The 72,089-nt window shown below is 35.3% G+C and overlaps 5 protein-coding genes across 5 annotated transcripts in view; 1 reads left to right on the top strand and 4 right to left on the bottom strand.

The window, feature by feature from the left end:
- The window catches only part of LOC130817661 (probable linoleate 9S-lipoxygenase 5), a 12,797-nt gene extending 2,559 nt beyond the window's left edge, over positions 1–10,238 (bottom strand). Inside the window, exons 1-8 of the mRNA XM_057683495.1 lie at positions 9,910–10,238; positions 5,670–5,947; positions 4,470–4,716; positions 3,180–3,521; positions 2,277–2,362; positions 1,599–1,706; positions 575–882; positions 1–29 (exon numbers count right to left, since the gene is read on the bottom strand). The exon at positions 1–29 is cut by the window's left edge and continues 235 nt beyond it. Coding sequence (XP_057539478.1) covers positions 1–29; positions 575–882; positions 1,599–1,706; positions 2,277–2,362; positions 3,180–3,521; positions 4,470–4,716; positions 5,670–5,947; positions 9,910–10,036 — 1,525 coding nt within the window. The 5' untranslated portion in view covers positions 10,037–10,238. The remainder of the gene's footprint in view (positions 30–574; positions 883–1,598; positions 1,707–2,276; positions 2,363–3,179; positions 3,522–4,469; positions 4,717–5,669; positions 5,948–9,909) is intronic.
- A 5,255-nt stretch (positions 10,239–15,493) lies between these two features.
- On the bottom strand, positions 15,494–16,252 carry LOC130818612 (uncharacterized). Its single transcript, XM_057684776.1, has one exon. It carries the CDS (start codon positions 16,250–16,252, stop codon positions 15,494–15,496), a length of 759 nt encoding a protein of 252 aa, XP_057540759.1.
- Positions 16,253–18,767: 2,515 nt separating this feature from the next.
- On the bottom strand, positions 18,768–21,493 carry LOC130818081 (F-box protein At1g55000). Its single transcript, XM_057684115.1, has 2 exons — positions 21,016–21,493; positions 18,768–19,795 (listed from the first exon to the last, which is right to left on the bottom strand). The coding sequence occupies exons 1-2, from the start codon at positions 21,412–21,414 to the stop codon at positions 19,418–19,420; spliced, it is 777 nt and encodes a 258-aa protein (XP_057540098.1). The 5' UTR covers positions 21,415–21,493; the 3' UTR covers positions 18,768–19,417.
- Positions 21,494–39,220: 17,727 nt separating this feature from the next.
- Positions 39,221–52,261, top strand: LOC130818991 (aminopeptidase P2). Its single transcript, XM_057685289.1, has 13 exons — positions 39,221–39,631; positions 43,841–43,966; positions 44,559–44,678; positions 45,201–45,476; positions 45,630–45,802; positions 47,171–47,410; positions 48,334–48,485; positions 49,116–49,306; positions 50,261–50,369; positions 50,492–50,646; positions 51,465–51,557; positions 51,694–51,774; positions 51,961–52,261. The coding sequence occupies exons 1-13, from the start codon at positions 39,302–39,304 to the stop codon at positions 52,030–52,032; spliced, it is 2,118 nt and encodes a 705-aa protein (XP_057541272.1). The 5' UTR covers positions 39,221–39,301; the 3' UTR covers positions 52,033–52,261.
- A 1,723-nt stretch (positions 52,262–53,984) lies between these two features.
- LOC130818990 (long chain acyl-CoA synthetase 7, peroxisomal) lies at positions 53,985–71,877 on the bottom strand. The gene is made up of 23 exons (XM_057685288.1): positions 71,535–71,877; positions 69,507–69,567; positions 69,303–69,380; positions 69,140–69,211; positions 68,958–69,039; positions 65,754–65,859; positions 65,584–65,660; positions 64,976–65,020; positions 64,779–64,865; positions 62,377–62,466; positions 62,223–62,302; positions 62,044–62,137; positions 61,767–61,855; positions 61,594–61,682; positions 60,761–60,890; positions 60,516–60,634; positions 59,866–59,989; positions 59,695–59,781; positions 57,735–57,838; positions 57,570–57,655; positions 55,583–55,669; positions 55,420–55,506; positions 53,985–54,390 (listed from the first exon to the last, which is right to left on the bottom strand). Exons 1-23 carry the CDS (start codon positions 71,692–71,694, stop codon positions 54,295–54,297), a joined length of 2,130 nt encoding a protein of 709 aa, XP_057541271.1. The 5' UTR covers positions 71,695–71,877; the 3' UTR covers positions 53,985–54,294.
- Between the last annotated feature and the right edge of the window lie 212 nt (positions 71,878–72,089).

Raw genomic sequence — 72,089 nt, 5'->3', positions numbered from 1 at the left:
ATGGTTCCATCACTGCATGTGTATGTAACCTGTAGTGAATCCCAAAAACAACTCAATCAAAAGCTTAAATTGATGGTTAAGGCTACAGAATATGTTATATACTCTAACACGTCCCCTCACATCACATGAGAGTCATTTGGGTTAGAAGTTAGGGCGCAACACAGACCCTCTATATATCTGGTGCGAAATATCTCACTTGAATTTGAGGGGTGATTGACTTGAACCTGTGACCTTTTTGTCACTTTGGTTCAAGGCCGTCCCTGAGATTTGAGAGGCACGGGAAGAAACATTAATTACAGGATTAAATATTTAACATCAGTAATCGAGTCCAAGTAACATAGTCCCTAACTATTAAATATTAAAGCGTCGTTTTTCTACTTTTTTGGTTGGGCCCGAGGCACAGGCCCTTCTTACCCCCTATAGGGGCGGCTCTGCGTTGGCTTCTGTTACCATGTCTAGGAAACTCAACCAAAAATTTAAGTTGATGGTTGAAACCCCAGCATATGTTATATACTCTAACACGAACAAATCTTTGTGTTTATATGACAATAAGACTAAGAGTTACGTATAGTACCAGTGGCTAATAAGTTGATGGTAACCCGAGTCAGAAACAGCTACATATGCTTTAGCTAACTGCCACAGCGAGCCATCTACTCCATCTGTGCTTGGTTTGTATACTTGGCTAACAACACCAAATTCATTCCCATCTGGGTGTGGTAGACTTAGTTCAATTGCCAATGGCTTCAATGTTCCATCATCTTTTAGAAATAGTAGTGTCCTTGTGGCATAAACTTTTGAATCAGTGTGGTTGTTGATTTTCCTTATATAAGGTACCATTGTATCATGATGATCTAATATGAATAGCCTATTACTCTTCATTGCCTATTTCATTAGTAAATACGTAGTTAGATACACACAACACACCCTTTCCTTTTTCTAATCTCATTATTGGATGCAGCTTCACGTGAATAAAGAGTGCACATAATTGTAATAGTCTTTTTGATATAATCATCATACATACTAATAAAAATGTTAAAAAATGACAAATATTATCCGTAGGAAATGTTGACAGATAGTTATTTTAGTGGATAATAGTTGATTACATGATAATATTTATTATCTAATTTAGAATTTGATTTTTTAAAAAATTGGAACTAAATTAGGTAAAGTATTTATATAATTTATTGTAGTAATTCTATATGTCTAACCTAGGATTTGATACGTTTAATTGAATGAAAAATTGATGTAATAGATAAATAATTTTTTTTAAAAAATCAGATGTAATTTTTATTATAAAAAAATCATGTATTCTACAAATTTAATTATGATAATATATTCTTGCATTATTCTTTGAAATTATATATTTATATATTCCATATTAATAAATTCGGTGTATTGCACGAGTTTATATACTAGTTTACTATAATTTTAAACATAAGAACATAGTATAAATTCCGTTCCCTTAAGGCGGACTAGTGTCAATTATTGGCTTCCACCCCTAAAAGACCTAATGAAGCTTCACATGAAGAACGAGTGCACATGAGTTATTTAGAATATAATAATTATAGGATGGAAAGTTTATGTTGAACATGTTTTACCTCATCAACAGTTAAACCCTCCAGGTCTTCTGCTATTGTTTCCTCAGTGATTGAGCTTCTCTGGTTGCCATATGTTTTGGGATCAAGCTTGCTTGTAGGAGGAAACTCCTGTATTTTGACATAGAAAACTTAGCTTGTTATAGCTCATGCATAGTTCTAATATCACATAAGCACTAGAATTTGTGATTAAACAAAAGCTCTTGTGAGAGACCTGTCTCTCGGTGAGACAATCTCAAAATAAGATTATTGTATTAGTTAGGCTATTTAACTTATGTATAAAAAACATCTCGTGGTGAGACCGTAATTCTTCCATAATTTTCCTTCTCTTTTCATTTGGGTGTAAAGGAGAACAAAATTCAGTATGGCCTTCTCCTTTATAATTTAATTATTTCTATTTCTGAACTTGAAATTTAGAATCCATCTAAATCTAATTAGGTATAGATTTAGGTGTTTTAGTGTATTTAATTATTTTATTTAAAGTTTATAGGAATCTTATATAAATCTTTTTGCCTTTTTATTTTGTATCATTTTTTTTACACGTATTAAAGAAATTTGTTATCCTAACTCTGGTGGACTTTCTTAACTCTGGTGGACATAACTAACACATTGTTACCGAATCACGTTATATTTTGTCTATTTCTTTCTTGCGTTTGTTTCATCATAACAAGCCTAAATTACCTCCAAACGACGAATAGCAAGAGGATGAATTCCAGCAATCATCTCCCTTGCGAATTCTTCATCAGTCCTCCAAGCTGACTTATCCTCTGCATCAGAAAGTTAAGAACATCATATATAGCAAAATCAAACAAACACTCCAATAATACAAACAATAATTTCAAAGCGAGATTGAGGTCTGCCACATGAGTCAATAAATCAACAACTTGTTTTATATGAGACCGTCTCATTATGAAACGAGTCCATATAATTAACTCATTCCTCAAATTAATCATTCTAAGGTTATAAATGATCATTTTAAGAATATAAAAAACAATCCTTTAAATTTGCAATTAATCACTTTGAGGTTAGAAGTGATTACGCTAAGAAACTAAATGTACATTGGTCAGGCTAGCCCAACAAAGACCTTCTCATTTGAAACTTTGTGTAACAACAAGATTTGTATGAAACCGTCTCACTGTGAGATAGACCCGTACAAACAGCCCAAATCATTTATGTTTCAAATAAAATTAATTGAGTTAAACTTAAACAATAAATAACTAAATAAAAACTATTTTTTCACAAATTCTTGTATGAGACAGTCTCACCTTAAGACATGCCTCATACTTGGATTAATAGCCTAATAGTAGGCGGTCTTTTTGAGAGACCATCTCTAATTGGACCGACCCATTATATATTTTTTGAAATATTGTAAGGAGTTATTTAATATGTTGTGAGTAGGTATTAAGAATATGATAAGTAGGCATTAAATTTTAATGAACTGGGCATAAGAGCTCAAAAGACTAGCTGAATAAAAATCGAGTCAGCTCACATTAGCTATTTCACGGTGAGACGGTATTAATAACAAATTTGTGTTTATGTAAATCAAAAGCAAGATTATAATTATAATTATAATATAATTAGTACCCTTGATTATATCAGGCAATGGGAATTTCAGAAACGGTGCTCCATCAGATCGAAGAAGTGATTTTAGGAATTCCGATGGGAGATTTTCCCTAATTTGATCCAGAAATGAAGATTCTGGCAATCTAATTCCTCCTTCATACATGTTCATGACATCTTGAAAAGTATCAAATTCGATAGGTGTCTTGTCAAATACAGATCCAACCAAACCAGCAAAGGTCTGTGATAATGACTTCACTGAATCACCTAAGAAATCTGACATTTTTATGTGCCCAAATTGTTCATCTCTTGGAACGTAGATCCCTAGTCCCTTAATCAATGGCAACCTGCTTTCCACATTTGGATCTGCAATTTAGTAAAAGAAATCAATAAAAAAATTTCAATTTTGATCTAAAAGTGGTCAATTTTGATATAAAGTGATGAATTTGTATTTACAAGTTTATCACTTTGATTGCATTAATTTTTTTAATGTTTTCAATTTCGACGTTAAAGTGATCAATTATATATAATATGATCAATTAAATGATTAGTTATAACTTATAAAAGAAATTAATTTTGACGTTAAAGATATTAATTATGACCTTAAATAGATCAAATACTGATCGCGTATTGGAAAAAACTATAATTGGGTTGATTGAGCTATTAGTCTCATATTGAAATGGTCGCTCACAAGATTAGCTCTAAATAATATTGTTCATAATTTATCTATTTTATGAAAAGCCCTAATAACTCATATTCCCTCCTATTCGCGCTAAAAATGTCTCATTTTCTTATTTAATCAATTTATCGTAAATGTGTCATTCTCATTTTTTTGGTATGTTAACTTTATCAATTTACCCTTACTAAATTTAACTTTTTCGCTCCTTTACATCCACTAACTCTGCTTTACCCAACACTGTACTTTTTTCTTTCACATATGGTCCCATTTAATCACCTAAAAACTAGGAAAAGTCAAACGGGATACATCGGGGTGAATGGGAAAGAATATTAATTATATTAAAATTTAATTCAAAGTTAATGTCAACCTTACTTTTGAAAATGTATTTTTAGAGCTTAAAACTTTGGAACTCTAAGCAATAGCCTCTTTTACCCTTACTAATCAAAGGTCATGGAAAGAGTTATGAAAACGACAACTACACGACTAAGACTAATTTTGTGCATTTCTATTTTGGTCACACTTGTCAAAACGGTCAATCGATTAGATTTCTCATCGATTAATTTTGAATCAGGTTGATTTCAAATCTTATACGTTTGAAAACTAATGAAGAAAAAAGTGAAAGATGCACGTGTAACCTGTGTTTGTAGGTGGACGTCCTGTTCTTCCTCTGCGAGGGTAAGGATATTCTATAGACCCTCCATATATAGGCCTAGCAGATTCAGGACCTTTATCTGGATCTCCTAGATCATTGTACAAAGCATAGTCATAAACACGATCCCATTCCTTTAACATTGCATTTTCTTTCCCTTTTCCTCTTAGAACTTGTAATTCTTCTTCCCTATAATTGCGTAGTGGTTCGGGTGTTTCGTGAGGGAGATACACCTAGTATTACAACCATGTAACATTCAACAATCATATAAACTATTAAAATAAATTCATGTTTAATACCATTGCTAATTGGACTAGTCCGAAAAAGAAAAATAGAGTAAGTTTTTCGATAGGCATTAAAGAGTATTGTATGTAGACATTTAGAATATTGTAAGTACTTACTCGGTAGGCATTAAGTATAATGTAAGTAGGCACTAAAGATATTACAAGTAGACATTAAGATAATGGTAAGTAGGCTAGTAGGGTAAGTTTTTTGGTGGACATTAAAAATATTGTAAGTAGACAGTTAAATAATTTTTCGGTGGGCATTAAGTGTATTGTAAGTATGCATTAAGATAATGTAAGTAGGCATTAAAAATGAATATTAAGATTTTAGGGGCTTTTTGTTTTGAGGTCGTCTCTTTAAAAGACGGTCTCTCACAAGAATAGCTGAATATAAGGGGGCAAAAATTTAGAGTATAAACTTAGGTTAAATTTATGAAGGCAACTGCACAATCAATCTGTTATTGGCTTGTACATTACAAGACCCATACAAATTCGATTAAGTTTCATCTTAAAACCAATTGGTAATAGGGTAGCACATCAAACTTAAATGTTAGTCGATTTCTCTTTATTTTTTCAATATGAGATCACATGTGAGTTATTAATTCAACATTACTATGAGAAAATTATAATTATATAATTTTTAGAAGTGTAGGATTATTTTAAATATCATATTAGTGGAAAACATTCGGCTTTTTCTCAAATGAAAAAGTTTTGTAATTATGTCTGAGTATAACTATAAACTTAAACTTATGATAAAAATCTCAAAGTACGCTATATAGTCTAATAAATTATATTACTGTCTCATGAATTGAATCATAAACTTATTAACAATGTTATAGTGTATATTTATACTATTTGTTGTATACTCTATGAGTAAAAAGTGTAGATAAGTAAGAAAATACCTTATTGGTGAAAAATATACGATCATTGTCATTGTATTTAGTAGGATATACCCAAGAATTGCAAATAAAGTGAAGTTTATCATGACGAGGAACATCATGTAAAGTGACAGTTTTGAGATAAAATTCATGGTGGTGTTCATTTTTAACGATTATTGCACCAGGCACACCAATTTCTTCATCCCAATCGAATGTCACGTTAAATACAACGTCTGAGTCATTTGGTTTTGCCAGCCATTTTTCCAAATAACAAGGTTTTCCAACTTTTCCTTTTAAGTTGTCTGCAAAACACAAAATATTTCATGTTAATGCATTGATCATAGTTGTTACTAAAATAATTTACTTCAAATAAAAAAATAAATATATTTCTAAATTGAATATTTTTTTGAATTATAGGGTAGGTTGAGAGAAGTAGAGGATTAGGTGGGCCAGATTTTATCTCATGATCTTGTTTAGAAAAGACGATATTTGTTTCAACTAAGACAAGACTCGATGCTCTACTTCTAAATTGAATTTTAGGCCTTAAGGGTATGCAAAAGTAATAATATGGATTTAGTCTTATAGATTACTCCTTCTGACTTATTGAAATAACTTCATTTGAGTATAAAAATTCTCATATAATTGAGTAAAATAATGCAATTTCAATGAGACGGAGAAAGTATTTATTTTACATCAAAAACAAAAATCAATATTCCTAAAAAAACATCAAAACACAAATAGGGCTATAAAATTTAGAATAGAGTGAGTATCACCCTCAAAAATGTACCTTTCATCTTTTTAAATTTGACCAAACAACATTAAATTTATAAGTTGTAATTAACTCAGCTAAAAATAATTTCAGGCAATGACTAAAAATATGAATATTGACTCAAAAACATAAATATTACTATTATTATTTAAAAACTAAAAATATAAATATTATTAGGATCATTTACCAACTACAATTTTGAAGTTTAAATATTTTAGATAAACAGCTTCGAATTTTTTTTTTACAAATAACCTTTAAATTACCAAACACGAATTAATACAGCTATTTCATCGGATGACCCATTAAATGACCGTTGACCAAGATAAATAACCTTAAACTTTCAATTTAATTCATTAATCTAACCTAAGTTACTCAATTGCCCCAATTAAACCCTTCTTTCTCAACATCTCTCTACCCCACCCCAACAGAGGGGTCTTTAAGGGTGTGCGAGGTGATCGACCGCACAAGACTCTTTCTTTCTCCCGTATATAAAAAAGTTAATAAAAAAAATATGTTAAATTTATTAATAAAATAAATTTATTTATTATAAATAAGACGCAAAATAATATTTTGCATAGGGCCTTAAAATTTTTCAAGGCGGCTCTACAACCCAACACCAGTTACACCACCATTCCCCACCCCAATACCACCATTACCGAATTGTGGTTGACGAATCTGACTTCTGACCGTTCTTTGCTCATATTACAAAATTATTTTGCGTACAAACTTAATATATATTTATCATTATTTATTTTAATTTTATTTATAGTTTTTTATAACATATGCTTGGATCATATATTCTTCACATTGAATTGTCTATAATTCAATTATTCTCTTTAATTTTGTTACACCGTAAAAATCAAATTGAAAATTTTGTGTGAATTGTGTAGGAATATTAAAAGAACATAGACAATAAATTAATATAACGATTATTGCATTTAAATTGTTCAAATTAAAAATTAATAATCATAATATATATTTCATTCATTATTCTAATAATGTTATTCTTATAAAGTAATTAATACTAAAAATTGTGTTTATTGCATGAGTGTTTATATATTAGTAATTAAATAAGGATCTTCTAAATCGTGTTTTGACTAATTTCCACTAACCTAAACCTAAAAAGAGGATTTGGTCATATAATTCATGCCTGTAATACTAACTGCTACGTCGCATCCTAATCGTCTATACTTGTCAATTGAATCAAGATTCAAGAATTTATAGAAGTTTTAAAATATTAACCTTAAAATCTTGGAAAATTTTACGTTTGCTCATTGTTTTTTAAAAATTTCACTTTTTAATTATTTTTTAAAAATTTGACTTTTATACTTTTAGTGCAGCAAAAATATTTAAGATAAATATAAAAAAATTTATATATTTATAATAAATAGGCTATAGAGATAAATTTTGTGTGAACATTAAGACATTAAATAAATTATCATTTTAATTAATCATCATCATTATCATCATCATCCTACCCAATATATTCCACTCATAGAAAACTAAAATCAGGGTCTGAAAAGGAAAAGACGACGATAACTTATACCTATAAATAAAATTTAATATATTTTAAAGCTAACACTAAAACTTTTACATAGGGGTGTTTGGTATGGGAATATAACATGTAATAGAAAGGGAAATGATAAAGAGGAGTAAGGGTAAGAGTATGGGTTGTAGTTATATGTTGTTTGGTATGAAAATATAAGGAAAATACTCACTTGATCTGAGAAAGGAAATTTGTTACATGTCATAAATGAGTAGTAACAATATAAGGGTATTCATTACCCACAAGAAAGGGATTGGGTTAACCTAATATCATACCAAACAAAAAATGTGAAGTAATTATAATTAAATCCCTTACTTGGTATTAAAAAGTTCGTACCAAACAACTCCTTAAAAGGTTTTATAATTGTTCAATTCTTTTTTTTTTGTCTAGCTTCATGCATAGGTGGATTCCATTATCGATATTAGGATAGATAATCAATATTTTTATTAATGTAAGCATTATAATGATGTAAGCACTATTTGATTTTATGTCACAAGTACTATGTGTCACATTGTGATGGTATAATTATTATTATTATTATTATTATTATTAAATATCATATGCTCGTTGATTTTAATGAGTTTACTATTATTTATGTCAAATGATTCTATAAATTAAAATGAATGACAAGTAAAAACCGATTTAATTAATTAGTTGTATTAACAATATTGTTTAATTACTTAATTTTCTTTAAAATTGTAAATAAAAACTAAAATCAGTGTATGTTATACGCCAATACTAATCTAGTAATTTTTTTACTAAAACACTACTACTAGCTAATAATGTATAATACTACTAAAATATACACGAAGGATATTGGAATACATATGATATCAAATTCACATATTCTTCTGAGAAACTCATTGAGTTCATCTCTGATTAGGTCGGCCCATAAAAAAACGTGTAGAGTAAAATTAGAAATTAAACTTTAATTATCGTCAAATTGATTAACAATATATATAACAATTGGTATATGTTTTTCATTGTATTCGTTCGTTCAAATTATATAAAATATATTCAGATAAAATTGTTATTTGATCATTTAATAGTATTGGAGTAATAAAATATTATTGTATACTCAAATAACTAATCCAAGTATAAAAAAGGTACGTTCATATCAAAAAAAATATAAGAGGTGTTTGGTTTGATATAAATTTTTTTTATGGAAAACAAGTTTTCGTAAATTATTACCTAATACAAATTAAAAATAATAATCATATTTTTTGTCTGGAGTTATGAAAAATTATTATGTTAGTAAATAACAAGGGAGAAATAGAGACGCTGAAACGAGAGAGTACATAAATCTATATCAACTTTCACATATATCGAACACTCGACGCTCGACAGAGGTGTTAGGGGTGTTTGGCAAATTAATTTATTCAACAGTTTTAGCTTATTTTGATATAAACAGTCAAACCAGCTAATGCTAGTGTTTGATGAATTAGCTAGTTGAAACAACTTATTGATACGAATAACCTATTTTTGAACAAGCTGTTTATAGCAACGGGATCAAAATCAATTGGTTAAAGCAGTTAATAAAATTAGTTGGTCAAATCAACCACTATAATCGGCTATCATCCATTTGCCACACTAATCTATATCAACTTTCACATATATAATTGTATTTGTACCATTGTTTTAACCTATAGATCTCGTGTGTTTAGTTTACAAAATATGTCAAAATTTGTTTCAAAATAATTGGAATATTCTCTAATAATTTATTGCATTTGCCGATTAGTTATGGAAAATATTACAAATTATTTTTAGTAATCTATATCTATGCACCTTATGCGTAGGTTAGAAAAACAATATTTTATTTATATACGAGAATTCAATTTATCAATCAAATAATTTGTTTATATATTCTTTTGTTTTATTTATTTTGTATCATTTAAATTACAATATCAGAGTTTTTTCAACAAAATGATACAAAATGAATACGACAGTACCTGGATCAGCATGGACAGAACTAACAAGCTGAAATGACACCTTATTTCCCAGCAACTCATCAACTTCATGAAGGATCTGCAAATCCAATACATTCTTCTTTCTCAACACCACTCTTCCCTTCATCATGATAAAATTATTTCTAATTTATATATATTATTAAATATACTAGTATAGAAATCCTAGTAAATATTTATCTTATTATGAGTATTATTCTAGAATATATTTTATTATGTATATATAAAAATAAAATAATATTAATTAATTAATAATAATATAATAGAGGTATAATTTCGAATGAAAATTAAAGAGGATATGAATAATAATGAATAGAAGTTAATTATGATGTAGGGTTTTTATAATTATAAGCCTATATTTATAAGGGAGAAGGACACGGTTTTATATAGTGTATAAACATTGAATGTTAGGTATAAAAGGTGTTGAACATAAAGAATGACAATTTTTGGCTTTTGTTTGATTTTATTATTTTATTCAAATATGACTTTGAATAATAAATAATTATAAAAGCTAAGGTGGCTTTTTTAGCCTATTTTGGAGGCCTAAATATAGGCATTATTTTTTGGGTTCTTGGGATCTACTTGAAGTTAGTAAATTTTTTTGTTTTGAACTTTTAAGAAACCATCTTTATTTTGAAAGGGATTTTATAAAGTGGTATAAAATGGTTAAATATTACTATTACTATATGATAAGAGTGTAAGAGTATAATTCCTTTGTGGGTTTCATTTTAGATCTAGCGTAAAATTGGTGAAATTTAATGTATAGAAAAATTGACTTGGAGAATAAGATAAAAAAATAAGTAAAAAATAAAAATGAGTGATTCAAATGTAGAGTGTATAAATTTGTGGATGGAATTAAAATAATGAGAATAAAACTATTGCCAAAAAGAAAAGATTGCAAAATTTGTGGGATAAATGAAAATGAAAAGTGAAGCAAAATGATAGGGACATATATTTCATCGGTTAGAAAATAATCACATGACATACATGTAATCTTATTTTATATAAGCTTGATGAGCAACTTTTTCTATGATTAATAATTGATTTTAGGTTGTAACATCATTAGACTTTTGAACAATTTTAATAGTAATTTTTGAACCTTAATATTTTTAAATAAGTATTATAAACTTATAAACAAAGTATCATAAAACGCTATACATTAACAAATCTAACAAGGTCTTATACAAATATATTTTATCTTCAATAAATATCTAAATAATATTATTGAAAATTTTCTCAAAGTGGAAAATTCCAATGTGGACAAAAAAAAGAAAAAGAAGACAATAGTATTGTCTTAGTTCTAATAGAAGCTAATCAAATTGATAGAATATAAATTATGTAATAGAATATAGGATAATTGTTAATCATAAATCAATATTTGTTTGATCCGAATTAAATAAATTTAGCTATTATTTATTTTTGAATAAACCAACCTATTAAATATATTTGTTAATTATTACAATTACAATTATAAATTTAAAAATAATTTCTTAATCTCTCTTTGAAATTGAGCTTGAGTAGACTAATTATCCTTATTTAACAAATACTATGGGCAAAAGTGCAAGCATAATTTAAAGCACCAATTTATGGACCCGTAGAAAAATCCAAGCATCATCATCATCCAATTTAGTATATCCCGTTCTTAAAAAGTTAAGGCCAGGGTCTGGGGAGGAAAAGACGGCGGCAACTCATACCCATAAAGGAGAGCACGGCCAAAGGAGTCCCCCGACTCGAGAAAGATAAAGAGACGCGAAAAGCACGAGTAAGACAACTTGAAGGCCTAAAGACAGAAAGACCACTACGAAAGAGAACAAAGAACTAAAAAGAAAGGCAACAGTAAGGGTAAGGGGTTGAGGGTACTAAGAGGTCAAAGGACGGACATCAGTAGTCTAAGACGTGAATATGACGTCTCCAACTGCTCCTATCCAAGCATATAGTGTAATATTCAACTAGTCAAGTAATAATTCTCGCCGACTCTCAAACAAAAATCTTTATCACCCTTCTCATTTTAAAATCCTTCTTATTTGATCCTATATATATATATATATATATATGTATATATATATATATATATATATATATATATATATATATATACACACACACATATATATATATATATATACATATATATATATATATATATATATATATATATATATACACACATATATATATATATATATACATATATATATATATATGTATATATATATACACATATATATATATATATATATATATATATATATATATATATATATATATATATATATATATATATATATATATATATATATATATATATATATATATATATATATATATATAATCCTTAAACTAGGATCAAGTGTTATGCATCAAATACTAATCAATACTCCCTCCGTTTTCATATTTTCTTCTCAAATATAATTTACGAAAAATTAGTTTCAAACTTTGACTTTCAGTTCTCATTGATTTATATGAAAAAGCGTATTCATTTGGAATTTTAATGGATTCGTCTTTATATATATTTTCTAAATATCAATTTTTTAGAATTTTTAAAACTTACTATTAAAATTATTTAACTTTTAAATTTGTATTGAAATTTATGTAAAAAAATAAATGGAAACATATATGAAAACATAGGGAATATTATTGAGCTTGTTTATGGCCAACTGTTTTGCTAAAGAAATTTTATGTGATTGGCTTTTATGTTTGGCGTATTTAAGTAAGTATTATAAGATAATATAAGATTTCATTTCAATTTCCACGCTAATCTATTTGTCAAACGTTTATCCAATAAGAATAAGATAAGCTTAATCTTTCTTGATACAAACGTTTATCACTCAATAACTTGCAATCTCAATCGTTAATTATTATTTTAACTTAAAATGCAATTCAAATATCAAATGACCTCTGATATTTACTTATTTTTTAATACAAAATAATAATTTTTTTTTAAGTTATGTCAATAATCTTACTTATAAAATTAATGTTTTATAATTATATATTTTGTTAAGTTTATTATAGTAGTTGGCTTTAAAGCTAGCCAACCACTATACCAAAAAAGCTTTTTAGCATTATAATGTGCCTAATTTTGTTTTTTAAAAAGTCAATAAAATATATATTTCCTTCTAATTCCTAAAAGTTCAGATTATGATTTATTTATAGCAAATTTTTGAATATCATTTAGAACAAAAAAAATAGTTTTAATATTATACAATTGTATTAGTATTTCATATAAAATCAAATTTCTTGTGTCCATTAATTTTTTTGTCTTTATTAATTTTGAATAAAAAACTATCACATCATATGTAAAAATTTTTATTTTATTTACTATTTTTTTATTTTTAATTTTATGATTTAGGGTCACTCATTATGTGGTTAGATGCTTGCTTGCGGATTCTACTTCAGTCGGATTTTAAGAAATGGAAATTAAAAAATATTTAAGGAGGCAACAAGTAGCCAAAGTGCAGGTTAAAGGGGAAGTAGTAGGCTTATTCAAAATGAGAAATGATCAAATACCAGACGCTAATTGAGTTGGCATTAGTAAGAAATCATAATTCTAGTCTAAGTGATTGACTTGGAGTTCTCCACCATTCTCTATTATACTTACTTCCGTTCTGAAATACTCAACTACATAAGATTTTTAATACTATTTATCATTCATGCTTTATCAGAAAAACTCGCTACATAAGATTTTTAATACTCACTACATAATATTTTTAATACTATTATACTTGAAATATTTTATTAGAAAAACCTATCATTCATACTTATTTTATATATATTACGGCTAATATATAAGAATAAATATAGTCAAGTGGGATCTTGTTTGAATCGTCTAATCGCATACTTTCATAATATTAACTTTTTATAATTTTTAGATATGTATAATTCAATATATAATAATACATTAAATTAGGTAAAAAGTCAAATATAACAACTATAGTGGAAGAGACGAAATACTAATTACATTGCCAAATGGAGTCTACTCATATGTCACATCTGTTCTCTAAATAAACTTTATTTAGGATCTTTTCAGTACAAATTAGTTGTGGGTGTAATGATTAGTTATCTAAGTAGTTATGGGTGTAGTTATTAGTTATCTAAGTAGTTGTAGTTGTAGTTATAGCTGAATATAATTGTTAGATACTCCTATTTAGTCGTCTAATTAGTTGTGTAAATTAATACTAAAGAAGTACTCCCTTCTATTCTTCTTATGTGTCCCATTTACTTTTATGGTCAAGTCATGTTAACTATCTCATTTCCATTTTTAGTATGTTTTTTGACCTTTATGCCTTTAGTGGGTTTATGTTATTTTCAATTACACCCTCCATTACCCATACTAATTGATCACCCTTTTCATTAATCAAAATATCTTAAACCTAATTAATCTACCCACCCATTAACCATTCCCTCCCTTTTTAACCCTAAACCCTACCCATCCTTATCTCCCTCTATGTTTTCGTGTTCTGTCTTTAACCCTAAATCTGGGTTCTTTCTTCATCATTTTTCTCTGCCTCCCTCTCTGTAATTCTCTAATAACCCTAGATCTGGGTCGTGTCTTCTTCCTCTTCTTTTGTGCTTTCGTGTTCTTCTATCTCTTCTCATGGAAAATTCCAGTTCGCCTTTGAAATCTCCGGCGAAGAACCCTCAGTCGCCTTTGACCTCACCCCTGAAGAACCCTAACTTGCCATTCAACTCACCCATGAAAAACCCTAAATCGCGTAGTTTTGTTTATTTGAGAATCCCCAAATCCCCTTACAAATCGCCTAACCCTAACCTAACTAAGATTGAGTTGAAGGGGTTCGATGATGAGAACCATAGTTCTGGTTTGAAGTCGTTTGAGGAAGAGACTTTTGATTACTGTGATGACTCAACTTCTGTTGAAACTGATCCTAAGTGGGGAAGAGAACTTGACTCTGAAGGTGAACTCATTTACACACCTGAGCCTGATATGTATCGTGATCGTGAATATTTTTCCGTTGATGCTGTTTTTTCGAATGCTGATTGTGAAGAAGAAGATTGGCTTGATATGCTTGGTCCTTTCTCAAGTGAGTTCCCGTTCGTGTTGGTGCATGTTGATATTGACTGTTGATGATTTTTAATTTAAATGTTTTTTGATGCATTTTTTTCCATTGCTCTGTGACTTTAAGTGAGAGCAATTTTTAGCCACCATAAATCGAACAAACAGGGTTTGGATTGTTTTCCAATGTTTTAAGCGCAAAGATGTTCGATTTCCACTCAATGATTACAAAAAAAATAAACAAGTGTACCTGAGAGTACTGAAACAACCAATTTTTTCATTTATGAATATATGAATACAAATGTTTCATTGAAAACAACATAAATTTTTTCATTTGTTGTTTACATCTGAAACATCCAATGTTTAAGATCCCAAAAATATGTCCAAAATCAGAAGGATTTACACTTGAAACATGTTGATGTGTTAGTTACTGTTGTGTTGGTTGCTGTTTTGTTTTTCATATGTTGGTTTCTGTGTTGTTGGTTTTGCTTTGATGCTCCCAAAAATAATGATGTTGTGGTTCAAATTGGTTGTTGCTATGTTCTGGTAACACATTAGTTATAAGCATTGCTCTAATATGCTCTTTCGTAATTGACTGTATTGACTTTGTTTCCAACCCCCCCTCTTCCTGTTCTTGGAGCTTCTTTTTACTGGCTCCTGTGTAACAAATGGCCATATTTCTATCTTACCATCAAAAAAGACATCACCATTAGTTGTAAATATTGGCTTTGCAACAGCACATATGAACATGATTTTGGGAATGAACCTCTTAGATTGACACTCTCTATGTGGTTCTACTTCACCCGGAGCTAGATAATAAGTTTGTGTCTCCTGGGTTAGATAGAAATGTTTTTCATCTATGTGAACAACGTTATTATATGGCTTAAACTTGAATGAATCATTTTGTTCATCATATTCACATTTAGATAATGCAAAACTTAACCTGTGTAGCTTGTTTTCATTCAAAGTGGGTTTGATTGCGTTTGTGTGCTTTCTTATGACTTTTTTCTTCTTCCACCTACACATCGTTGTTTGTGACACATCCATCTGCTTTGCTACTGAATGCTGAGTGCACTTGAGTTCATATTTGATGGCCTTAAACTTTTCTTCATCGAATTGGATTTTGTTTGGTGCTTGTCTGCCCACTCTCTTGCTGTTGAGGTTAATCACGGTGTTGTTATTCTTGATCTGCTTCTTCACTTCATTCCACAAACGTGTGATTGTTTTCCTACACACTTGAAACTCAGTGGCAAGTGCATTGTTTGTGCTTAGCACTGGTTTGCCTTTCTCATTTAATGCAGACAGCAGCTTCTGCATGATTTGGGTTCTTTGTTGAGTACTTAGATTTTTTGAAGGAGCTATTTTTTTAGATGGGTGTGTAATTAATGAATTGTGTTTGGAGTATTTATTGCTTCTATTTTACATGTGATGATTGATGATATTTGGTGTTTACATTTCTTTTTTTGGCGCTTAATTGTAATTGATGGAAGTTTTAGTCACTCCCATTTTCATGTTGCTGTGTGTTTGATAATTTTGGATTTTAATTGGCGCTAGACATGATTTTGGTTTTCTTTCATTGGCGGCAGTTTCTGATTTCCTTGTTTTTGGACATTGTAATTTGGGTTTTAAAATAAATTTGGATAATGTGATGAATTTTTTCAAATTGAAAATTTGGTTGTTTACAATTCGGTGGCTATTTATGAAATTATTAATGCGTCATTTTTGGTAATTTGGAAAATCTGAAGTCAATAATAGCAAAAAAATCCGCACTCACATGATCAGTAACGACTGCAACTACACCGAAGCTGTCGAAGAATTGAGAAGGCTATCTGAGATACCGTAACTGATGTATTTAATTTTCTTTTGTAGTCGGAAAAATTTATGTAATTTCCAAAAATTATTGTACTTGTAGGACTTATTTATGTACTTTCAGAGTCAAGTAGATGATCGATTTAATTTTGGTCTTGAACTGAAAAAAAAGTTCAGACTTTTGGTGCCAAAAAATCAGCTTTTAAATTGGGCTATAAAATGCTTGAATTTGGTGGGAATCATTAATTCCTTAATCCTTACATTAAAAACCAATAATACCACTCTCTTTTCTACTCTTAGGGAACCATGTTGACTCTCCTTAAAATTCGTAAAAAGTCAAATAGAATTCGTAAGAGGAATAGGAGGGAGTATTATTTAGTAAAAATAGTGGTTATGATAATTTATTAAGTAAAATGCAAATAATATCATAATTCAATAAACATAAATGCAAATAATATCATAATTCAATAAACATAAATGCAAATAATATCATAATTCAATAAACATACTTTCAACATAAATACTGTCCATGAAATACATTAGAAGCTAAATGAAGTGGTGCAATCTTCGACAGTACAAAACAGGTCGGGTTGAGCCATGCTTTTTGAGTCTAGTCCCATGTAAAGCTCATATTAAGTTTAAAGGGCTCTTATTAGCCCCATCCATATTTGCTTAAACTCGATTCGACCAATATTTAGTCCTTTAAACATCCATAATTATATTGACTTTACACTTGTCAATTTTAACTCGATCCACAGTTGACCTAGATATGACCGAAAACTAAAAGGTGATGGCACTGAAATTTGACAATGTGCCAAACAAATTGAAAAACATGGGTCAAACAGACCGATATTTAATCATTCTCTAATCATTGTAATTTCGTTTTAATTTATTTATTTATTTATTTTTTATTTTTTATTGTGTTTGAGATCCACAATATCACCAATCAATTTTCTTGTTTCAACTCAATATTTCGTCATTAAGTTTGTATGTTGATCAATTAGTACAACAACAATTAACTCATTTGAGCTTATCAGAACTCGACTCGAGAACAACCAAATCCAAAAACTTATTGTAAATATAATGCAAATACAAATAAAATAAATCGATTTGTATTTTCTTTGTGTGGATGGCAATGAAACTCCTTGCTTTGTAAATCACCAAAAGGACACCATGAAGATAAGGTTGTGACAATCAAAGAAGTCGTTCGGAAATTTGATATGAGTAGAAGGCGTTCATGCACTTTCCTATTGTGATATTTCTCCCACAAAGGTGTTTGGGATGATAAATGAAATTCACAATGAGATATAATCTACACAACAAAATCCTAGCACAAGGAAAGTGCAATAGTAAATACAAGTGTTGAGTAAATTATGAACTTTGATGATATTAAGAGTTAATTACTCTCTCAATATTATCTCATGAAAGGAAGAAAAAGAATAAGAGTATTCTTAGGATAAAAATCATAAATGATATGAAATTGGAATGGAATGTCCCTTGGCATGCAACCTCTATTTATAGAATTATGCATCAAACAATACCTCATTTTGAAACAAAAGTGTTTCACCAAGCAAAGCTTATAAATCAAAGTAATGTTTCACCAAGCAAAGCTTATGAATCAAATGATTCATCACAATTCTTTGAGGCATTTAATTGGACTTATAATATATTTATTTTAATCCTACTACTATATTAAGTAGGTAATATATACAAATTTAAATTTATATACTCTAAATGTTCAACAAAACTATCCGACAAACCAAAAACAATTTGATTCAAAATCAATCCAACGCATCGATTTTCTCTACAAAATCAATCCAACCCATCAGTGGATTTACTGATCTATACAATACTTTATTCCCCAGTTACACATTTAGGTTGTGTGATTCTTGTACACAGCACTTGCAGAAGATCCACACTGCAATCCATGGAGCTTCAAACTCTCCCAGATTACCAAACGACTGGAGATAGGCTTATGTTAGTGCACACGTAAACGTTCTTTAAGGTGGTTGCCAAGTTTGTAGAGCTCATGCTCATCAACCCAGCATCCAACACCATCTAGTAACCCGTCCATGCACACCAGTCACAATCAGAAAATTGAAGTACTTGATCAACGATTATGTATGATCGGAGACATCGATTGAAAATGAAACAAATTAGAGGTTTTACACTTTCTTTCTGATCTCATATCTGTGTAATAATTACTGAATCATAAAACTTACAGGAATACATACGCTGCTAGATCTTGCCATGATGCATAATGCATAATGCATAATGCACAATGCACAATGCACAATGCACAATGCACAATGCACATATGACATTATGAACATCAAGGCCAAAATTATTTACAGTAGAGCAACATGTTATTAACAAATAACTTGACTGATACGGTATCCACATGCAATAATCTCATGCCACGCCATTGAGATTGTCGTCAGTTGCACCAAATTTGACACAACTCTGAATGTTTGCCTATCACTTGTGACTGGCAAACAGATTCATCAGGCAAGGACTGCACAAATGATATTAGGTTGGCTACTCAAAGTGGCATTTGAAGCTCTTTATTTACGTTCCTCTCAGATCAAAGTTCCACAAATGATGCAAAGGTGTAGAGTACTGCGGTGAAGTCTTTTGCTTAGATAATAGATCACTTTGTTGTTTAGCCATCGTCTATACACGACCCGTACACCTTTCCCACCTAAGGTCCTCAGAGAATTCTGAAAGTGCAGCTCGAGGATCACCGTTGGTTATGGATAGATAGTACTGAGCAATTTCATCATCGACCTGCATGCTCCTTCGAACAGATTCAATAATCCTTCTCTTAACTAGATCCGAGGCACCTTTGCTATTAGAGCAGATAGACATTTTCCCTTGTGGACCTCCCTCTAAATATAGAACTACCACTTCTCTTTTTGCATACAAATCAACTTCTATGTAGCATGTTCTGTTAACAAGCATGTCAGGATTGCTGAGAGGGATGAGCAGTCTTTCCCTTAAATAAATGCCATGGTCACTCATCATGTTGTTCAGTCGCTTCAAGTCCGTAACCTGATATCCATTGAAAGAATTGTAAATATATTCTTATTATTAAGCAGCTGCTCCTTTAGATCAGATGAAAACCAGAGACATGAGAAAATCAAAGTAATGTAGAGAAGGAATATCAGTATTACTCTATTTTCCCAAAAAAATTCAATATCTAAACTCAAGAATATGTATGGCGCAGTTGCCAATAAAAAGAATATGTTCAGAGAATGTAGATCACAATGAATATGGTTCAAAATAAAATACTCAATTTGAGTTAGAATTAAACCACAAAGATACCTATAAAGGTTCAAACTTACACGCACGAGAGGGAGAACGAGCACTCACATTAAATCACAATGTAAGGAAAGATAGTTCTTGGATTTCAACGACAAGGACCATGGAATCTATGAAAAGGAAAAACTCATATTCTTGGGATGAAGGCTTTGACATGTTGAATCACTGTCAAAAGCATTCTGTGTCATGTTCTTTGGATTCCATATTATTTATGTTCAAGATTTTGACATAAGTTTACAATTTTTTTTGAGTATCATTAAACTTTGTCCGACTTGGCCGCAATAGTGTCCAAGAATGGTTACTTATTTAAGGGTAAATGTTTGTGTGTTCTCAATAATTTCACTCCACAATAATTGATCAACGAGGCACATAATTCAACCATGGTGAAATTACACAATAATGTTTGTAAGGTTTTCTAAAGAAGAATAAGTTATTCATAAAGCAAGCAAACAAGTCACGGGTGCAATGTAACTACAGGTCAAGTATAGGGTGGGTCAGGCGGATTTGGGGTGGGTGCAGTGGATATGGGGCAAGGCGAGTAAGACATTGTATCCACAACATACTCACCAGTCACCACCCTTAACGGACCCATCACTTATGCAAATTTCTTCAGAATTACAAGCTTGTAAAAACCCCCTCATGTTTTATCTTTTTGACACAAATTTAAATAGCTATACATATTACCCCATGAAAAAGCTTAGCCAAATGCCAATGCGCACATATCACTAAACTAACTAAAATAGTCAACAATTAAGCAATGGAACACATACTGGTATGTATTATGCACATCTTGATACACCGACATCCATCAATATTGTTATTCCATTATTTCCAAAACCTAAAATTTGTATATTTCATACAATTTTCTCATTCAATCTTCTACAACACCAATTTAACAACAGAATAATTGAAATATATTTTAAATTTTGAATAAGCGAAGAGAAAATAACCTGAACAGAGTATTTGACAGCGAGACTAGCAACGGAATCACCACGAAGAATCCGATGAGATATTGCGAACTTACTCAAGCTATTGTCTTTCCAGAAGCTTCCAGACGTAGGATTTCCAACAATTTCCTTCAATTTCCATGGCGCTTTAAAAGACGCTGTTTGAATTTCCCTATCAGAAGCAATCAGGCTCCAAATTCTGCAAACGCAGGAAGCACGAGCTAAATCGGTGATCGGAAGCTTCTCGAAGATGAGGCTGAGGATGTCTTTGCAAAACAAAGCTGAAAAATTTGAATTCATTGGTGAAATAGCTGCTTCTGTGATAATGGCGGGGTTTTTTAGGGTTCTTGTGGTGGAAGATGTGATGAGGGATTCGTGGAGGAGATTATCTTCTTCCTCCATTCTTTTCAAAAGAAACGTGGGTTGATAAAAATGAGTAAAATGGACAACAATCGTCTTTATATTTTGGGATACCCGTCGACGTTTTCCAACGACGATTAGTGTCGTTAAAAATAATCTAATTCGATATTAATCCAAATTTATAATCGAAATTCACTTTGATTCGACTTTAAAATTAATTTACTTATTTTTATGTACTTAGAATCCCAATTCGACTAGAGTTGTAAAAATTCGAAATTGATTATTTTCCAACGACGATAAGTATTGTTAAAAACAGATTTGCGATTTGATATTAATCCGACCTTATAATCGAACTTCACTCGAATCCGACTTTAAATTGATTTACTTATAATTATGTACTTAAGACCCAAAATTGACCGGTGAATGAACAACTCTAATTTCGATGAATTGTGTAGTGTTGAGCAGAGTTTATTTAACTAAAAATTCATATAAAATGAAGTCTTAATTTATCTCATAATGAATTATTTCTACTTATTTTGCTAGATTTGTTCTCGAACGCTCTTGCAATAAGAGATTAAATGTAGCAAAGTGGGTGAAATGAAGCGAGCAATATTAATTAACAAAACGACACGCTTTCATCATGTCTTAGCTTGATGGTTTAGTATTGTCATTTCCTTATGTCATGACTTGTAATTAGACATGATCACTAGTTGGTTCATTTAGTTCACTTGATTTTTTAAGAATGAAATGAAAAACTTTGAATTGTTAGTTTAAAACTCCATCTCGATAAAAAAAAACTTAGAAATTATGATAATATATTTGAAACATATGTGCGTATGTGAACGAAATAAATAAAAGACAACACATAAGAAAATTATAATAATTGAAAAAATATGTTGGATCGGATCGTTAGATTTATGATCTTTTCTTTCAAAATTAAAATCCAAATAGAATCATATGGTTCTACCTGTAACAATCCGACTTACCGTTGACTAAGTAAACAAAGTCATTACGGGGTTCATTTCTCAAGAAACTTAACACTTTCAAAACTTGAGCAAAGGGGTCACCAGCTCTTTAACGTATCTTACTCGGCTAATTCTCAAACCAAACATCTAACTAAAACACAAAGTAATCATACAAATCACTTTAAGTTCAATATAACCAACACAACCGAGTCTAATATACATTTATCCAAAATCTAATACAAAACTACAAAATTCCCACATGCTCAGCTCAATATGACATCCTTGGAACTCTAATCAACACCGTTAACCCATCGTTCCCGACCGGTTTTGATTTGTAAACAAGCTAAAAGTTGAAAACAACAGAGGGTCAGATTAAACTAAATGAGAAGTAACAATCCATAACAACAAAACACAGTAAATTTCAAACAAAGGTTTAAAATCAATATCAATTTCCTAGATTTAAGTGCGCACAGGGAGTCTAGTTGAGAGGAACATCCATAGCTCTAAGGCTATGTCATTATCAGGTGAGGCTAGTCAATATTTGAATGAAAATTCACCTCAAAATAGGGAGTAGGGAACAATGTTCCTCAACTCCGTCAATGACCAGCTCGCAAACCCGATCCATTGACCATATCATAATATCAACATAAGCATTCACAACAACATTTGTCTCAACAATTTTCAAATTTCAAAAGAGCTTTAGTAAAAGTTTATTTTCAAGAATGTAGTCTGGCCAGACCCATTTTAGGGACTGTTACTACTCACCAAAGATGCTTTAAGGAGCTAAATCTAGTTCTCCGCCATCACTAGAAGGGTTCCTCGATGATGTCGCCTCCTAAAGCATAACAAATATAACATCACAACAAAGCATATGATTCTACAAACTAGGTTCATATAACTCATTGCATCTCCTCCCATGACCGCATCTTAGTTCGAACTTTTATTCTAATATTTCTAATTTCAAAGATTGCGCAAGTTCTAACTCCAACCCCCAATATCATCAAAATATATAACCTTGCTTTAGAGTAGCTTATATTCTTGTAAAGATCATACATCTCCACAATTCCCTTTGTATTTCCAATTCAAATACTTTTATGTTCTTCTAAACTCAAAACCAAGAAACCAAACAAGAATAACAATCTATCCGAATAGAAGAACACAACTAATTTATCTATTCAACTAATGATTTCCACACAAAACCCTAGATACTTTCAAGAACATCCAATCATATAAAATCAAAGGTTATATCCAACACTTACAATTACCTAACTATTCGATTAATAACAACAACAAAGATTTATCCACCATTAGTAATTTCACAAGAATCTCCTAATATTCAAGAACATCAAGTTTTCCATAATCTTTCTACATCCAACATCCTATCGATATTCTAAACTTCGAAAATTTCATACCAATTAATAATTCCAACAAATCATTTCAACATTCAACAATTTACCATTTATACATCATAAACCTCAAATTACATTTAATTTTAGAATTCTTCCCAAAATTCCTCAATCACAATCTCCTATGATCACATATCAACCATCATTAGATTCATTTAATTAAAAGTTAACACACACATATATAATTATACTTGAGGTTTCCCATAAATTTCTCAATTAAGAACTCATCTAATTACTTTATATAAATTCCAAGACTCATCAATATTTAGGACTTTATATATAGTAAAGGAATATGCAAGCGAAAATATATCAATGAAACTAACCTTTATATGAATAAGAGCATAATTATTTAAGAAAAGCATAAAAAGAAAACAAGAAGGATTACCTTCTGTTTGCAGCATCAAGAATTGAAAAAAAAAGATTCAAAGCTTGATTTTCGGATTGGATTCTGATGCTTAAACAGAAAAGACCATATCTCACTCACTTCCCCCCCATTTCGGCAAAATTTAGATCAAAGGAAGGGGGTTTTTCGGCTGCTGCTGTGTTATTTACCATTTCAATGGAATAAAATCCTACAAGAATATTGATATTACATGAAAATCCAATCAAAGATGGCTAGGGTTCAAATCTTGCGGAAAAATCAGAATAATAAGAGAAGGATAGAATAAAATCACACATAGAAATTAAGAGATTCAAACCTTAGTTTGTTTATACCAACAATCTACAAGAAGAGCAGGGCATCCATGGAGCTTGGTTCACTCGAAAATTAATGGATTGAATGAGGAAGATTAAGAACTCAGCCAATTTTAGAGGGAATGGCGAGAATGAAGAAGAAGAGTGTTGGTCTGTAGCTAGTATCTAGAAAAACTTCTTAGGCTTCTTGATGTGTTCGACTAAAGAAGGAGAAAGAATGGGTGCCTGATTCCTTGAGTTCATACGAATAAGGAAAAAAGAAAGGGGTTTTTGGGTTTCTATTTTATTTTATATTTTTTTATATTTATTTATTTATTTATTTTTAAACAAATTAAAAGAAAGGAAAAGAGGAGAAAAATTAAATTGAGAATATTTTATGTCATGTGTATTTAAGATCATTCTCGCATTAATAATTCTCTTAAACTCACTCGTCTTAGATTATCAATTTCTCATATGTTACACTACCAACGTTACGTTATAGTAGAATTGTATGATCATAGACTAGAATCGCAATTTTTTAGTCTACTCCACACCGTACCTCTTTAGTTTTGGAAAAATAAATTTTATGATTTCGAAAAGAATAATTTGTGAATTACAATTTTGAAGTTTTGCGAATTATGGTCTTAATGTTTATTTTATGCGAACTATAGCACTAAAGTATCAAAGTCTTACAGCGTTCTAACCAAATCACATAATTTTGACCACTTAACCTAAAATTCCGACCACCAAAATGGTCGAATTTTTGTGATTTGTTCTAAATGCTGTAGAATTTAATACTTTAGTGGTTATTGTTTCGGTAATGAAACGAGGAAGTGCAAAAGACACTTTAAGTACCACCGGTGGAAGTGTTATCGGGAGCAGCGATTCGTAGGAGGAAGCGACCTGAATTCCTGCAACACAACACGTTAGCCTTTTCCAGGGGGTGATCTCCCGGAAAACCCCTCCGACGCTCAAGTTAGAACGTAAATCGGATATTAATGAATGAACGATTATAGAATGAATGCAATAAGAGATGTCGGGATTGAGATTGCTAGTGTTTGGGTAGGTTAATGAAGCAGGGTGAGAGCAATGATATTATAAAGGCTATATTTCAGATGATCCTTCCTTCTTGATGGCTGCCCCTATTTATAATGATGGAAAGGAAGTTATTCATGAGGAGGAGTGAATGATCATGGGAGTAATGGGCAGCAGCTGGTGGTTATGATGGAGAGTGGAAGATAATGGACAGTTATCTACCTTGGAAGAAGGATGATCAAAGAATGTGGGTGAGTGGGAAGTTAGGTCAAACAGGCAGTTACTTCCAAGGAGGGAAGTTAAGGTATCCTGGAAGTAGAAACCCTATGGGCCATTCAGGGAAGATGGGAGATCCAAAAGAAAGCCCATTGACCAACAGTCAAAGTCCACTGTAAAGGTCAAGGGGTGTTTTGGTAATATGATGCAAATTATTAAATAAATAAATTAATTGAGTAAGTAATACCATGACAGTTAGCCCCACGCATGAAGGATGATGTGAATAGATAGCCCCAACAAAAGAAAACATCTTCCTTTATGCGGAAAATCACGTGCCCGTCGTAGTTGATTTGGTGATGGGATACGATCACAATGAACATTCAATAGCCCCACAAGGATGAACACATACCCAATTAGGTGAATCTTCTAAGGGATCATGAAAATTGAGCTCGTAAGCTTCGAGTCGACTGTTCATATGTCGAAATCCGAGTTGTGCTGAAAAAGATATGACTTTTCAAAGTGGTCATACAAAAGCATATTGAATCCGAATTAAGCAGACAAACAAAGCCGCGGCTTGCAACATGCCGCGGAATATCCCCAGGCGTATTTATAAGGCAGCAGCACAATCGTAGAGGAGAGGATGCGGATCTTCGACATACCATACAACTTATTCCGCGACATCGCATACAACATGTTCCGCGACATCACACATAACCTGTTCCATACTTGGAATATTTTTTCAAATCTAGGCCCACTGGGAGGTCCGACTTATCAACCTGACGGATGAGCTGCATACGTAAAGGACTCTTGTTCCCAATATACAGTTTATAGAGCCGTGACATATACCATGTTGTGAGATAATTGAAGTCTGGATCCTGGCTTCACTCCAATGATGCCACGGAAACACCCAATACTTTGATTATTTTTTAGCAAGCTAGCACCCAAGGGGGGTCCGACTTGTCTACCACACGGTCAAATCAAACAATTTTACTGATAAACTGAAGTTAGGAGAAACTAACAAGGGCGTGACTATTTCTTGAAGAACTTCCGCACCTTTGGTTTACCCATGAGGCGAACTAAAAGTCCGCGTCTTCTACCACACGTTCGTTATGAAAATTTCTTACACTTGGAATATTTCGAAAGTGATAAGGACAACCTGAGGGTCCGACTTATGGACCATACGGGCACTCTCGATATCGCCAAAGCAAGTCCCTTGCCCTTCCATGATCCGGAATGAGTACAGTATTCCGTGCCCTCAATCATACGGACTCTCTGAAATATTTTACTTTATCCATACGACGGTTTAGAGCAAAGATAATGCGACATGACATTCGCCGTATCCATAAGTCGGACAGCTGAATGTGTAACTTTTCATACTTAGAATAATTTTCGTTCTTGGAGGTGCAGTTTAGGGTCCGACTTGTCGACTTCCCGGACGCATTCAAATGTTGAAAGACTTGGAACAAATTTCCACATTCTCCCTCTCCTTGGGGGTCCGACTTATCGACCCGACGGTTGCCTGAGAGTTGGTTAACTGGATACTTGGAGAAATTTGATGTTCCCCTCACATTGGGGATCCGACTTATCGATCTCCCGGCTATAATTAAGAACTGACACTTTAAAGATTTTTCAATATTTCCCTTCCATTGAGGGTCCGACTTGTAGACCTTACGGAAAGTGTTGAACACTTAGAAAAATTCCCAACGATTCCCCCTCATGGGGAGTCCGACTTATCTTTTTCCCGGCTCTCGTTTGGGATTCTCCTTTCCATTTAATGTATTCAAGTCCCAAAGGCATTTATTGCTGTTATAAATGGGGTGGTTGGAACAGTTCCCTCACTTAGTCCTTATTACCTCCTTCAAATCTTTACATTGCTGGAAAGAGAAAGTAGAGAGAGACGCTCTGACAATCTTCATCCTTCCTTCAAACTTCTGACAAGTTCTCGAAGATCTTCAAGATATCTAACAGATCTTCATCAAGTTTCTGACAAATCTCCAACTTTCTTCAAAGGTATTCAAACTTTTTCCCAGATCTTCGAATTTCTTCAAGTTAATCTTCAGACTGTTCTTAAATTTCAACGACTTTTTCTTGAATTTCTTCAAATTATTCTTGAATGTTAGCCTAGGACTTTGAATTCGTTTTATGAATTTAGTCTTTATTCTTTACAAGTTTCGCCTACTACTTTATGACTCTTGTTAACATGGATGTCGCGGCTACTCAAGATACCATAGTTAACTCAGACATTAACCCTACTAACTTGCCGGAAACTCCTTTGATAGTACGTAGACGTCTTAATAAAAAGGGGTTATTAATAAATGATTCGGACGAAAGTAGTTCGGTGAGAATTACCCCACATTATGAACCAGTAAAGGCCGGGGAAGAGTCATCCGTGTCCCCTGTATACCCCCCAGAGATAATGAAAACTGCTCCTTGGGAAGTGATCATTGCTTTCTTCCCTGATTACTTGCCGCGAATAAATCTTGACCTGGAAGGGTTGTTGTATGTAGATATGGAAAACATCGAAGGATCCTCCGAGTCCTCCGGAAGGGAAAGCGCGGCGCCAGTCCCTCCTCCATTTTATATTCCAGACGGCGGGCCCCTAAACTACTTCATTGATTTACAAACCAAGAGAGATTTGGATAATCAACGGGAATCCATCTCCCGGAAATGGGGTTTGCCGGAGAACATTAATATTATTACACCGGGGAATTACGACACCGTTAGGTTTCACCCCCCTTATTGTATAGCTGCTTACTTCCCTTCTTTCCAACTAGGACTTAGATTCCCTCTTCACCTATTTTTTAGAGAGGTGTTAGAGCTGTTAAATGTTTCGGTGCCCGAGCTATATCCTAATGCTTGGGGGTGTATGGTGGCCTTTTTGATTTTATGCAAAGTTTTGGCCGTGCCACCAACACTAACTGCCTTTAGATACATTTTTAGAGCCCGCCTATGTAATTCACAATCATATGGCTGCGGCTGGATTACTTTTACGCATCGTCGTGGGCTGAAGATAGTCCAAGACCTCCCCGATAACCAGAAGGGGTATAGGACGAAATTTGCGTATTTGTATAACTCAGGGGGATGGAATATCAACACCTCCTTCGACATTAAACCCAACCTTTCGGGTTTTAACAACGGAATCCCGCAATGTTCTTTTGATGACGCGGTGATTGTCGAGTATGCGAAGATGGACGTTCAACTGGGGAGGAAACCCATGAACGTCCAGCTAAATTGGATTCCGGGTCGTTCCGAGTTGGAGAATGAGAACCTCCTCTCGGCATTCGGCATCAGCCTGGCTATTGATCGGAGTAAGACTGACTTCTCCCTCCCTATCTTACCGGATTTAGTTTGTTTCTAACTCTTTGTTTTTCAGGGATAGCCAAGCAAAACTTAAGGGCGAAAAATTCGGAGCTGATGAAGAAATTCAGCGTTATGCGATTTGCCCAAGGGGCCGCCCAGAGAGCCGCGGAAAAGCCGTTGCCAACTCCCCCTAAGGTAAGGACTCGACTTCTTATCGACTTCTCTTCTTTTTGATAGGACTCGACGACTGTGGAGAAGGGCCTGGATGACGTGCCCTCGGAACAGGAGGCTCTCCGTCTTCTCGAGGAGAGGAGACAAGTTCACATCCCCGATGAATCTAAGAGGGTGATTCCTCCGCAGACGAGGGAGGTGACAAAAAAGAGTGGGAAGAAAAAGAAGAGAAAAAGAGATTCTTCTTCCCACCAGGGGAGCTCGGCCAAGAGGACCTCTGTGGGCCCCATCCACACAGTCGTGCCCCTTCAAATGAGGTCGGCTGAAGAGGAAGCGTCGCCCCCCTTGGACGCTCCGATGCCAGTCTCGAGCAAGGGGAAGGAGAAGGTGGGGGAGTCTTCCGCGGCTCCCCGCGTCGCAGTTTGCTGAAGTTTATCGTCGTCGAGAAGTTTCCCCTTTCCGACACGAGATGCCCTTTCCGGAGTTGGAGCACAAGGGCCTGATCGTTCGCTTCAACAAGGCGACGTCCAACCTAGTCAGCAAGGTGGACGTCGACCTACTAGAGTCCTTGCCCCCACGTGATAGGGTGCGTCAGGCGCAAGTTTCGGCGGCAGAGGTAATTACTTTATGCTTTGTGATGCTTACTTCATGTTTCCAGAGACTTTAATAGCCGTTCCTTCGCAGGCATTCATACGGTTGGCTTTTGAGCTCAACACCAGCCGTCAAAGTGCCGCGGACCAGGAGACCGTGGCCGCCCTTACCTCCCGCTGCGAAGAGCTGAACGAAGAATTATCAAGGTTGCGGGAGGACCTGCCGAGCTTAAAGGAGAAACTGGCCAAGTGTTCTGAGCTGAAAGAACGCTTGGTCAGGACCGAACAATGGCGGGAAAGGGCGAGGAAGCAGCTGGATCAGACCGTCGAAAACTTAGATGCTGCTTCCAACAGGTCGACGACCCTCGGCCATGAAGTCGGCTTGCTGATGGATATCCCCGCCAAGCTCGTTCATCAGAACCAGCAACTTATGCAGCAAGTGTCGGCTGATTCCGCCCACTTCAAGATGATTCTATCCGCGGCCAAGGTGTACAAACTGTGCCTAACGAGGAAGGCCCGGATAGCTCGAGACTGGCTACTTTCGGATGAGCCGGAAGCGTCGAAGTTTCTCGGAGATCTGACGGTGGAGATGATGAGCGCCGGTTCCATGATTAGCGACGAAAAGTATCGCTTGGCCGCCGTGGAGTTGGGCATGGATTTTACTTCCCTTCAGCAAACTACTAATCAGAAGGGGGGTGAAGCCTTGTCCAACCTCGCTTCCGCCTTGGAAGGTGAGTCGGCGGTGCTGGTCGACGCTGTCTGGGACGCGGAGGAGAAAAGAGCCTGGTCCGAAAGGATGAATGCTGAGGCTGAGAAGGAGGCTTTATGCCTCGACTTAGATCAGTTGGCTCTTTCTTCTCCTCCGGCGTCAGATGTCCCGGAAAACTTGACACTCTCCAGCCTGGAGAGTTTGTGTCTTGATTTATCCAACCTTATCATTGATGAAGGTAGAAACCTCCAGGGCTTATCCCGAGAGCTGTCCGAGATCGGGGTGGAGCCGTTCAATGTGGAAGATTATGTAAGCTTCACCCCCAGTCTTGAAGAGGGAAGGGTTGAGTCTCCTCTACCGCCGGGTCAAGCTCCCGAGGAAGACGTGGACGCCTTTTTGGAAGATATACAGTTTCGTTGTAATTTTGTAACTTGGTTTTTGCAAACATTCAACTCTTGTACTTTGAATATTCTGATGTATATATTTTTGAATGTATGGAAAGTTTATTCGTGGTATCTATGCTTCTGTTTGTTAAACTGTGGCTTCTCTCGTCTGAGCCCGCGGAATATTGCCGAATCGTTTTAGCCATTTGCCCTTGGAATAGCAGAGGGCACCCAATCTAGGGGTCTAACTTGTTGATGTTACAAAAAGGCGACACCAAGGAGAATTACACTTAGAATAATTTCAACCCTTGGACCCCATTCTAGGGGTCCGACTTTTCGATGTCACGTGCAGGCGACATCGAGGAGATTTATACTTAGAATATTCAGCCTTTAGACCCTATTCTAGGGGTCCGACTTGTCGATGTCCCGGTTGGGGAACATTTTATCAAATAACTTGGAATAATTTTGAAGTTTGAGACCCCAAACTGGGGGTCCGGTCCGACTTATCGATGTCTCGGTTGGGAAACATCTTTGTGAAAAACTTAGAATATTTTTGAACTTATGGCCCCCAAACTGGGGGTCCGACTTGTCGATGTCTCGGTCGGAAACACCTTTGTGAATAACTTAGAATATTTTTAAACTTAGGGACCCCAAACTGGGGGTCCGACTTATCGATGTCCCGAACAGATGGTGAAAATATACTTCAAATGATTCAGTCTTGGAACCCTATTCTAAGGGTCCGACTTATAGATATCACAAGTTCGTTAGTGACTTAGGATAATTTGATAATGGGATCCCTTTCAAGGGGTCCGACTTATAGATATTACTTATTTAATAAGATTTGCAATAGAACTTTACCAAATATCTGAAAATGAAACTTCTGTTATAAATGATTGATAAGAATACAAATGACGATGACAGAAGTGATTGTTTCGAATGACAACGCAACTTTGTTGCGGAATGAAGGTAGTCGCGGATTGATGCTGATAAGACTGAGTCACTGATGAAGCTGCTAAGACTGATAGTAGTAACTGATTGTAGTAACTGATTGCCCCTTGCAAATTTTATTAAATGAAGAATTTCTTTAAGTGGTCTCCATTCCATGGACGGGGTAGTTTTTTCCCTTTCATGTCTTCTAGTTCGAACGTTCCTGGTTTGATGACACGGGTGACTTTGAAAGGTCCGTCCCAGTTGGCCCCTAACTTTCCTTTTTCAACTATCTTCCCAGTAGCTTTGACTTTACGGAGGACGAGATCATTGACCTGAATACGTCTTGTTTTGACATGGCGGTTGAAGCTACGAATTATCTTCTGCTTTTGGGCCATCGATCTCAGCAGTGCATTTCCTCTTGTCTCTGGTAGTAGGTCTAAGTTTGCTCTTTTTCCTTCTTCTTTCTCGTCGTACGAGTAGTAGGTGACCCTTGTAGAGGGTACTCCTATTTCCACTTGAAGTACGGCTTCGGACCCGTACACTAAAGAGAACGGTGTGTGCCCCGTGGCCTCTTTGACGGTGGTTCGACTGGCCCATAAGATTCCGGGTAGTTCTTCATCCCAATTGCCCTTAACCCCTTCTATCTTCTTTTTGATACCATTTAGTATCTTCTTGTTGGCGGACTCGACTTGACCATTAGTTTGCGGCCTGGACACAGAACTAAATCTGATTTGGATGTGGAATTTGTCGCAATACTCGATGGTGTTCTTGCTGACAAATTGCCTTCCATTATCCGTTATGATCACCCGCGGTATGCCGTATTTTGTGATGATGTTCCGCCATAAGAACTGACAGACTTGCTTGTCTGTGATTGAACTAAGAGCCTCTTCTTCTACGTACTTGGTGAAGTAATCAATAGCCACAATGATGAACTTGCGCTGCCCCTTTGCTGGTGGAAAGGGGCCAAGGAGATCCATACCCCACTTGTCGAAGGGCAGGACGGCTTGCAAGACGGTCAAGTAATTAGAGGGCTTCCTCCCTATCTTTGAGTGATACTGACATTCAGGACACCGTTGGATCAATTCTTCCGCGTCTTTTCGGAGTGAAGGCCAATAATATCCACTCCTAAGGACTTTGCTAATGATAGTTCGCACTCCCTGGTGTATTCCGCATCCACCTTCGTGTATTTCGCGTAGGATATAGTTTCCTTCTTCAGGAGCAATACATTTCAGAAGGGGATGTGTGTATGACTTTTTATAAAGCGTTCCTTCGTGAAGTTCAAACCATTTGGCCTTCTTCTGGAGCATTTTGGCCTGATTCTCGTCCTGGGGGAGCATTTGATCTCGCAAGTACTTAACGTATGGCCCCATCCATGTTTCAGATCTGTCGATGGTATCGACCATGAAGTTGATGCTGGGATTAGGGAGCACTTCCCAGATTATATCACGAGCCGCGGAAGTATCTGCGGAGCTGGCAAGTTTTGCTAGGGAATCGGCTTGGGCATTTTGGGATCGTGTAATGTGCTCCAACGTGAACTTATCAAACTTTGGAACAAAGTCCTTCACTTGCTGCAGATACATTTTCATGCTATCATCTTTAGCCTCGAATTCCCCGTTTACTTGCCCCACTATTAATTGGGAGTCAGAGAATGCGGCCAATTCTTTAGCCCTTGCCTCATAGCAGATTTTCAGCCCCATCAGTAATGCTTCGTACTCGGCCTCATTGTTGGATGCCGCGAACTCGAATCTGACCGCCCTTTCTATACGGACCCCGGCGGAAGACACAATGAGGAGCCCGGCCCCACTCGCCGATTGTGTTGAAGACCCGTCTACATACAATTTCCATTCTTGATTGAGTTCAGCAGGAGGGGGGAAGTGCTTTCAGCAATAAAGTCAGCCAAAGCTTGTGCTTTAATTGCTGTTCGAGGTTCGTACTCGATGCCGAAATCTGCTAGCTGGTTTGCCCAATCTGTGACGCGGCTTGACTTGTTTTTCTCTTCAAGAATCTTTTTTAAAGGTTGATCAGTCCGGACAATGATTTGGTTGGACTGAAAGTATGGCTTCAATTTCCTGCTGGCCATCACTATCGCAAATATGACCTTTTCCACTTCGCAATAGTTCCCTTCCGAGCCACGGAATCCATGACTCACATAGTATATTGGGAGCTGCTTCTTTTCCCTTTCCGCCACAAGCACTCCGGATAACGAGTATTCGAAGACAGAGACATATAAGACTAGCTTTTCCCCGTTGATGGGCGAAACTAGTTTTGGCAAGGCCGATAGGTGCTCCTTAAGCTGGCGGAAAGACTCTTCTGCTTCCGTGGTCCATTCGAATTTTTGTTGCTTTATCGTTTTGAAGAAAGGTAAGCATTTGTCCGCGGACTTTGAAAGAAATCTTCCTAGAGCAGCTATACACCCCGTGAGCTTTTGTACTTCTTTTACGGAGGTGGGGGATCTCATGTTTTGAATGGCATGAATCTTATCTGGATTTGCCTCGATGCCCCGCTCGTCTACCAAGAAGCCGAGACACTTTCCTCCGGTGAACCCGAACACGCACTTGTCCGGATTGAGCTTCATCTGGTGTTTACGGAGGGTATTGAACGTTTCACGCAAGTCCGCGGCGTGCTGAGTTGCGTGCTTGCTCTTTGTTATCATGTCATCCACGTATACCTCTAAATTCCGTCCAATCTGAGATTGGAAAACTTTGTTTACCATTCTCTGATAGGTGGCTCCAGCATTTTTTAACCCGAAGGGCATGACTTTGTAGCAGTAGACACCCATGCTAGTAATGAAGGTCGTGTGTGGTTGGTCCTCCGGCGCCATTTGAATCTGATGATATCCGGCATTGGCATCCATGAAACTTAATAGCGCATGGCCTGCTGTGGAGTCCACCAGGCGATCTATTTTTGGGAGTGGATAGTCGTCCTTGGGACATGCCTTATTCAAATCCGTGAAATCGACGCACATCCTCCATTTGCCATTCGGTTTCTTCACGAGGACGACATTGGATAGCCAATCAGAGTATTTGCATTCTCTAATAAATTCGGCTCTCAACAATTTTTCAACTTCTTCTTTGGCGGCCTCAGTCCGCTCTTTTCCTTGATGCCGCAGCTTTTGCTTCACTGGTTTGTGGCCTGGTCTTATGTCAAGTTTATGACACATGACGCTAGTAGTGATGCCAGGCATTTCTTCCGTGATGAAGGCGAAGACGTCGCGGAACTCAGCAATGGTGGCCACGATATCTTGTTTGATCGTACCAGGAAGATCTTTCCCTATCTTGAGTTGCTTCCCCTCAAACATGTCTACTTCCTCGTATCGTTCTATGGGGCGAGGCCTTTCATGTGTGCTAGGGTTTTCCATATACACGCTCATGACGGCGGGAGCGTCTTGGTCTTCCCTTTCCCTCTTGGCGGGTGTCGCGGAATGTCCACGCTTCAGAGTGTTTATGAGGCATTGGCGGGCCTTTACCTGATCTCCCTTGAGGATGCCAACTTGCCCATCATCCCGCTCGAATTGCAGCAAGAGTTGATGAGGAAAGATTGCAGCTTTGATTTTGTTAATGAGGGGAAGTCCCATGATGGCGTTGTAGGGGAAAGTGAGATCCACTACCGTGAAACGTATGGGCATGGACCTGCTTTCATTTCTTTCTCCTACGCGCACGGGGAGAATGATCGTTCCTAGCGGAATGACCTGACTTCCCCCAAACCCGATCAGCGGCTTATCTAGGGGCTGCAAGTGCTTTTCCTCAAACTTCATTTTTCTCAAGCACTCCATTGTAATGAGATCAGCCGTGCTTCCGGTATCCACGAGTACCCTTTTGACTTTTATCTGTCCAATTTTGAGGGTGACCACCAGAGGGTCAGTATGGGGCTGTTGCAGTGTTTGCGAGGTCGTGGCATCGAATCTCATAACCGGTCCCCTGGATACGGTCAATGGAGGTCCCTTTAGCAGAGTGTGGACGCTATCTTTCGCGGCGCGAACGGTAGGATATTCCTCAGTATATCCTCCAAAAATCATGTTGATGATCCCTTGTGTGTGGGAACTTTCGCGCCTCGCCTCTTCCCTTTTGGGGGATCCGCGTCTTTGATTCCACGGCCTTCTGTTTGCTTCTCTTCCCGCCTCGTAGTCCCTCCTGTTGAGGAACCTGGAAAGCTTTCCTTCATCGGCCAGTTGATGCAGGATACGTTTGAGTTCGCGACATTGGGCCAGGGTATGGCCGTGCTCTTTGTGGTAGTCACACCACAGATTGTAATTGCGCCTGTCGGAAGGAGTGGTTGTGGGAGGCGGAGCTGGCAATTTGTCACGAACGGCGAAGAAAATATCCCTTCTATTCCGATTAAACATCGGGTCGTTACCTCCATCAAGCAAATTGCGCGTTCTGGATTCCCCCTCGGTGGTATATACGTGACGGGGTCGTGGAGGTCCCATGTCCGACGGGGGTGCGGGACGACGCGGCATGTAATTTCTTTCCCTCCTCGACGGGGGCTCTTCTCCGTTCCTCGAGGACTAATGGGGAGTTGCGACGTCCTTCTTGTCTGACTTCCGCCTCTTGGGGTCATGTGCCTGACATATTTCGGAGGCCGTGACATAACTTTGACACTGCTTCATGGCCTCCGCATATGTCTTCACCTGGCTCTCCACCAACTGGAACTTGAGCCTTTGAGCCTTCATTCCGTTGATTAGGGCGTTTAAGGCGACGGATTCCTCCAAATCCGTCACCTCTAGTACCGCCTCGTGGAACTTCTTAAGATAGGAGGATATGGACTCTCCTTCCAATTGAGTGATGCTGAGTAGGTGGAAGTTTGATTTCTCCTGCCTTCTTGAGGCTACAAAGTGGCCCAGAAACTTGCCTTCTAGCTGGGCGAAGTTGTGGATACTTCCTCCTGGAAGGGAGGTGTACCATGTCAAAGCTACTCCAGTAAGAGTAGTCGGGAAGAACTTGCACCACAGCGATGAGTCAGTGGTGTATAGTAGCATCAAATTCTTGTAGGCCATCAGGTGTTCCTCCGGGCAGGAGGTGCCATCGAAGGCCGCCATGTTTGGGATTTTAATTTTCCCTTGATTGGGAGTATTCAGTATCTCCGAGGCCAGTGGAGAGACTATTGGTATGGGCTCTTCCGGAAGGACACTCTTGCCGGTTTCATTCCGCGGTATGTGGGCGGAACTGGAGGGAGGGCTAGATCCGACGAGTTGTGCTTTCTTCCGCTCTTCCCTTCGTTTATCCACCATAGATTGGACGCTCTCAGATGTCTTTCGTTTCTTGCTCTCTAGGAAGGTACGAGCATCTTGAGAGGCGGTTTTGGATTCGCCATCTCGTGTATCTGTCTTGCTGATACTTGGAAAGATTCGGGATCTCTCCCGCCTGTTTTTATTGCGTCTACTGGAATGGGAAGTCCTCGAGTTCCCATCTTGAGATTCATGAGACTTTGGTATCTCTTGATGGGGTTCGATTCGTTCTCGCAGGTTTTTAATTTGGTCCGCCATATCTTCTAATACTCGTTGTTGAGTAGGAGTGTTGCTCATGACGGCGCGGAGCTGTTCAGTAAAAGCAGTAGTAAGGTTGCGTGCTAGCATGTCTAGATCACGGCGAGTCACGGCTTGATTGTTAGCGTGACCCGCGGAAGTGTCTGTGTCTGTGCTATGCACGGTTGCGGTTTGTGTGGGATTCTTCTTAGGAGCCATGACTTTTTTTTTAGTTTCCCCACAGACGGCGACAAACTGTTTCGGTAATGAAACGAGGAAGTGCAAAAGACACTTTAAGTACCACCGGTGGAAGTGTTATCGGGAGCAGCGATTCGTAGGAGGAAGCGACCTGAATTCCTGCAACACAACACGTTAGCCTTGTCCGGGGGGTGATCTCCCGGAAAACCCCTCCGACGCTCAAGTTAGAACGTAAATTGGATATTAATGAATGAACAATTATAGAATGAATGCAAGAAGAGATGTCGGGATTGAGATTGCTAGTGTTTGGGTAGGTTAATGAAGCAGGGTGAGAGCAATGATATTATAAAGGCTATATTTCAGATGATCCTTCCTTCTTGATGGCTGCCCCTATTTATAATGATGGAAAGGAAGTTATTCATGAGGAGGAGTGAATGATCATGGGAGTAATGGGCAGCAGCTGGTGGTTATGATGGAGAGTGGAAGATAGCGGGCAGTTATCTACCTTGGAAGAAGGATGATCAAAGAATGTGGGTGAGTGGGAAGTTAGGTCAAACAGGCAGTTACTTCCAAGGAGGGAAGTTAAGGTATCCTGAAAGTAGAAACCCTATGGGCCATTCAGGGAAGATGGGAGATCCAAAAGAAAGCCCATTGACCAACAGTCAAAGTCCATTGTAAAGGTCAAGGGGTGTTTTGGTAATATGATGCAAATTATTAAATAAATAAATTAATTGAGTAAGTAATACCATGACAGTTATGATTCGTAAAAAATAAACATTGAAGCGATAATTCGTAAAAGTGTTAAATTTTAACAACGTAATTCGTAACTTATTCTTTGGAAAAATGTTATAAAGTTGGGATTTTCAATTCAATTTTTCAACCATTTTAAGATTTGGAAAATTCCACGTGGTAACCCTAAGGTTTTGGGTTTTCCATATGGTAACCAAAACTTTTAAAAAATTCTCGCGGTAACCACGAGGTTTATCAAATTGTTCCACCGTGACTTTTTTGAACATTAAACGATAGCAAACGTTAACTCCAAAGCTTTAAAGCTGCTGTATGCCAATTTATACGACTCACTATTTTAAATGCCATCAGTTTAAACCTTTTTTCCCCAAAGTATAAACCCTAACTCTACTATCTTTGAATTTGGGGGGGGGGGAAATAATTTTGGATGAAAGATGGTAGAATTAGGATTTATATTTTGAGGGAAAATGTTAAAATTGATGACATTTGAAATAGTGAGTCGCATAAATAGGCGTACAACAGACTTAAAACTTCAAAATTAACCTTTGCTAATGTTTAATGTGCAAAATAATTTAGTATAACTCAGGATTACCACGTGATTTTTTTAAAAAATTTTGATTGAAACAACGTAGATGGCTCGCACTAGACCTGATCAAACACCGGGCCGGGCCAGGTGGAAAAACAGCCCATTGATGCGGGCCTAAGCCCAAACCCGTAATATGCGAGCTTGCGGGCCTATGTTATATATTATTTATACATAATTAAAAACACAAATTACAAATAATTGAAATAAATAAATACAATTGTTACATATTATACATAATTTAGAACACAAATTACAAATAATTGAAATAAATAAATACAATTGTTACATATTTTGGTACCCAAACCTCACTTTTTTCGGGCCGATGGGCCAAACGCCAATCCCAAAAAGATTCAGGCCACTTATTTTCTACCCAAACCCGTCCATCGGGCCATATTTTGGTATCCAAACCCTCACTTTTTCGGGCCGGGCAGCCATGATCAGGTCTAGCTCGCACCATCGGTATAGCTCGTTTACACCCTTGCAGGGTCAGTGCCAACTAGTTTATCTCGTTACCTTGGTTTTTACTCTACTCCTCACCTCTTTCTCTCTCCTCCATAGCCATGGAAGCTCTATCTCTCTCCTCAGCAAAGTTTGCTCTTAATTCATTCAATTTACACCCTCATTACTTCCGCCTTTTCTCTCTCTCATCTTCCCCAATTCTCCAAGGATTAAAATCTACGCCATTTATTTCATCAATTCCTCCAAATCGAACCTCTTTTACCAACATCAAATGTTGCAAATCATTCACTGCGAAATCATCTTCAGAGCTTAGAAAATTAAGGCAATTGCGTGTGAATGATGATGAAAAACTTCGAGCTTTAAGGGAACTATTCAGTAAACCTGGTGTTGGTATTGATGCTTATATTATCCCTTCACAAGATGCTCACCAGGTTGTTCTTTTCTTCTCTTGAACTTTGATTTTTCTGTAAGTTTTTCTTCAATTGATTGGAGTGTACTTCTATTTGAAAACTAATTCTTGTTGTTTTGAGATAATTAAGTATCAATTTGTGAGTGCTGATTCTTTGATTCTATGATATAAGTTTTAGTAAATTATGCATGAAGCCAGAAGGATTATACATATTTTCATTGTCTCATTGATGTAATCATGGTTGGAGCTGTTGACTGTTGGGGTTAATGACCACTACTTCACTGACAATTAAGCGTTCCCACAAATTCAACTAGAATGGGTTAAACAACACCAATACCAACACTCAAACTATAAGACAATATCAATACCAACAATTTAGCCCAAACAAATCAACAAAAGATAACCCAAATTTTGTGTAAAACTCCAATTTGCAGAAAAACCACACTTCTATTATTATCAAGTGGGATTCATGATTAACCTTGTCTAACAATGCTGAGGATATGGCAATACATCAAGCATTATATTTCTTTAGCGGTGAACATAAACAATATCCATAGCTAGTGAGAAAACAAATATAAGAGGGCTGAAAAGTTACTGTCTTGATGATGATGAAACGACAATCACACCGTTAGATACTGGGAGGAGAATCGCAACAACACACCCGTGAAATCTCGCGTCATTCGGAGCTTATTTGATGCTCATCGGATCAAGAAATGTTGCAACACCTTCTTTCACTTAAACATTTTGTTTTCTTCTCTTACCTTTACTGCGTGAACAACTCTCAATGTCAATGAAGTAAGATTTGGTGTTATGATATTTTACTAAAGTACTAGAAATTTCTACCTTTTTCTTCTTCCTTTTTTTTCCTTTTAAAGTAAATAATAATATTATAGTGGAATGGCCCATTTTACCACCCTCTTATTAGAAGGGACTGCTCAACGAACCTTTTCTTTAGGTAGTACCTTAGTCATCATGACTTCCTACGAACCACATTATTGAGTGTATGAATTTTCTCAAGGATAAATAGCTTTTCTTCTACTGCTTGTATCCAACGATATTGTTGTTGTATATGTTAGTACGAGAATGGTAGGTTGCATTTTTGGCAAGATGGATGGCACTCTGGCTTACACATATTTATCTTGATCCAATCCCAAATCTTGTAGAAAACCTTGCATCCATAAGAGCTTCTTACTAGCTTACTCGATGGTCGACATAGCAACGCGTTTTTACATTTTTTTGGTGAGTACTATTACGGTCGCGACTGCTTTTGCGGAAACGGCCATAGTGTCACGGAAATTGACAATAACTATGTGAATTTAAAAGAAAAACACATGAGAGGTTTGAATTTATAATTACATTTTTGTTGGTGTAGTACTAGTATTATGCAATATATGCCCATATGTATTATAATTGCACTATATGAGGTACTTTTAGTGAATAGTTAATTGACTAATTAGTTAATTGTTTTGTTTAATGATTAAAATTATGAGTAATTATAGTTAATGGTGTTAATGAAATTCGAGATGTTATATTAACTTTTTCTAAAATTCAGAAGGATGTTAGAAGAATTTTTCTATAACCTCTTCGCAAGAAACAATGTTATAACAGTAAAATATTCTTGTAACGGTGAAATATCGGGTGTTACACGTTACATAATGGTCAACGTGCTCATGCACCGTTAAATGACTGAATTTAACGTCTCAACAACTCTCAACTCTCAATCAAGTTATTATAACCGTTATCTAATATAATGTGCGATTTTAATTACACAATTGAGTCTAATGTCAAGAACATGTCAAACATTCTTTAGCACTAACTTGCAGCCAGTGGTAGTCTCCAAGCACATGGTACCCAGGCATGCCAATGATTTTAGATGACCCGTCATTTTCCATCTTCACATGTCCAAAATCATCCTTTGTGTAAGATGAGAAGAAATTCGCTTGTGAAGTGAGATGATAGAAAACACTTAAATCAACTATCCAAGTGCAATCAACACAAGCGAGGTTGAGATAATTATCCTCACCAATAAGGAATGCACCATCACTAGTTGCGAGTGCTGAAGTATCTTGGTCGTCATTCGTGTGTTTAGAAGATGGACTTTTATCATTTTCCCCTTGGCCTTTCTCACGCTTCCTTTTCTAGGATTCATTTTTCTTATGTTTAGGCTTGTTACAATAATAGCAGATAATGTTAGTTTTGGCCTTCCCTTGGATTGGGACTTGTCACGCTTATGGAAGTCTCTGGACTTGCTTCTACTTCGTCTCTAATCTTGTTCGACAACATGGGATTCTTTAGTTGAAGAGCTAAGATATTTTATTCTAGCTTCCTCGTTTAGCAAACTTGACTTCACAATCTCCATTTTAAGCTTGCCTTCCGGAGCTAAATTACCTGATGAGACAACAAAAGTTTCCGTGTCCGACAACGAATCAAGGAATAGTAGAGTTTATCTCATCATCCAACATCAACTTTATATCCATTCGTCGCTTAATAGGCCCCGAAATTCATTTAGATGGACTACATATACTCTACCCATCCTTATATTGCAACTCAATCAACCTTCTCTACAAATGCTTTTTTTAGCGCTTTTCTATGCGTATACATGGATTCTGACATTGTCCAGATATCATAGGCATTAGTGTCAATGCCTACATGACGAAATACACTTTGGTCTACATACTGCCTAATCATACCAGCGGCCTTATGGTGCAACAACTTTCACTTATCTTCATCAATGTAAGTTGGTCTTTCCTTTAGTGTGAATGTGTGATTGGTAGATACAAGTCTTTCACATACAAAATTTCTTCCATTTTACTTCTAGGCTTCCAACTATCATATTTAGATGCATTTAATTTAATCTTTCCAGCAGTGTCTTCCATTTTAACAATTAGTATTACGAACTTGGTTCAGATACCAGATCTTTGGGTTAATGATCACTACTTCACTGAAAATCAACTCTCCTCACAAATTCAACCAAAATGGGTCGTTAAACAGCACCACTACCAATCACACAAATTATTAGACGATATCAATACACAATTCGTCCCAAATAAATCAACAAAAGACAACAACCCAATTTTTATGTAAAACCCCAATTTAGGGAAAACTACTGTTCCATTATCATTAACAAATTTACAGTGGGATTTACAATTACCCTTCTCTAACAATGCCGAGGATATGACAATGCATCAAGCATTATACTTGGGTTAACAATTAACTTAAAACAATATCCAAGGCAAGTGAAAAAACAAGTACAAGAGGGCTTAAAAATCACTGTTATGATGATGACAGAACACAATCACACTGTAGGATAGTAGAGGAGTATAGCAACCACACACCCGTGAAATATCGCGTCAATCAGAGCTTATTGGATGCTCGATCGGATTAGGAAATGTTGTAACACCTTTCACTCAAATACTAATGGCAACGAAGTAAGATTTGCTTGTTATGATATTTCACTTAAGTATTAGAAATTTCAACCTTTTCTATTTTTTCTTTTTTTCATTAATTGTAAATAATAATAATAATAATAATAATAATAATAATAATAATAATAATAATAATAATAACAATAATAACAATAACAACAACAACAACAACAGCAACAACAACAACAACAATAATAATAATAATAATAATTTATTATTATTATTATTATTATTATTATTATTATTATTATTATTATTATTATTATTATTATATGGGATGGCCCATTTTACCATCCTCCAAATAGGAGGGACCCTTCAACCGGAGGTGTGTATGTGCAAGGCGTGTGATAGTATTCATTATTTTGGGCTCAAATATTGGTTTCAATATCATTTTGTATGGCCTAATATTTCAATAAATAAATGTAAAATAAAATGGCCCAAAAAATTATCCTTTATTTTTTCCCTGACCTGGATGTAATGCGATTAAAACAATATGATCACGGTTTAAATGCATTTAAGTAGTTATTGGATTGGCAGTTTGGCACTGATTTGTTTAGTTACAATATTTTAGTGGATAACAGTGAAGTAAGGTTTAAATTAGTGTAATGCAATAGAGGATATGGTCTTATGTAATGTGTTTTGCTAATTACATCATTTCTTGGATCTATTGTTACCTAATTCACTTCCTGCATTCCCAGTTCGCACAAAATGGCATATCCTTTGTAGGTTTCGTTTGCAATTATTAGGTAACATAGTTAGGAACTGTATTATATTATATTTTCATTTGCTTGAATTTTGGCATGCAGAGCGAGTTTATTGCTGAGTGTTATATGCGGAGGGTGTATATATCTGGGTTCACTGGGAGTGCTGGTACTGCTGTTGTCACAAAGGATAAAGCGGCTCTGTGGACTGATGGGCGGTATTTTCTTCAGGTATGACTGTATAAGAAGAAAACTGTCGAATTGTTTATTGATGAAGAAATCTGTATTTCTGACATTGTTCGTAGTCAGGACCTTCCAGTTATGAATATTGCGTTGTTTATTGTCAAAATGATCAGGGAGCTTATAGAAAGCTTAATTCTTTGCGAGAATGTTTTTACCTTGCACTAGAGACCCCAATCCCCGATCAATTCCCCAAATAAAATGGGCCACTAAAAGGATCATATGTCACTTATTGAATAAACAAGTAATTGTCAGTAGTGGAGTGCAAAGGACAAGGAAACATATTTATTTGTGGGGGAGGGGGGGATGAGCTTTCTGGAAATCTAATGATTTAAATCACTGAACCTAAAAGTTTGTATGAGCGAGAAGCTATTGAACCTGGTATGCTTTTGTAGATTATGTAACTTTTTTTGTTTGATTTTTTGTATAAAACATTGAGTGAATGAGATTTACATGTCCTTCGTGATCGCACGTTGTGTCTCTTTTTACCTTACAACTTACGTGCAATGCAATTTTTTTTCTTTCAGCTTTGTTTCATGCCACAAGTCCAACCTGCTTCTGTTTCATTTTGTTTTTTGATTAGGCTGAAAAGCAGCTGAGCTCTGATTGGATACTCATGCGTGCCGGTAATGTGGGTGTTCCCTCAATGTCTGAGTGGCTTAATGATGTGCTAACTCCTGGATCCAGAGTTGGAATTGATCCTGTAAGACTCATTTATATAATGTGATTGGTTTAATTACCAACTATTACAGTGAGAACGATCTTAAATGGCTTTTCATTTGGTTGCATGCTTATTTGCTTGATTACTTCTATGTTTCGGGATTTGATCATGTCCTTATGTTTAATATCTTTTATTTTACTTATTTCTTTTCTTCCTTTTGCTCTCTTACATATTTCCTTTTTTTTCCATGTATGTTTATCATGGTGTCCATTCTCGATGTTCTTTGGTTTAAGATTATAATAGACTATATTAAAATAACTCATTAACTCTTGTGCACTTTTTGTATATGTAAAGTTAAATGATATTTTCTAACAAGGGTCAATTGCAAAAAAATCATTGTTATCACTAACAAGAGTTAGATTGCATACATCCACCATCCAAGACCTTGCCTAGGTGGGAGCCACTTAATGATATTGGGGTAATGAAATGTTGATTTCTTTATCATGGTTATTAGATTGTACTGGTCTTTCATGATACTACATATTGGTTCTGTGAAGGGAACAGTTCCTCTTTTCCATTGATGCTGCCGAAGAACTCAGAGAGGATATTTCCAAGAACAACCATGAGTTAGTTCTTCTGTCTGAAACCAATCTTGTAGATGAAATCTGGAAGAATTCAAGGCCAAAACCTCCTTGTAAGCCTGTAAGGTTGCATGATTTGAAGTATGCTGGAGTAGATGTGTCTTGGAAATTATCTTGGTTGAGATCTCAGCTGCAAAATGATGGTTGTTCTGCCATTGTGATTACCAAACTTGATGAAATTGCTTGGTTGCTCAATTTGGTGAGATTTTCTACTCTAGTCCAATAGCTTTGGGAGTTAAATTTGCAGTGATTCTATTTACAGGACTAAATGGGAACTTAGCTACATTATAGCATAATTGATACTTGTTGGCAATATAAAGAAGTAATTGGTGCTTAAATTTTTGTGCTGCAGAGAGGAAGTGATATTCCTAATTCCCCTGTCATGTATGCATACTTGATTGTGGAGACTGATCGCTGCAATTTATTCATTGATGGTTCTAAAATCACATCAGAAGTCATGGAATACTTGCAAAATGCCGGTGTAGAGCTGAAGCCTTATGATTTCATCTTAAAGGCAGTTGAAAGGTAAGATTGTATAGAAGTTGGATAGACTGAAAAATTAACGTATATTTCAGAGTATTTTATGCTAATGTCATGTAATTTTATACTTTTATCTTGTATAAAATTGGACAGACAATGCAGCGGCAAGATGAAGATGCTTGAATCCAATGCTTAACTTGAACTTCTAGTAACTTGATAGACTTTCATGTATATTGATCACAGTCACTAGAGAAATCATCACCATTCTCTATAACAAACATTCAATAACATACTTAAAGTAACCTTGAGAAGATAGTTTATTGGAAACTTGATAATCTTACATTGCATGCAAAAACGTTTTTCGTAAGTGTTTATATGCCCAACATACCCTGGTGAAGCTCATGGTTATACCTCAGAGATACAATGTAAGGACACCTTTCTTTGCAAGAGAAAGATTAAATATACAATAAGATTTTAAGAACAAACGTTCAAAGACTCTTTGTATTTGAGAAAATCAGAAAACTGATTTGTGTTCTTGTTAGTATTTGATATGCAAATTTATCTCATAATATGCCACAATTGACTTCCCATTGAAAGTACATAAGGTGCAACTCCCAATAGTTAGTTTTCATATGTGCAAAAGTAGCTTTCCGTTACGTGCGCCACTCAAGTATTCAAGTCAAAGACTCTTAGGTAAAAATGAGACTGGCCAACGGATGCATTCCTTCCAAGTAAACTGACGTCGATTCTTCCTACTTCTCCCTTTTTGCAAGTTACTAACGATGTATGGATGGTTTTGTGACCCTTTTTTAATCATTGAAAACCTTTAATTTGGATTAGTTACTATCTTGTACTTTAGTCTATTTAGACTAATATTTTATGTAATGTTTTGAAGTATAGAATATATCAAATACTCCAATTTTTCCAACATAAAGATGGAGAAAGATACAATAGCTTATGTAGAGAATACACATATTACATGTAGGCCCTATAATTTTTACAGATTTATGGAGATCACATATTTTCTCCATGTACTTATCTAAGTCCAGTTTCGAATGTATTATCAATTGCTTATGTTCTGCTGTCAAATTGTGAGGTAATTACTTTTAATTGCTTTTTTTTTTTCTGCTTTCAAAATGTGGATGTATCAACCACAGCTGTTTACAGACTGCTTTACTTGCTTCCATTATTTGGATTCAAGCTTTTTTTTTTTTTTTTTTTTTTTTTGTCTTGATAGCTATAACCACAGATTATTATTGGGTTTGGATGTTAATAATGTGAAATCTTGAAGCATGTGAAAGCAGTTTTAGAAATATTTGTTACTTATCAGCTGCTTTGTTGTCTTTTTATTTTGGATACCTATTCTAATATTGGTGTCTTGACTCTTGAGTTTCCTTTTTTCTTCTTCTTCAGCTTGGCAGTTGGGGGGGCTCGTCTTTTGATAGACTCAGCAACCGTTAATGCTGCTATTGTCAACTCTTTCAAGTTGGCTGCTAAAATCCATGATAAAAAGGGACATAAATCTAAGTCGTATAATAGCTCGAATGGCAGTTTTGAAGGAGCCACTGTTGTGTATAAGAGTTCCCCTATTTCCATTGCTAAAGCACTGAAAAATTGTGCTGAAATTGAAGGAATGCGCAACTCACATTTAAGGTGATTTAGTGCCCTTATTGTCTGAATACAATTGCTTAAAATATGTCACATACTCGTGTGGTGATGCGTGCGCGTATTATCCGTGATCAGAATTACTTTCTTATATCATCTATTAAAAAATGAAATAGTTTGTAATGAACTGGCATCTTCATGAGAATAGCGAAGAGGGAAATGTAGATAGAGTGATTATAACTATAACTATACATAAAAGTAACGATTCAAGCTTCTCTTCTGAACAGACTGAACTAGCCAAAAAGTTTTAACAAACAGTTACAATATGTTCCTGATGATTTCTCCCTCTCAACTCGATATATAGACCATTGATTCCTGTTCCCCCTTTTGACTAACTGCTTCTGTTCTTTTACGCACAGCCTAACTGAATTACATAGAAATTCTCTCTATACTCCTTGGCTAGTGCGTAACAAACGTTATTTTCTATTTGGTAGGAATAATAGTGCAAAAATTTGGTTTTTGTCACGATTGTGGCAACGCCGCAACGGTCGCGATGATGCGATAACAAAGCTGATGCATTTGTTGTACCGCCAAATATCATTTGAGACCATGAGATAACACAAATTTTTTTACGCATTTTCAATGCGAGAATCTAGTAGTATCAGTAAATCAGTTTAGTAGATTTGTAAAATCTTTACAACTCGGCCAATGCTATGCAATACGATGCGACCTTATTTTTGCTCTATAATTAGGGGTCAAATGTGTTGGATAGGGTCGGCAGTCATTCTCTTGACACTTATTAGTCAATACTAGGTCAGAAGGATTGTTTGCACCCTTGCAGATTATCTCTATACATTTCTCTTTTTTAGCTCCTCTACCATCCCTCTCCCTTTCTATAAGTGTGATTTCCAACTGTCAGGATGTGCTTCAAACATGAATGTCGTTTTCATTCTGTTTGATGGTCATTGTAGGGATGCAGCTGCCCTAGCACAATTCTGGTCTTGGCTGGAAACTGAACTTTACAATGGTGTGACATTGACGGAGGTGGAAGTGGCAGATAGACTTCTTGAATTTCGTTCCAAGCAAGATGGTTTCGTGGATACTAGCTTTGATACCATTAGTGGTATTATTCTATTCTTGACCTAATTTGTAATACTTGGCTATTCCAAAATCAAGTCAGTAAGATGAACGAAGGAATTCGTTTGTTTGTTATTTCCTACATCATTTGGCCACATTCCACAAAATCTCCAAACGTCTTGTGCCTACGATTCTGTTTTTTGTTGTTTTTATGAAAGTGTCGCATGTCCATTCCCAACGAAACCATAGTCTCATAGTTCTTTGGTTTTGGATGGTAACGGACTATTATAAAGTGTTTATTAAATCATGTTCACTTTTTATCTATATGAAGTAGCAAATGTTGTTCGCAATCAAGAGACAATCAGTTATAACCTCTTTGTTCAAACCCCTAACTCTACTTAGTCGGGAGTCACTTAGTGGCATTAGGGTAGTTTAATATTGCTTTAATGTCTCGTAAAATATTTCTTTTGAATTCATACTTATTGGTTTTCATGAATGTTATTAAAAAATTCACTTTTTTTTTCCTAGCAACCTGATCTTGTAAGCATTTGAATAATAACTTGAAATGACTTGCATAATTTCAATTTGCTTCGCAAATGAATAGTCACAATCTCTAGCTTTTTTCTACCTTCTACTCCCACTTTGACTTACAAATGGCTTGGTGAATGACTATCAGGTTCTGGTCCAAATGGTGCAATTGTACATTACAAACCAGAACCAGATAATTGCAGTGTTGTTGATCCCAAAAAGCTATTCTTGCTTGACAGTGGAGCACAATATGTCGACGGTACAACTGACATTACAAGGACAGTACATTTTGGGGAACCAACTGCTCGAGAAAAGGAGTGTTTTACTCGTGTTTTGCAGGTTCTTGATACATCGCCAATAGTTTTCCATCTGCTATAAGAATTGATCACATGATTGCATGTTCTTGCCATTGCATAGGCAAGTCTAGAGAGGCAGGACAGTAATTCCGAAGTCTTAATCCCAACAATATAGGTTGTCTATAGGGACCCAAAAAAAGATGCAGATTAGCAAATGGTAGGGAGAGTGATAAATGCAAGCTCATGAACAAAGAAGAGCAAGTAGTGATTTCCTTTTGCTCCTTTCTGATTCTTCAATTCACTGAGAGGAAGAATAGTAAAATGTTACCATCATAGTTGAAGTAATGTTTATAATCTGAAGTTCTATTCACTACCCCTCATCAATCTATTACTTATGAAAAAGTGGAGTAGACTATTGCAAGTAACGGAAAAGTGGAGTTAAAAAAGAGCCTTCACAACCATATTCGGAAATCTATTTTTAAGATATGGGTTTTGACTAGTAATTTAGTCCGTGTTTCTCAGTTACTCAAATGCGATCTCATATAAATTTGTTAAGTTCTTTGGAGAGCATTGTATTATGTTAAAAAAGTTTTTAGAACTCTTATACACATTTCTTAATAATATAATGACTAGGATCAGATGAGGAAGGGGAAAGTTGACACTTAAACAGAAGCAATGTAGCACGCGGGACTGCAGGTTCTGTTTTTTTAGACATTCATATTATGCTATGTGATATGTTTAATGCTGCATTGATGGCAGAATTATCATTGCCACCAGTATTCTATGCGGGAAGTGCAAATGACCATCAGAATTATTTTTTAAATAATTTAAAGATAATGCTTGTTGGGATGCATTTTCTTTTGACTTTTTCTTGTTGTGGCTTTTAGTAATGCTCATGATTCCTGTTTTATGGACACTCGTGTTTTATAATGTGGGTTTTGTTGATCTGAACTCCAAACTCTGAAAACATTGGCTGAGGCATTGAATTTGATTGCAGGGCCACATAGCTCTTGATCAGGCTATATTCCCTGATAATACACCTGGCTTTGTTTTGGATGCCTTTGCGCGTTCTTCTCTTTGGAAAATTGGGCTTGATTATCGTCATGGTACTTGTACTAACATTTCCATTTCATCTCTGATAGCTATCTCTGATTGTATGCTAGTATTGGTTCATCTCCAGGTTGAGGAATACTTACTATTTTGTTGAATGCTACTTTTTTATGTTCAGGTACAGGCCACGGTGTAGGAGCTGCATTAAATGTTCATGAAGGCCCTCAAAGTATCAGTTTTCGGTTTGGAAATATGACACCCTTGCAGAAAGGCATGATTGTTAGCAATGAACCTGGGTATTATGAAGATCATGCTTTTGGTATTCGCATTGAGGTCCTGTTCTATCTTACCTTAAGTTGGAAGATTGATTATTTTGACATATTATTATGTCCTGGCATTGACTTTCTATTTGTTATGGAGTGTTCTTCCTCTAGTAACGATTTGTCCTGGCATCACACTCACTCTTTGATTAGTGTGAATGTAGATTTTCTTTTTATATTTTCATCATTTAATATTCTAATTAGATCATTATATAGACTGTAAAGCCTCCCCAGAACAAGCCACTCTTTTGTTTGTAGGAGATGGATAACATGCTATTTGTCTCTATTCTAAACAGAATCTCCAACCTGAAATTGTTTTAGGACCATCATCTTGTCAAATTATTAGTTCTCTTTTCGATTAAAATTTATTGGAACTTAACTTCACATATCTGAATTGGCTGAAATCAGAACTTAGCTTTAGCAAAATACAAGTTTATGCCGAGGAGAGCCCATGTGCATCATTGAATAATCCGTACCTAGGCTAGTAGGATTAGCCTTTTACTGGTTGACAAGTGAAAATTGTCACTACCGGAAAGAGTTATATAATTATTATGTTTTACTTGTTATAGCATGTGTGTGCAATGCTTTGTGCCCGTAAATTCTCTTTTACAAGTCATCGAGTGTGCTTCTGACTGCAGAGTTGTGATTACTGTGGAAGCACATAATTTGAACTAAAGATATACATATATCTTTTTGATTTATATCTCATAAAGATCATTGTTGTGTTTGTGCCTCAAACTTAATGGCGATAATTTTATGCAGCGAACTCTTTTCACTTGAGTATGTACCAAATATGACATGATGCTAATTGTGAACATCTTTGTCATGCAGAACCTCCTCTGTGTGAAAGAAATTGCTACACCTAACCGCTTTGGAGGTGTCGAGTTTCTGGGATTCGAAAAGCTTACATTTTTTCCTATTCAGGTGTCCGTGTGTTTTTATAGAGCTCATTTATTATTTATTATTTGAATGAACAACCCCTTTTTCCATTTAAATGATTTTCACCAACTTAATATATATATGAAGTGAACTTCTTGTGATGGTATTGTGCACTTTGCAGAGTAAAATGATCGAGTTATCACTGCTGTCTGCCGCAGAAGTTGATTGGCTCAATGATTATCATGAGCAAGTTTGGCAAAAGGTAATGCACATAGTAGAAGCCTTGTACGTAGTAACCGTGTGCTTCCTCTGTCCGCTTGATTTTGCTGTACTAGGGCTGATAAATGAATCAAGTTTTTCGGGGTGGCAGCAAAATCAGAGGGATAGAGGGAGTAAAGTGAACCAGCCGACGCTCAAATTAATCTGTTTCCTGTCTGTACTTCTGCAGGTGTCCGCATTGCTGGATGGTTCACCTCGTCAATGGCTTTGGGAAAACACACGACCGCTTGTCAAACAATGAGATTAATTCTATTTCTGCTTCCTGTGATGCTTTTCTTCTTCGCTTTTGTTGGAGCGTTCTCTTATTTGTTTGTACAGATTGCTGGGTGCAATGTTATGCAATTAAGCTGACAGATATATACGGTGATTCGTACAGAATTCTTCACTAAGTTTTGGTTACGAATTATGATTCGACTTATATTGTATTTTACTGAAACTTTCATCTAAAACATTTAAAATGTTTCCTCTTCTGTGCAATAGTTTTACCAGGTTTGATTAGTGTATACTGTAAGTGGAAGGTTTCCTACCATACCATATACAGTTTTGGCCTGCAAATGTGGGCTACGTCGACTTATGAAGGATCGAGTCGATTGGGGTCATTACTTTCTTCATTTCATTTGATTTGCACCTCTTGGTAGAAGTACAAATATTAATTTTGTAGCTGATGTATAAGAAGAGAATACCAAGTGGAGTAAAGAAATAAAATGATACAATTAAAAGAAAAAACTATATTTGCTGATAATTCAAAAGAAAGTCAGAGATCAATACTAAAAGAGGAAAGAGCACACTATATGAGAAAATTTGAAAAAAATAAGATTGTTTAACAATTTTATTAAAAAAATAAGCTTCGTTTAATTTTATTTCCAAAATAAGCGTCCTTAGCTCCAAAGCTAGGCCTGGTGTATTCTCGCTTTTACTAACAGCGAATTAAAAGAAATGGTTAAAATTTTAGTCAAGCCTGAAGTCGCTGTTGTCGTTGTTAGTAACAGCGACTTAAAGGTTAACTGGTCAAACTTTAATGTCGCTGTTACTAACAGCGACTTCAGGCTTGACTAAAATTTTGATTTTTATTGACTTTTTTGTATGATTTAAGTTAGCCGTTGTAAAATTGAAAAATAGCAGTTATGAAGTTGAAAATAGCCGTTGTTATTATGTTCTATAAATAACTCCATCATTTCCCTACTTCATTGTATCCAAACTCAATAATAAAAAGGTACCTCAATAAACTGTAGATCAACAAAAAGTAGTAAATTGCAAGTTTATGAACCTGCATTTATGTGAAAGTTGATTAAGAATTTGTGAACCCTAATTTTTCGAAAAAAGAAAAAAAAAACAAAAACCTAGTACCTTAAGTAAATGTAGGAAGATGTCAGAACTAATTACTAGTAGAAACTTAAAATTTGATGAGATTAATTAAAGGATCGAAGTTGATTTTAATGGTGAAAAGAAGAGGGAGATTACACTAATACAAAATCGAGTGAAATGAGGAAGGAGGAAGAAATTGCTGTATCTAGGGACGCATTTGATCGTTGTTACTAACAGCGACTTCACCAGTTGACCAGTCAAACATTAAGTTGCTGTTAGTAACAGCGACATAAGCCTTGACTAAAATTTTGACCATTTCTTTACATACCAAGCCTAACTTTGGGACCAAAGACGCATATTTTGGGAATAAAGTTTGGCCAAAGCTTATTTTTGAATAAAGTTATTAAAAAATCTTTTTTTTTTCAAATTTTCTACAATATGGCAACGCTAAACAAAAATTGGGCTCAATTTGAATGAGAAATATTGACTATAGAATCATAAGTCCATGTATGAGACGGTAACATTGAGAGAAAATTTGAAACAAATAAGTAATTTTAACAAAAGAAATAAAAAATGAGCTTCGGTTAAACTTAATTTTAAAAATAAGTGTCTTTATGTATAAGCTTAAAGTCAAGTATATTAGCAATTAATAACTGCGAACAAACAATTTTGACTTTTTATGACCAATTTTTTTGTTTGCTATTAGTAACTGCAAACATAGCTGACCTTAGGCTCGAACATGAAGACACTTAATTTTGGAATTAAGTTTACCCAAATCTTTTTTTTTTTTTTTTATTTAAATGTAACCCAAGACATATATATTATACACCAAGTATTTTATATATTAATTTATGTACCTTTTTGTTTCAAAAATAAACTAATACTAAGTATATAAATTTATGTACCATTTTATTTGAGCATGCATAATATATTAGTATTACAACAGGCATGCAACAATTAAGCAAGCCTTCCAAAAATCCGCTGATTCGAGCGTTTTTATTTGTTTCAGGAAGTTAGAGTGTACCCAACAAATTAATAAAATACAAACTTATCTCGAGTGAAAATGATACTTAAGGAATTAGGGTGATACAGGCCAAGTATTTCCCATTTATCCCTGAGACGACATTCATCGAGTTGCTCCGAATACTTTATGGCCCTCCATTGTTCCTTGCACGTCTTTCATAACCTTCGATTCGGATCACAACTTCGCCTGCACCGGGTCTACTTTGGAAAGTAGTGCATACATTTCTCCTATTTCCTTTTCGAAGTAAATCTTTGCTTGAGGCCTCTTTATCTGGCAAAATTGGACGTGGAAATGAAATTTGTTAGACAAGGGACAGTCATCTCGTCAGACATATGGGAAGGACTGATACCGTGTCAAAGAACCTACTCCTACTCAAGAACGAACTCGAGTTCAGGTCAAAACTCTGGTTGAGCAAATGCAACTCGAGTTTACGTCAGTCGTCAGCTATAGAGCTAGCAAGCATTTGCAAGCTGGCTCCACATAAATGTTACTTCCTCAGTTCTTTTTTACTTGCACCAAACATCCTTTTGCGCAATTCAATGCGTTTGTCGGATCGTTTATATCTAGAGTTATATATAACTATATATTATAAAAAAATTGATATTATGAAAATATGCAACGAGACGAATAAAAAAAGATTTCACATGACTATGTTTTTTCTCGTATAATAGCCAAAATAAGTAAATTACCATGGAATGATGTGCAAATGTTGGTTTGGGTGCAAGTAAAAATGAACAGAAGAAGTCAATCATTTAGTATGGAGAAAGATTACAATAGGAAGCCCTCCTAAGAGGGATTATATGATTAAATGATATAGATTCAACATACAGTTGTAAGGATCTCCAAGTACTCTACTAATTAAATTTACTCGACTTGCTACGTAAAAACTCTCAAATTGTCAGAGCAAGTGTAGCATTTTTTAAAACTTTTTTTTGCATAGGCTAGAGAATCCCCAGAGGTATGGGGAAGACAGAATCAATCCATCCTGGGTAGTGGAATCAAACCCCGGGAAGCCCTCAACCACTAGGCTAACCCATGATTCTCAAATGTGGCAAATTGAGTGGAACAGATTTAGTCAAAGTTATATTTTCCTCCTCTATGGCTCTATCCTCTAATTGGAGCTCATAACTCATAAGCTTTTGCTCGAATTACATGAGCTCAATTCATGAGCCGAGCCTGGAATTTGGATCTCGATAAACTTAAGCTCTATTGGCTTCAATTTGTTAAGTAGTGCCCAACCGACAAAAAACTATGTCTCATATATTTCATAATTAACATGACAGTCAAGAAGGTAATCACCTTAAATGTTGGAGTAAGAAGACCATTTTCCAAAGTAAATGGTTCAGGTACCAACGTAACAGCTTTCACAAATTCAAATCCTCTCAACTGAATGCAACATCAAAATAGGTCAGAAAAGGAGTACAGTTCCCAAGTTTAACTGAAAAATCATCAAGGAACTTACCCCAGCCTCCCTTCCCAAAGCATCCATCTCAGCAAGAACTGCAGCTTTTGCTCTTGGATGCCTACAGAGTTGCCCTATATCTTCATACTGCATTCATCCAATTCAAATAACGGTCACATATATTTAAAGAAATTTTATTCACTATCTTACTAATCAAATACACAACGAAACAGATAAATTACTCCTACATAAAATTTAAGCGCTCACATCATAGAAAACTTCCTTAATTTTCCACCGAATATTTTCCTTCTTTTGGGGGAGAACGATAAGTAAAGACATAATAGGAAAGGTAATTCCCATACAAATCGAAAGAAAACCGACCCCTTGCAAATGGAAAGCAAAAGCACTGTAATAGTCTTCAAAATTCCAAACAGGAAAACACATGCTTCCTTTATCACCAACAGAAGTGCAAAAAAATGTGCTTATATCATGCTAGTCTATAGTGATAAAAATGTACTCCCTCCATTCCATAATATTCTTCCCACCAAGTAACCGTAAGTGGGGACCTTAGTTTTGAAAAGCATGAGGCACACCGAGGCGCAAAAGGTCCTTACAGCCTAGGTGCAAAGCGCAGGGCAAAGGCGCAAGCTTTTTGTGGGCAAGTGCACTTTTTTGGTAAAGCTTAAAAATCAAATCAATTTTAAACATATATAATACTTAAAACAACATGACATTTACATTACAGATTTACAATAGCAACAGGCTTGAAAACATTCTTTATTTTTAGGTAAAAACTGTTTTAGCACATAACTATTATAAAGAGAATATGAAGAAAAACCAAGATTATTTTCTTCTTCACATTCTAATCTGTTTTGGTTTTTTATGGATGCAATAGTTATTCGAACTTCATATTCAATTAAATTTGGGCATTTTTTTTTTTTCAAACAAACAAGCTTAAGTTAATTGCCCAGCAGGCAGGCACACGGGGCACAACAAGGAGCGAAATACATCCAGGCACACACCTCTTATGGTAGGCTTTGCCTCATCTAGCCAAGGCATTTTTAACTGAGCTTGAGTTTGAGGTGCACAAGACGCAAAGCAAGGCGTTCCAGCCCAATCCATTTGTATTTTTGTTCTTTTCAATTTCCACCAAATTGAACGGGTCAGGTTATCGAGATTTTTATTTTTATCTTACTTTCTACTTGTATGGACAATTTTCCTCTATTATTTACATCTTTGCTGCAATGTTAAAATACAGTAATTGTGATTTTGATAGCTAATTTATTGAAGGATTAAACTTTGATGAGTAAATCTGTCCTCTAATCTCATTGCTGGCCATTGTCATATATATCAGACTATTGGCCATTATACATCAGTAGTAACTTAAAGTCCTAGTCCAAGCAAATAAAAAAATGAGAAGGGTTGTTTAAGGTCTGGAAAGAGCCCAATTTCAGCCTGCCCTATTTATATGAATAGAGGACTTGTTAAGAGCCCGACTCATTTAAGGCCCAACTGTTTAAAGCCCGCATAGAGAAAGTAGGGGACCCATGCGCCAAAATAAAAACCAAGTCAAAGTAAGAACTTCATGGAATACCTCGAAATTGGAAAGTGGGAATAACATTATAGAATCGTGGGAGTAGTTAGTATATACTACCTCGGTCCCGATGAGTTAGCTATATTTTCCATTTTTGTCCATTACCATCACTTATGCTATGTTTCCAATGTTTGGCTATGGTTTCAAATTCTCCTAATGCCATCCATAGTCTCATTCTCTCCATCTCATCCGCATATTTCTTGCATTCACTTGTCTTTTATCTTATCCTCCCACTACTATATACCATTTCTTAACGAAACAGTAAAAAAATAATGTGGCTAATTCAAAATACATAGGAAGTAAGCCACAAACCTTATGCAGCTAAATTTTCATTACAAGAAAATCATAGATTGATTTATTCTTTGTCCTATGCTTTCATCTACGATGCTTGTGTGTTTCTTAGCAGCAACTTTGCATAACCAATATGTCAAAAACAAGCATTAAGTATACTACCTTGATTCCCTCTCCTGAAGCCCAATTCTTCAGTGTATCTGGATCAACCGAGATAATTGCTACCAAACTGGAATTTAAGCTATCACCTGTCAAAAACATCGGTCATAAGTAATGCCAACTTTTTCAACAATGCAATTCAATATTTAGTGCTACATATAATCCTACCATATACAAAACATTGAGCGACGAATTTGCACTTGGAGTATACATTCTCAATTTTCTCTGGTGCTATATACTCTCCTTGAGCCAATTTGAAGATGTTCTTTTTCCTGTGCAAGAAAAATCAAAATCTCAATGAATGTTAGAAAAGATATGCATCGTGTTTTAATACCTACGCATTTATGAAGAACTCTAACAGCATAATTGAAAAATAAGGCATGACCAGTCAAAAGGGAGCGCAGAGGTCACTATATCAGGTTCAGCTTAAATCATAACGGAGATTTTTCCTTCCCCTTCTAGTAGATACACAAAAGGAAAAAATTTAACGTCATATAAGAACAAGCATAGGGGCTCAATCAGTCGCAGTAAATACTCCGAAAACCATCATTTTTGTAGCTTCTAAAATATAAGGAATTGGTTAAGTTTTGAGTGGTCCTAAATTCCTTATAAATCATAAAGCCACAATAATATTTCATCTCTCTGATTTACTGCTAGGTTTCCGAAGCTCCTTTTTCAGCACATTAGTGCAATGATCTCAACAAAAGCAGTTTATATGTCGGATACACTTGGTGGTCTCAGTTGGTTTCACTGTGCCGTTTTGGCTATCAGTATTAAATATTTGGAATTGCCATGGAAAGTTAGCGTGATTTTGGTAAGGAAAATCTATTGACAAGTTTGATGGTGATGGTTGTTCTACTTCAATCATCCCATTTTCTTTAAAAAATTTATTCCGATGTATTACCATTTAGAGAGGTGATATTAGGTGGTAATGGATAATTGAAAAAAGAAGTTTCATGATCATGCGAAGACATGGTAGATTTCATGAAAGTTTACACCAAAAATCATTTTCATTACCACCCTTTAGTACCAATAATCAAACAAGCCATTAAAAGTAATAATCCTAGGAGACAACAAAGGAATAGAAGCTCCTGATACATTTTCAAAAGCAAATTTCTCAATGCATGTGACGCATCAAAGAGCACACAACAAGTTAGAGAAGAGGACGTAAGTAAAAGAAGATACATATCCAAAGTTATTTGCTTTGCTAAGTATATGTCTGCACTCTAAACTTCTTGGTTCTAATGAACTCAAAAAGCTCCTGAACTAGAAGGACGACATTTAATGTTCCCAATGGAAGCATGTTTATTATTTGTTTGTTCCTATACAATTAGATTATAATATTGAAATTTCTGGTAGAGTTAAAGAATCGCTACATGGGAGACCAAAAGAGGATTTGTCTTAAGAAAGCTCACGACTGCATTAAAAAGCTAATGGGGGAATTTGAAAAGAAAAAAGTGATAGTGATTCATCCAATAGGAGCAAGGAAGATTGTATTCTTATATCGGCTGTTGTAAAGGTCTGAACCAGCATTGAAATGTGTAGGTTAAAATAGATTTAGTTATCCAACCTTGGAAAGAGTAAGTGGCTTGTTATGGTCCATTGCAAGGTATGGGACTTGTCCCACATCGGTTGTAAAGTACAATTGGTGTGGGGTTTATAGGAAAATGGGCTCTCTCACCTAATAGACTAGTCTTTTGGATGACCTCTCCTGTTTGTCCTATAACATGGCTCTGAGTGCCACTTGAGTTGCTAGATAGAAAGAACATATCATGATACCATAGCTCCAAACATATACAATTAGCATAATATTGAATGAAGTTTATAAAGAGTGCATGTGTGGATGCATTCTATTTGTTAGCGTCAAAATATAATTAATTAACATCAAACAGAATTAAGTATTGGATTTATATACACGTTTGAATTCTATTTGTTTCTTAGATGGGTTATCATATTCAAAAATCATGAAAAATATGAGTATAAGGTGTATCCCGGTGCACGAAGAATTTCATGATGTAAAACAGTTTGATACCAAAAGTACATAATTATAACTGACAAGAAATACTGATATTATAGTATAAAAACTAGCCACATCTTTTTCCTTATGTCCTGAATGAACACAACTCACCTGTCTACTATCTTAAGGCGTCCTCCAGGTAACCACAACCCAATATCTCCAGTGTGAAGCCAACCCTCATCATCAATGACTTCTCTCCTGGAACATTCATTGACATTTAGTTTTCTTAAATAACACAAGCCAATAGAACAAAAGCATAAAAAACTAGTAGAAACTCAGTACGTCTGGACTTCATCTTTATAGTAGCCTTTGAAAATAATGGGCCCTCGAACACATATTTCACCACGAGGGTATGGCTGATCATCAGATGTATAATTCATTTCGGGAACATCGACCAGCTTTACCTCTGGAGTTCCAAAATTAAAAAGGAAAAAAAAACATTATTTTCTGGTAACACCTAGTGGCGTGATAAGATATGAATATATGATCATATAACACATGCATGAAGGTTATCAGGACTATTATTGAAGTACTCCCTTTGTCTCATTTAATTTGCACCCAAATTCTATTTAGGGTTGTCTCACTTACTTTGTACCATGTTCTCTTTTTGGTAATGGTGCTCACGATTCTTATTAAATCTCATCCACAAATACATTTTGTCCTTTAATTTCATCCACTCATTTTTTTACCCCACTAGTTATTTGTCGTATTCACAAACTACAAATAAAAATTTACACCTCTATAAAGAGTTGCAAATTAAATGGGACGGAGGGAGTAACATTTTTATTACCATAGCCACACTATTCAAAAACGTAAGAAAATACAATCGGGACTAAGACTTCTCAGATTGTCTAATTGCACTTTTCTGTCTGAAAGCATAATTTAGACCAAGAAAGTAGCCAATATGTCCATATTGAGCCGGTGAAACTTACCACAAGCAGCATTAGGGGAACCAACATGGCCTGACATGTTGTCCGACTCTTCCATAGAACTTATAACACAGGAAGTCTCAGTCATACCATATCCTTCAACTAGTGGGCAGCCAAGGCACCTAAAATGTACAAGGAGCAAAAGTTAACACCATATATGCTATAACTAAAATTACACTACAGATATGCATCAAGCCATCAACTAGAATGACTTAATAATCTTATGAGTTATGATCTAACCAACTTACACTTTCATGAAGTCCAGAACATCAGGCGACAGTGGAGAAGCACCAGAACTCATGAAGCGAACTCTGCCACCTAGTTTGGCCTTAATCTTATTGAATACTAGTTTATCCCAGATAGGTGATGGGTTTCTCCCTGGAAACATAGCATTTGGAAAATTAAACAAATCTAATTAAGAAATGACATTTATTTAAATGATCATCGCAGACTCCGATACATGAAGAAATTATTATCAGAGAAGAAAATAAACATTCTCCATATTATGCTACCGAACATTGAATAGGGCAAGCTATTTTCAGTGTCAACCATTCTTCCCTTTTCAGGGTGTTGGAGGCTCAAAGATAAATTCCACACACACTTCAAAACTTTTTCAGACCTCAACTTAAAAGATATACACTCAGCTCCGCCTTTCCGAGCATTTCTAAAAGTTATCGTTGAAATATCTTACTAATTGGCACATTACACAATAAAAAGAAAACTCATTGTTTGACAAAAACAAAAGACATCAAGCAAAAAGGTCAAAGACATGGAGGAGAGAAAAGATGGGTGAGGGTGAAAATAGCAAGAGGAAAAGAGACAATTGAAGATAAGGTGTGTTCTTAACAGCTTTGGCTTCCTTCAATTCATACGGCGATGGCCTATATATATTAAAAGGTGTAGAGCTGATAAGAAAAGGTGCCAACCACACTTCTTAAACTGAAGTATCCTTCCATTCTCAAAAACAGATAAACTCCAAGATGAAAATATCCATTAGTTGATGAATCCCAGAGAAGCATCTCATGTTATCAACTATTTAAACATTTAGAGAGGAGAAGTCAACGTTCTCAATAGTCAATACCATTCATTATGGCTTGCTTCTTCGAGTTATAGGCGGCATTGAAAAGCCTTTCTTTAAGAACCCCAGAAGTCTTTACAGCATTGATAATCCTAAATAAAACAAATTATATCAGAGAAGCTTAGGTACTACAACCTAAAGTAAGGAGTCAAGATGGTAGAGACTTCAAATTTTACCCAGCATATATCCTATTGTAGAGCCGAGGAACACTAGCAAAAATGGTTGGTCGCAAGGCCAGCATATCATCCATCAGCTTCAAGTTATCCTGTGTAGTAAAGTATACATAAAGGACAAAACTTAAAAAAAAAAAAAAAAAAAAAAAAAAAAAAAAAAAAAAACCTTTTTGAAAATGTTAAAACAACAAAAAACAAATTCATAAGGGGGAAAAAGAAAACATAATAACTAATATCTCCCTAAATATAGATTGCTCAAATAACAGCTAGTGTGAAGTACCCCTTGGTAAAAGCCGATAGCAGCACCAGAGTAGACTACTAAGATCTGGTTAGCTCGTTCATAAATGTGCGCCAATGGAAGATATGATATATAACTGCCACATGTAAAAAATTAAGACACATAAAAAAGCAAAAAAGAAAGAAAAATATAAGTAATGCAGAGAAATATCATTTACTCACACATCAGTGGGATAAAACTTGACAGGGATGCTCGTACCAGCAACATTTGCAATTAGATTTCCATGAGTTAATACAGCTCCCTTCAACATGAATCCACATGTAAGCGATCAATCAAAAGAGATATTGCTTCACACGAGAAGAGAAAAGTTTGTACCTTCGGCGTCCCAGTCGTTCCACTAGTATAACATATTGTGGCAATATCATCAGGGGTGGGAGGGCAAAATGGTTGAAGTCTAGCACGACCCTGAAAAGATAAATTCATCAATAAACACACACACTATAGTGCATTGGTGCTCAGTCACAAACGTTTATGCATCAAGATCTAAGGTAAATTCACCCATTAAAAGTGTTCAGATAAGCAATCTTGCTGCTGTGGTGAAAGAGGCTCATTTAACAAGAATGCTGGTCTGAAACATCATTACACCGTGATCATTTGCTACTTGAAAATATCTGAAAATTGCATTGCTAAGGTTGAGGAGCCATATTCAAGGGTCTACTATCAAGTCGAAGAATGGGTGAATTATTTAGCTCCCAGTGAAATGATTTTGAAATTTACAATAGAACAAAGGTCACAAAAGTCTACATGTTCTCAGTGGCACTCATCTGAAATTGTGTATTTTTCTTATGTATTTTTTCATTTATTTTGATAGCATGCATTGTACTTCAGAATGATAGTATCAAAGAGCCTAGATAGTAGACAGATCCTAATTTCAATGTTCCAGACTATTAAATCCAACCATCTCTAAAAAGACTACTGCCCAGGGTGCTTTGAGGAGATTAAAGGATGTAGCAGTCTTTCTCCTGCATACACAGGAGGCCCCATAACTTTTCGTTGTGAGTAATAATTTACCCCCCACAAGTGGGATATTAGTGCAGCTTAACCTAAGTTGAATTATTCTGGTGAAATTACAGTCAATTCCTAGATTGACCATGAATAGAATATTGTTTGTAAACATAGGCTTTAAGCATTTTTGAGAAGTATTTGGAAAAAATGTTCAATCCTGTGAATTAGAAGCCTCCTCTGATTGTCACAAAATTCTCTGCTCTTTTCACTTACGCTCTGCTCTTGATTTCATCTTCTCCCTCATCCTATCAATCAAAATCAATCAGGCCAAAAATCTTGTTCACTCAACATGGTTGTGAAGCTAATGTTCCATCAAATTGTTCCATATTCCGTCTTCCCCAAAAGTGAAAGATTTGATCATTCATCATTTATGTACTAGCATATGAAGGATCAATTGAGTGTATGCCGATTGATTAGAGAAACTATGATTGAATTCCTGATTGGTGACAAGGTCGGTAGACCAGAAAATACTTTTGAAGTATTTAATCCTTTTCGACTGATCAAGTCACGCGGAAAATGTTGTCAACTAAATACTTTTTTTATTCATATATTGTTACTCTTGTGATCATGACATTGGGTGTAAGATAATTGTCAACTGAAATTCCGCTAATCGCTCTTAATATGACCTCACGGATGTCTATTTATGAAAATTGTAATTATTTGCATTTTCTTAAAAAGGGAATTTCATGCTTCAAAATTTAACCGGTCAAAAAAAGGCCTACTTCAATCGACTAGCGGTTCAATTCAGTTCGATTTGTATTTCGGATTTATGAACCAGAATCAAACCAATATGTTGTTGCGGATCGAACCAATTTAAGGACTTTATAGGTCAAACCCACATTTTGGCCACCTTTACCACCAAGTAAAAAACCATCAACTCCCAACAACCTTTCTGACCAATAAGGTAAACCATCTAAAGATGTATCCACCTCAAAGAGGTGTCATCCACATAACTAATGACAACCAACCAAGCTTGAACAAAGCTTAAATTCAAAGCCATCAATGGTTTTGTCGAAAATTAACAAATACAGCAACTCGAGTTATTTCAACATTATTTAGTTGATCATAGAATTTTCAGAATAAACCTTTTCCTAAGTATTTTGGGTCATTGAAATGTACTCCCAACTGGGTTTGTGCCAACTAAAATCGTACATGACCAAACGTCAAGTTACATCTGAACATGATTGTTTCAAGTGCATTTTTTATACAATCTAAGATGTCTGAAAATCAAGTTTCAAGCAAAAAAGTAGGATGTTTTAAAACACCTAATTTAAGAAAAGCTGAAATGCATAAAAATCGCTAAAATGAGAAAAAGCCACTAGTGAATACAACTCAGATGGGTAAATCCATAGGAGACAATCCCCATGCCATTACTATCTACTAATTATTAACTTCCCATTTAATCTCCTTGAGTAAAGAGAGAAAAGGGGTAAAGAATCCTTAGAGAAGTGAAGAATTTTTAAAGAAAACAAAGAAGGGAAAACAGTAGTGCTTGAAAAAGATCATCCCCCCCTTTTCTCACTCATTTACTTGACCTCTTTCCTACACAACAACATTGCCAAAGCCTTAATCCATGGGCTACATAAACTAAAACAAATCAATGTGACTACTAGAGAGATCATCTCTAAATAAGAAAAATACAACAAGAGTCCAAGTAATTCCCACATCAAAAATTGTAAAGAATCAAAAAGAATCTAAATCTTGATTCTTACCTGACTTAATAACTTTGAATAGGATATTAGCTTAATCCCAACAACCTGAGGAAGTGAGGGTAAATGCTCATCTACCCCTCCCACGACCTGTGAAGAATGCAAAGAAAGATAACAAAAAGACATATATCACCAAAAAACAAGAACAACCGTACTTCATTGTCCAAAATGACATATTTTAAAGTCTACTAGGAGCATACCACTATAACACGCACAGTTGGGATCTCTGATAAAAAGCTTAGTAACTGCAGTAAGAAGCAAAAAATGTATCAACGGGAATCATAAGTTACTGCATACAAAACATTATGTTGTTTAAAAAAAACAAAGGGGCTAGGCAGTCATCTATTTATTTCTTTGTAAACTAGTCACTTTTTCAGCATATCTCCCTTAACAAAAAACCATGAAAAACTGTATATAGGAAAAATATATGCCGCTGAAATTCACTCAGACTGAGATTTGAATCTCAACAAAATTCTTATATTTTCAACAAACACTTTAAAGACAAAATCAGTTAGTTTCTGATAATGGACTGAAAAAGAACTCAAGCATTCAAGGACGTATGAAACTCTATGATGGTTTGATCCTGCAGTTAATTTTCTTCCAAATTTTCAGAATTACAATCCTCCCTCTTAACAAAAAGTGACAATTTTTGCCCATCACTCACTCAACATGAGCTTTTTACTGTACCATAACTGCTTTACAATGATTCTCCTAGACATCTCCATCCCAAATCCCCTTTCTGCTTTATGTTACAACATAACAATGTATATCAAATGTGATAAGCAAGAGCTGGTGAAAGCAGACTCACAGCTTTTAATGTTTCTGGAACACAAAAGATGGCCTGCACATCAGCATGATTTACAATAAATTTAACAGCATCTGGACCTGAAGGTGGTTTAACAAACTAACATCAGAATCCAAGAAACGATTAATAACAGAGAAATATTCGAGAAGAAAACGGACTGAGAAGAAAAATACCTAGTGTGTCATACAAGGGAACTGAAACAAATGAATACGATGAGCACGCATGATCCACAACTACCCATTCTGGTCTATTGATCATATAAAGTCCAACACTCATTCCCTGTCGGAATTAACAGTCAACAGTTAAGGAAGTATGCAATTTAGGTAGAAAACCAGCGTTCAGATCCAATATTAAACTTTGAATAGCGCTTAAATTTCATATTGAGGATTGAGTAAAAATAGAGGATGAAGCACAGAAGCTAATGTAAGTTTTCGATGAGATCATCTTGTCCAAGAAAATGAATCATTTTTTGATAAAATTTATTTTAAGACTAGAATAAAAAAAAAACTTAGTTTAGTATAATTTAGTTACAACTCCTTCTGTGAGTGCCTGTCACTTATTGCCGGTCCCAAGCCCGGTTAAAGGAGGGTGAGCGGTAGTAAAACTTAGTCACGTCTCATGATCATGAACAAAAATAAATTCTCATAGGGGCATTCCCTACTCAACAACAGATTGCAATTCTTACGGCTAGATGTAATAAGTATGCAGAGGTTGCTAGGTCGTCATCCAAAAGTGAAGCGCCACATTGCCCGAGTGTGACGTCAAATGTGTAAGGGCGGGTTACTTATATTAGGACGTCATCCAGAAACGATGCACCACATGGCCCGAATGTGGTGTCAATTAAGCAAGGGCCACAGGATTTAAGCATAGAAGGTTGAGAAAAACCAAGAGTCTTAGCTAAAAATAAGATCTTGAAACATTAATAGCTTGACCTATAGGTTTTTAAAGCTGGTGGATATCATGGAATGAGAAAATTAACATTATATTCTACAAGAGACAAAATGGGTTAGATATGGGCCAAAAACAATAGTAGGTGAAAGGTAGGAATATAAATTGTGGTGCTCGAACAAGAGAGAAATCGAACGAAGTTAGTGTTCTTATGAATGAACGAACATCTAAGGATGTAATAGAGGTATGCCGAAAGAACAATGTGATTATAAGAGAGCAAATTTTGACAAACTAGATTCTAAAGAATTAATATATATATATATATATATATATATATATATATATATATATATATATATATATATATATATATAGGATGGAATAGGAAACAAGCAAAAACTAATGGCATAGGTGTAGTGAAGTGTATTAAGGATAAGGATAAGAACCTTCTAGTTCGAGATGAGATCATCAAGGATCAATGGAGGGAGTATTTTGATGAGGTAATGAAAAACATGAAAATATTGTAACTGATACAAAAATCACTTCTTTAGATGAAAATAAGAATTTATGCGAAGAATACAAAAATCAGAGATGGATGGGGCTTTCAAGAAAATAAAGCTAAAAAAAGCGGTTGGGTCTGATGGTATACCAATTGAGGTATGAAGCTTGGGAACGATTAGAGTAACTTAGCATACTGATCTCTTCAACAAGATTTAGAGGACAACCTAGATACCCTTTGACTGGAGAAATAGTACTATGCTGCCCATTTACAAGAACAAATGAGATGTCCAAGATGCATAACTATCGAGGAATAAAACTCATGAGCCATACTAGGAAATTATGGAAAAGAGTGACAGAGATACGTATGAGCAGACATACCTCCATATCAGAAAACCATTTTAGATTTTATGCTAGGGAAATCTACAATGGAAACAATTCATCTTATGAAACAAATAATGGACTACTATAGGGCTAGAAAAAGTGACATGCACATGGTTTATTTTGAATTGGAAATAGCATAAGACAAGAAACCATGAGAAACACTTTGGTGGGCAATGACAAAGAAGGGTATTTTCAAGAAATACATTAAAATAGTGCAAGATATATATCGAGAAGTAAAGACGAATGTTAGGACATGGGGAGGTTTGGAGGGGCAATTAAGGATTTTCCAATCACAATTGGCTTTCATTCAGACTCGGCCCTAAGCCTTTTTTGCATCAATTGAGATAACTCGATCGATACAAGGAGACGTGCCTTGGTGGATGTTGTTTGTTAATGACATTGTTTTGGTAGATGAGACCAGGGAGCCGGTAAATGCTAAGTTAGAACGATGGAGACAAGAGTTGGAGTCATGAGGTTTCAAAGACAAATATAGTACATGAAGTGTATCTTTAATACAAACGAGATAATGAGAGGCACTACAAGAATAGAAGAGAAAGAAATTGCTTTAATTGAATGTTTCAAATACCTTTGGTACATATTTCAGAGTAGTGGGGACATCCAATAATCGAGGTGTGCGCTTTAAGCTAAAGGGAAAGTTTTATTGTACGGCTATTAGATTAGTGATATTATAATAGATCAGAATGTTTGGCTTTCAGAAAGGATCATAGTAGAAAGATGGGAGTGGTAAAAATGCAAATGTTTCGAGGGATGATTAGGCATATCTTAAGGGATAGAGTTTGAAACGAAGATATAAGAAAGTATTTAGGAGTAGAAAATATTGAGGAAAAGATGAAAGAGAATCGTTTAAGATGGTTTGGGTATGTGCAAAGATAAGGTATTAGCGAACTGGTAAGAAAGATAGAAAGCTTAGGAGACTCAAAATGAGGGCGAGGAAGACCGATTGTGACTTGGAGGATAGGACTCGAAAAGGATATGAAGAATCTAAACTAACAAATTGAGACGGTAGAAAATCAAAATGAATGGAGAAAAAGAATTCATGTGAAAGACCATTGAAACTGATATAATGGTTCATGTAGCGACCCTAGGATTAAAGCTATGGCATTGTTGTTGCTATTGTTGACTAAGATAAATAATAAAAATCAAAATTAGACGTGTTTTACAATATAAACAATGAAATCAAACATATATATAAATAGGTAAAATTCGATCTTTCATGACATTTACGGCTGGTTATTAAATGGCAGGGATAATAATGAAAATAAATGTAATTAAATCCGAAAAACACTTGACAAAGTTTATAGCCGTGGTCCTATTCTAATTATTTTTCCTTCACAATATTCATTCTCATCTATTACCAAAGGTGAAATTAAGTATGAAAATTGTGAAGAAAAAACATGTTTGGTGATGAGATCTTCATTACGATGGAATTATTTATTACCATTGAATACCAATAACCAAACAAGGCATTAGTTGATTGTGTATATGAGCTAATCATTTTACAATAAGTAAATGTTTATGGTCTTTACGCCTGAAGTTTTTTTTTTCTGGGGGGAGGGGGTGGGTGGCTGGGGCCAGTTGAGACTCACTTTTGATAGGCCATAATTCTGAAGAGCTGATCCTACAGCTGAACGAGCATTACTCACTTCTCCATAAGTCATCCATTTATACCTTCAGGGTTAAACAGAATAATAATCAGACATAGTTGTTGTAGAGCGCACTTGTCAATTGCGCAACCAGTACGGCAAATCAGTTGTGATCAGCAACTTACTCTCCAACTGTTCCATCCACTCGCACTCTTGTACCCAAGTACATATAGTCTGGGAAACTGTCAACTGCATGTCTGATTGAACATTACACAACAAGAAATGTTAGTCATACAAGATTACTTACACAAGCAAAATGGCAGAAACAAAGACAAGATAGAACCGCACACAAAGTTGTCATGCAATGTGCCAATCTCTGGATGATTTGGAAATCTACTGACTAGCTGCAAAGGGGAACGAGCAGACCTGCCTCAAAAGTATGTAAATCTGTGTCTCAGTAAGCATAGATAATCAACAGAGACAGGTGACAGCAGAATTTTTCTTTTTTTTTTGGTGACAACAGATTGAGCAACTCGGAACAAGACAGCCTACCTGTAAACATTCCATTTTCCTGTCTGTAACTTCTCAGGAAGAATTACACTATACCTTTCACCTATAAAAACGCAAAGCAATATTTTAGTTTAAAACGTCTTCTAGAATGAAATGGAATGTAAGAAAATGTACAAATTTACAAGTGTGTAAGATCAATTCGATAAAAAGCTATGAGATACAGTAGTTAAATCCCTTAATGTAAATTAGGACAAATAGCATCTTTTTACCTGTTTTGGCTTATCTACATCAACATGAAGAAACTTCAAATAATTTTAAAATCTCAGAAAACCTTTTAGTACCCAAGAAACAACGATAGACTCGAATCTAGTTCTTTACATCTCTTCTCTTCCTACAACTCCCTAATTTTCATTTTGACATTAGCTAATTGCATTAATTTCCAAACATACAATCTTAGATTAAGTGAAACTTGGCAAAATCCTGGCATGTACTCAGCATCCAGTATGACTAGCTACCACTAAGATTTGCCTTTCCAGTTTCCATATATCACATATTGTTGTAAATGTCTTTTTTTCAATAACCATCAAAACTAGCCAAGGATAAGTGACATACCCGATTGACATGCACAGCCAACATGCAAATATTGTCAATCAGCAACCTTTTCCAGAAGCAGACAACATGCTTGCCCCTTCTAAACAGTAAGCAACTTCTAACAAGTAAACACCCTTAAATTTTCAGTTATTACACTAAGATCTCCTAATAAGTTGCATCATCTCATCAAAAAGCTGATAATCAGCCTTATGTAGAATACACAAGATGTTGCAATCTCCAAGCCACTACATAGAATCCCTCATCAACTGTCGCAACACATCATAGTCTCTTAGCACGAATTATCTATTTCAGTTATGTTCGAGTCCATGGAACTAGGAGCTCCTTTAATTGAGAGAAAAACCTTTGAAATCACTCCCCAATCCACCACCATTATTAAAAAGAAAAAAAAAAAAAAAAAAAAAAACTCTCTCTCAAAATTGGTCATTGACTAAAGGTAAACAAAAAAAAGACTTTTGACAAACTCTGTAAAAGGGGTGAGCCAATAATCAAGGGAAGGTTGTTTCAAAACTACCGGTGCATAACCTAACTTCAAACAATACAGATTGCTACTCAAGGCTATCCAAAACAGTGTCACATTTCATTAATCTCCTCGCGAATCACGAATCGGAAAAAGCGAATTATGGTCAGTTTTGGGCTATTCTTGGGAAAATTCGTGCAAATTACGAATTCAAAAAGCGAATTATGTAACACTGATCCAAAAGCAGTCAACACACTACAAACTCTCCCTTCAATATGGTTCCACATAGAATCTATGATTTTCACATTACTAAATTATTTGAAGAATGGTACTTACTTTTCAGTGATGTCTCCTTCCATTACCAATCACATAAAGAGCAACCCAGTATCGTTAACTCAAAACAACAATTAATCCATCCATATTCTAATTGGGATAATAGAAAAGCTAGCCTATCCCTTAATAACCATCACAAAGCAAATATTTAACATATTACCAACCGCACATTCTATCAAGAGAAAATTCATGTTAGTTTATTATATTCTTATTGACATACACATAAAAGCATAAAGCTACATAATGTAAAAGCAAATACCCAAAAAAGTCACATTACTAAAACCCCAAAAAAGTAACCCAACAAACTAAGCAGAACAACCTAAATTCTATTCAAACCAATTTGGGACAAATAGGAGTAAATAAATTTACAATACAGAGTACAAAATTATCCCCCTCTCATTTTCAAACTATATTGTATTTACAAACAGTGAAAAAGAATCATCACATGATACTACAAGGTAAGTTTCTACACAAAAAAGGGGGACCCAAATTATATAATTCCATTTACAGAATGCTTCAAAACTAAGAGCAGTTATATCCCAACAAAAGATTGCAACTTTAAATACACCCACTACAAAACAGCTGCAAAAAACATAAACCCACATATATAAATACATTTTCACTCACAAAAATATGAAAAATCATTTAAAAAATGAAAAAAGTGTAACCTTGGTAGAATTCTCCAGCTGTTTGATTATGGAGAATACTGGAGAAAGGATCTTCTTCATTGTTGGGTACAGAGAAAAGGTGCGATTGAATTGCTTTCCACCTGCGTTGAGCTGAAGACTCCATTGATACTCTTTGAAGTTCTTCCGGAAATTTGTTCATGAAATTGGGTTTTTTTTTTTGCTGAAATTGTTTTTTTTTTTTTTTGAGATATTTTGATTGATTGTGAAAAAGGATTAGATCAGAGAAAAGAAAGGTGTGAAAATGTTAAGATGGGAAGAAAGTCGCGCAATCCAAAGATTTTGCTGACTAATAATTAAAGATTAATATAGATGATGATAGATGCGAACACAAGGAAAGAAGGTTGGGATATTATTAAATTTTTGGTCATTTTCTTAGATTTTTTTTGGGTCTTTTTAAAATTATTATTATTATATTTTTGTTGTTTTGAAAATTAGGAAAAATTAATTATTTTTTGCATTATAGTCTCGATTAATGTCCTTAATCATTTGGGTATATTTCTTTGTTTGCGAAACAAAATTGATCAATTGTGTTTC

This window comes from Amaranthus tricolor, chromosome 7, assembly GCF_026212465.1.
Source record: "Amaranthus tricolor cultivar Red isolate AtriRed21 chromosome 7, ASM2621246v1, whole genome shotgun sequence".
In the NCBI taxonomy this organism is placed as follows: domain Eukaryota; kingdom Viridiplantae; phylum Streptophyta; class Magnoliopsida; order Caryophyllales; family Amaranthaceae; genus Amaranthus; species Amaranthus tricolor.
The sequence above is the reverse complement of the archived record's forward strand: the minus strand, read 5'-3'. Positions and strand labels throughout refer to the sequence as shown.

Bases quoted from the DNA above. Each gene is read 5' to 3' on its own strand.
- LOC130818081 (XM_057684115.1), bottom strand. From the start codon at position 21,414: ATGGAGGAAGAAGATAATCTCCTCCACGAATCCCTCATCACATCTTCC. The intron at 19,796-21,015 runs GTTATTTTCTCT...AATGGATATCAG, and splicing joins CTGTCAAATACTCTGTTCAG to GTTACGGACTTGAAGCGACT.
- LOC130818612 (XM_057684776.1), bottom strand. From the start codon at position 16,252: ATGCAGAAGCTGCTGTCTGCATTAAATGAGAAAGGCAAACCAGTGCTA.
- LOC130818990 (XM_057685288.1), bottom strand. From the start codon at position 71,694: ATGAACAAATTTCCGGAAGAACTTCAAAGAGTATCAATGGAGTCTTCA. The intron at 69,212-69,302 runs GTGCGGTTCTAT...ATGTTCAATCAG, and splicing joins ACATTGCATGACAACTTTGT to ACATGCAGTTGACAGTTTCC. The intron at 65,860-68,957 runs GTGAGTCTCAAC...TAATTCCGACAG, and splicing joins AGAATTATGGCCTATCAAAA to GGAATGAGTGTTGGACTTTA.
- LOC130818991 (XM_057685289.1), top strand. From the start codon at position 39,302: ATGGAAGCTCTATCTCTCTCCTCAGCAAAGTTTGCTCTTAATTCATTC. The intron at 39,632-43,840 runs GTTGTTCTTTTC...TTTGGCATGCAG, and splicing joins CTTCACAAGATGCTCACCAG to AGCGAGTTTATTGCTGAGTG. The intron at 48,486-49,115 runs GTATTATTCTAT...AATGACTATCAG, and splicing joins TAGCTTTGATACCATTAGTG to GTTCTGGTCCAAATGGTGCA.